This window comes from Apodemus sylvaticus, chromosome 5 (assembly GCF_947179515.1).
Source record: "Apodemus sylvaticus chromosome 5, mApoSyl1.1, whole genome shotgun sequence".
In the NCBI taxonomy this organism is placed as follows: Eukaryota; Metazoa; Chordata; class Mammalia; order Rodentia; family Muridae; genus Apodemus; species Apodemus sylvaticus.
Window position 1 is genome coordinate 66075484 of NC_067476.1, and position 72089 is coordinate 66147572.

The 72089-nt window shown below is 37.4% G+C and overlaps 2 protein-coding genes and 1 pseudogene across 2 annotated transcripts; all 3 read right to left on the reverse strand.

The window, feature by feature from the left end:
- Positions 1-5826: 5826 nt before the first annotated feature.
- On the reverse strand, positions 5827-6756 carry LOC127684228 (olfactory receptor 5AK2-like). Its single transcript, XM_052181184.1, has one exon. It carries the CDS (start codon positions 6754-6756, stop codon positions 5827-5829), a length of 930 nt encoding a protein of 309 aa, XP_052037144.1.
- A 27707-nt stretch (positions 6757-34463) lies between these two features.
- On the reverse strand, positions 34464-39300 carry LOC127684788 (olfactory receptor 5AK2-like; annotated as a pseudogene).
- A 16952-nt stretch (positions 39301-56252) lies between these two features.
- On the reverse strand, positions 56253-57200 carry LOC127684229 (putative olfactory receptor 5AK3). Its single transcript, XM_052181185.1, has one exon. The coding sequence runs from the start codon at positions 57198-57200 to the stop codon at positions 56253-56255; it is 948 nt and encodes a 315-aa protein (XP_052037145.1).
- Between the last annotated feature and the right edge of the window lie 14889 nt (positions 57201-72089).

Sequence of the window (72089 nt, forward strand, 5' to 3'; positions counted from 1 at the left end):
TGAGGAACCACCAGACTGATTTCCAGAGTGGTTATACCAGCTTGCAATCCCACCAGCAGTGAAAGATCCTCGCCAACACCTACTATCTCCTGAGTTTTTAATCTTAGCCATTCTGACTGGTGTGTGGCGAAATCTCAGGGTTGTTTTGATTTGCATTTCCCTAATGACTAATGATGTTAAACATTTCTTAAGCTGCTTCTCAGCCATCCAAATTTCTTCAGGTGAAAATTCTTTGTTTATCTCTGTACCCTATTTTTAATAGGGTTATTTGGTTTTCTGGGGGTCTAAGTTCTTGAGTTCTTTGTATAAATTGGATATTAGCCCTCTGTCAGATGTAGGGTTGGTGAAGATCTTTTCCCAATTTGTTGGTTGCAGTTTTGTCTTTTGACAGTGTCCTTTGCCTTACAGAAACTTTGTAATTTAATGAGGCCCCATTTGTCAATTCTTGATCTTAGAGCATAAGCTATTGGTGTTCTGTTCAGGAACTTTTCCCCTGTGCCCATGTCCTCAAGGGTCTTCCCCAGTTTCTTTTCTATTAGTTTCAGTGTGTCTGGCTTTATGTGGAGGTCCTTGATCCACTTGTAGTTGAGCTTAGTACAAGGAGATAAGAATGGATCAATTCCCATTCTTCTGCATGCTGACCTCCAGTTGAACCAGCTCCATTTGTTGAAAAGGCTATGGCTTTTCCACTGCATGTTTTCTGCTCCTTTGTCGAAGATCAAGTGAGCATAGGTGTATGGATTCATTTCTGGTTCTTCAATCCTATTCCATTGGTCTACTTGCCTGTCACTGTACCAATACCATGCAGTTTTTTTTTTAACACTATTGTGCTGTAGTATTGGTTGAGGTCTGGGATACTGATTCCCCCAGAAGTTCTTTTACTGTTGAGAATAGTTTTAGCTCTCCTGGGTTTTTTGTTATTCCAGATGAATATGAGAATTGCTCTTTCTAGCTCTATGAAGAACTGAGTTTGGATTTTGATGGGGATTGCATTGAATCTGTATATTGCTTTAGGCAAGATGGCCATTTTTACTATATTAATCCTGACAATCCATGAGCATGGAAGATTTTTCCATTTTCTGAGGTCTTCTTTGATTCCCTTCTTCAGAGACCTGAAGTTCTTGCCATACAGATCTTTCACTTGTTTGGTTAGAGTCACACCAAGATACTTTATATTTGTGACTATTGTGAAGGGTGTAGTCACAAAGAAAGGGTAATTTCTTTCTCAACCTGCTTATCCTTTGAGTATAGGAAGGCTACTGATTTGCTTGAATTGATTTTATAACGAGCCACTTTGCTGAAGTTGTTTATCAGCTGTAGGAGTTCTCTGGTGGAGTTTTTTTGGGTCACTTAAGTATACTATCATATCATCTGCAAATAGTGATAGTTTGACTTTTTCCTTTCCAATTTGTATCCCCTAGATCTCCTTATGTTGTCTAATTGCTATAGCTAGTACCTCAAGTACTATCTTGAAAAGATATGGAGAGAGGGGCAGCCTTGTCTAGTCCCTGATTTCAATGGGATTGCTTCAAGTTTCTTCCCAAGGTTTTCTATCTCCAAAGTTGTCTCCCTTTGCGATTTCTTAGTTGTTTCTACTTCTGTTTGTAGATCCTGGATGGTTTTGCTCAGTTACTTCACTTGTTTGTTTGTGTTTTCCTGTAATTCTTTAAGAGATTTTTGTGTTTCTTCTTTTATGACTTCTTCCTGTTGACTCAATTTCTCCTGCATTTCTTTATGTGATGTTTCCTCTTTATTGGCTTCTATCTGTTGACCCATATTCTTCTGAATTTCTTTAAGTGATTTTTGTGTTTCCATTGTAAGAGCTTCTAACTTATTCATGTTCCCCTGTATTTTTTTAAGAGATTTATTTATGTCCTTTTTGTGTTCCTTTAACAGCATCATGACTAGTGATTTTATATCCAAATCTTATTTTTCTGGTGTGTTGGAGTACCCAAGATTTGCTGTAGTTGGAGAATTTGGTTCAGATGCTGTCATATTGCCTTTATTTCTGTTAGTAATGTTCCTACGCTTGCCTTTTGCCATCTGGTTATCTCTGGCGTTATTTGGTCTTGTCACTGCCTGGTTCTTGAACCTCCCGTGGGCCTGTAAGGCTATTTCTGCACAGCTGATGACTGGGTTTCCCTTGGCACAGATTGCTGGTGTGCTGCCCTCCTCTGGGGTGGCATTGGAGCCCTGGTCTGTCTTGCCCCAAGCAATGCTATACTCGTGTTGTCCCTGTGAACCTGATGCTGCCTGTCTGCTTCATCAGGGAGCGAAGATGGTGGATGCTGTGGGGACCTTTTCCAAGTGTTGATCACTCTGCAGGACAAATGACCCCTGACAGGGTTGGAACACAGACTCCTGCAGAGCTGCCCAGGACCTGGGTGCAGGCAGAAGCCTGACAGGCTAAGACCCAAGCGATGTTAGCCTTAGGCTATGTCTGCGTACCTGGAGCTGTCAGATCTCTCTGGTGTCCGGGAACCAAGATGGTGGAGCACACCTCCAAATGCAGGTCAGTCTGCAGCGCAAAGGACCCCCACAGAGTTGACACACAGGCGGCCCGCGGCCCGCAGAGCTGCCCAGGCCCTGGGTGCAAGCAAAAGCCTGACAGGCTGAGACCCAAGTGATGGTAGCCTCGGGCTATGTCTGCCTACCTGGGTTGAATTTTAATGGATTTTAAAATTATTTTGGAATGAGAAGATAATTGTCAGCAGAAAGGCTTGAGTGCCAGAATGGCACTCTACACCGTGATTCTGTATTAAAGGCGAGAAGGGGAGGACCTGAAGCCATTCTCCTGATCCACTGCAAAGCAGTAGGTCCCTATCTGGTGCAAACTGTTTTTCACCAACTTTAAAGCTATTTGAGTGAATGAAAATATTCTGTAAACTTTTTGCAAATGAACAAACCATGTTAAAGTTTTAAGACCACCTCTTTCTACTTTATCTCACTTATGATAAAAATAGAAAATGTTTATAGTATGTTTTTTCCCCAAAGGGAATACTAGCCTATACATAAAATAAAGGTCTAAGTAATGAAGATATGTATTTTCAAGTGACAGGAAGTATAGCAAACATGAGGTCAACAGGGTAGAAAAAATAGCTTGAATCAGAAAATAGTCTTAAAAATTATATTTTTTAACATTTAGATTATTGCAATAATTTGAATTAAATTTATAAAGGACCCCCTTAAATTTGGGAAACCAACTAAAGAACAATAATGAGATTCAGGGTTAATATTAATTATATCATAAAATGTATTTTTGTAGCCATTAAGATATATTTGGAAATATAAGATATATAAGATATATTTGGAGCCCTTTTCTTGGGCTCCACATACTGACTAGTCCACAACTCCAGCAGGAGACCCTTAATTTACCTGAGGATACTAAGAACACAAGGTAAGACTACACCTACCTCCTGCTAACACTCCATAAAGCTGGCCCAACAGTTCTCCACAGCACCCCATGTCCTGGGCTTCATATGGTAGCTGCCTGACAACTCCACCTGAAGACTTCTGCTCTACCTGAGGCCATGCTGGTACTAGGAACCCCAGTGACAGTAGGCCAGAGTAAGAATACAACCACCAATAGCCAGGGAAGGCAATAAATGTATTTATATAAAAATATATTCAAAGATATTTGAAAAAGTATTTTAAAAGCTTACAGATGTTTGTTGATAACTTTAAAAGTCTTCATAAGGTTCTTTATAATAGTACAATATATAGGTCAGAAAGTATTCTAGAGGAAATGAACTTTAGAAACCATTATAGAATATTCCTACTTTCAATGATCTGGTATATTAGTGAGGTCAGGCATCAGTTAAAAGCTCAGTGTTTTATGTTACTTAATTACTGAATATAATCAAGTAACAATACTCATGATTTCATGATGCAAATTTTATCCATGTGTATGCAATCTAAAAATCTTTTCCTTATAGCTTTCCATAGCATGTTTACCTTATGTCTTCCCATGCTATAAATTGAAACATTCAACACAGGAATCACAATGCTATAGAATAGGGAAGCACCCTTAAATCTTCAGGATTAGCAAAATGGTGCCTTAAGTACCTGAATATTTCATAGAATATTCCCAAATGAATGTCTCATGTGGAGAAAGTTTTCTTCTTCCATACAGTCCATGATATTTTTAGAGTGGTGGCTATGATGTCTTTGTAGGAGATGAAAGTGACTAACCCAATGAATGTCAAGTCAGATCTCAAAGACAGCAATATGCCTGAGGATGGTATTAAAGTTGGAGTACAAAAGTGCACCAACTAGAGGAAGTCCACAAGGAGAGCAATTGATGGTTGACTTGCAGCATGACTAAAACACTTTAGAATTGTGTGCTCATAGGAGTTTTTGGTTCATTCAACTAGGAATCAATGATTATGTGAATATAAACATTTTAGGGACATGACTGTGTTATTAAAGTGGTTTATAGATGGCATAATGCTCTACTACTGTCACTGCCAGGAGGAAACATTCACTGCTTGCAAATGTGTCGAATGCAAACAATTACATTACATATCCTCCATATGATATAAGGTTTATCTTTTATCCCTCTATGATGGGGTCTATCTTCTTCCATGAACTTTTGTAGCATTGTGGGAGTGATGGTTGATGTGTAGTAGATATCAACAAAAGGTAGATGTTGAAAAAAGTACCTGGGACTTTAAAGTCTGTAATATGTGTTGATGAGGAGGATCTTTCTAACGTTACTAACCAAAGTTGACATGTAGATGACAAGAAACACAATGAAGAGGACCCAGTGAACATCATGCATGGGGCTTTAAATCAGAGAAGATAAAAGTCTGACTCAATGCCATTTTCACAAGTCATGCCCCCTAGATAGGACTAGACAAGTAGCAAGACAGGAGGGAAATCTTTATCACCCCCTTTTATATAAAGATAGTCTTATAATTCATGTAATTTGAAAATTAAAATTTCCTGACAAGCATCATCTACGATGTTTATGCTTTCTAAAGAGATTTTTAAATATTCCTGATAGGAAATGGTCATATAAAGAGAGCATTTGTGTCATGGATCCATTTGAAAATGAACTTTTCATAAAAGAATACTAATCTTTAATGGATGTTTCAAAGAAAGATTCATATTATTTTCTAGTAAATTAGCTGAAAACCTATCTTAACAAAGAACAATACTCAAATATTTTTGTGCCTTTTCAACAGCCTCTAGTATTTCTCAGACAATTATTATTTTTGTGTTTTGTTTTTGGATTTTGGATAGGTGGTGAATACTATCCTGTTAATCTTCCCAACATCTGTTCCTTACCTCTTAGTTGACTAATGACATGTGGAAGTAAAAGAACAAAAGGTGTCTTAGATTTTTTTCTATATTGTCTGTTCTTCTGACTGCTGGACTTGACAGTGTGTACCATCATTCTAGACACTTACAGAATGTTTTATAAAACGTAATTACAAAGTGACAATATCATTCTTGTATGCAATTCATATGATTATATTAGCTCCTATAAAATGGAGAGAAATACCATAATTTTATTTTTTATGAGTACTATTTGGAAAGGGGCTCATAAAGTGTAAAAAAGCAATATCAATACTTTATTAAGATATCTGGATGAACATCAATAGTAGAGTACTTGATTAGACTGTAAGAAATTTTAGGTTTACTTCACAGCATTAACAAGCTTATTTACTTCATAATTTAATGGTCTTTATGGTACTTCAGGTGTCCTCAACAAAGAGTGCCTTTGTATCATATAAACATTTACCACATTTTCTCAAGCTGACCAAGGATAGAACCCCATTGCCTTGCCTGTTAAGTTATGTTGACCTGAGACCGCATTTTCCACTAGAAACATTTGTTTCCTATATGCCTCAGGGCTTCTATCACATCCTGGTTTCTTAGGCTGTAGATGAGGGGATTTAACATGGGAATCATAATACCATAGAACACAGAAGCCACCTTCTCCTGCTCTTGAGATCTGTCAGTCCCATGAAGTACATACATGTATGAGAGTGTTCCATAGAATATGGTGACAGCGGTCATATGAGATGCACACGTGGAGAAAGCTTTTCTCCTTCCTGAAGCTGAAGACATCCTTAGGATGGCAGCCAAGATAAATGTGTAGGAAAGAATGACAACAGACACAGTGAATGTCAAGTTAAAACCCACAAAGATTGTCAGTACCATGATATTGATATCAATACTGGAGCAAGAGAGGGCAAGAATTGGTGGTACATCACAGAAAAAATGATTAATGACATTGGATTTGCAGAAGTTTGATAAGAAAGTAAAACTTGTATTCACAGTGGCATTTAGGAAGCCCATAGTGTATGAAGCAAGCAGCAGCAAAATGCAGAGTCTTTGAGACATGATAATAGGATAGCGCAGTGGTTTACAGATGGCCACATAACGGTCTACAGCCATAGCAGCCAGGATGAAGCAGTCACTGGTTACAAAGATACCATAGACCAGTAATTGAACTATGCATCCTGTGAAGGTGATGGATGGTTTTGTGCTCACAAAATTTTGCAATGTCTTGGGAGTGATGGCAGAGGAGTAACAGAGGTCAACAAAAGCCAAATGCTGCAGGAAAAAGTACATGGGAGTGTGCAGTGAAGAATGGAGTTTGATGAGCAGGATCATGCCAACGTTGCCCACTAAGGTGGCTATGTAAATTACGAGGAATACCACAAAGAGGAGGTACCAAGACTCATGTTGACCAGCGAATCCCAGGAGAATAAATTCAGTGACTTTGGTGTCATTAATGTGTTCCATGGCTAGTTGAAATCCAGTATTCGCTGAAATTGACAAAGGAAAATAACAGCAGAGAAAATAAATCCATTTTGATTTGTTTTTAGAAATGTTATAATATTTTTTAATCACTTTAGAGAATTCTTTCCTTTTTGTGTATATGTGTATATTTATGTGTATTTGGGGCCCATGAATACAAGTGCATGTATGTGCATGTTTATGTGTATATTTGAGAGCTGAAGGTCAACACTGGGTGACATTCACTAGGTATTGTCCATCTTTTGTTTTGCAACAGGATCTTTCACTTTATTTGGAACTTGACTTGTCAGCTAGTGGCTAACAGGCAACACCAGTGATTTGTCTGTCTAGGTTCTGGATTTTTAATTGTGTGCCACCATGCTTGTAAGGTTTAGTTTTATATAGTTTCTGGAGATCTAAAGGTCCCATAGTTGTATGTGAGTACTTTACTGACTGGAGTATTTCACTTGCCCCTCACAGGTTATATTTTTCCATGACATATTTGATGGCATTTAAAGGCTGAACCTTACTACTTAGATTACTTTCATCCATATTTCATAGAAAGTGCTTTTGAACAGATCCACTCTCAGGAACTGCTTGTTATTTTATTAATGTAACACTTAACAAAAATGAAAAACATGCTTATTTTTTCTTCTGATTGTTCCTTATGATCTGTACTTTAATGAAAATATGCTCATTAATAATTGTGACTGCAAATCTGGGTCTAACCTTATATTTCTGAACAATCTTTCTCTAAGTTAATTCCATTCCTCATTTTGACCTTTCACCCTCCTTATTACTCCACCTCACCCACCATGGACTTATCGTCATGTAAGATATTTTTACCCAAGAATCTTGAAATGTTTTGTAAACTTTTATGAAAATTGATAAAATATGTCAGCTTTGTCAAAAGTTTAACTAATTTTCAGTGATGAAGATTACTTCCTGCCTTTTCTTCATCACAGACTAGGTGGAGTCCATGACTTGGTGTTGGTCCCATATCATACATCAGTATCTTTGCATCTTACTGCTCCCCTGTCACTGTTCACCTGTTCTGCTGCTAGTGTGGAGCTAGAGCTGGCTACAGCTCATCTCTGTTGTTGCAAATAATATGTTGTCACAATTTCTATGTGAACTATTTCTAGGGAAAAAATGACTGAGTTTGAGTATTGGCAGTAAATTTTATGTGGTGGATGCACTAGTGTTTATTGCTATTAATATATATTCATGTTCCTGTATCCCTACTTGCTCATGAAATTGGTTTTCTTAAGGAAAAGTAGTGCCTTTTTTTGTTGTAAGAGAAAAATAATTTTATTTCTTTTTAATGTTCTTAGATTTTGACATTTGTCTTTTCAGGAAATTGCCTGCCTGTGGCAACATCAGTATCTCTTTCTCATGATTGATTTGTGAGTGATTTTTGGAATTTTCTTCAGTTGCCAGCAATGATTTTTTCATATTCTAGCCTCTGTTCACCTTGCCTATTTCATCTTTCTTAGAGCAGAAATAATAAAAAATAATCAAATCTGAAATAAGAATTGATTACTTTTCCTATGCTCATGAGAAAACTTAATAATGAATAATTTTGAGCTCTTGTATTCTGTTGGGGAAATTTACTGTAGTCTACAACTTTCTCAAACTTATTTTTCTGGCCAAACCAAATGCTGAAATAAAACTACTTTATTCTTACCTAATTAGCCTGCATTAACAGTAGCTTATGTTTCCATTCTTCTGTTGAGGGATACCTGGGTTCTTTCCGGCTTCTGGCTATTATAATATAAATTATATGCTATAAACATAGTGGAGAATGTATCCTTATTACATGCTGGGGAATCCTCTGGGTATATGCCCAGGAGTGGTATAGTCACTTCTTCCGGAAGTGACATGCCCAGTTTTCTGAGGAACCGCCAGACTGATTTCCAGAGTGGTTGTACCAATTTGCAACCCCACCAGCAGTGGAGGAGTGTTCCTCTTTCTCCACATTCTCGCCAACACCTGCTGTCTCCTGAATTTTTAATCTTAGCCATTCTGACTGGTGTAAGGTGAAATCTCAGGGTTGTTTTGATTTGCATTTCCCTAATGACTAATGAAGTTGAGCATTTTTTAAGATGTTTCTCCACCATCCAAAGTACTTCGGGTGAAAATTCTTTGTTTAACTCTGTACCCCATTTTTTAATAGGGTTATTTGGTTTTCTGGGGTCTAACTTCTTGAGTTCTTTGTATATATTAAATATTAGCCCTCTATCTGATGTAGAGTTGGTGAAGATCTTTTCCCAATTTGTTGGTTGCTGATTTGTCCTTTTGATGGTGTCCTTTGCCTTACAGAAACTTTGTAATTTTATGAGGTCCCATTTGTCAATTCTTGATCTTAGAGCATACACTATTGATGGAGTACTATTCAGCCATTAGAAACAATGAATTCATGAAATTCTTAGGCAAATGGATGGAGCTGGAGAACATCATACTAAGTGAGGTAACCCAGTCTCAAAAGATCAATCATGGTATGCACTCACTAATAAGTGGATATTAACCTAGAAAACTGGAATACCCAAATCATAATCCACACATCAAATGAGGTACAAGAAGAATGGAGGAGTAGCCCTTTTTTCTAGAAAGACTCAGTGTAGCAGTATAGGGCAAAACCAGAATAGGGAAGTGGGAAGGGGGTGGGTGGGAGAACAGGGAGAGGGAAGGGAGCGTATGGGCCTTTCTGGGAGTGGGGGACCAGAAAAGGGGAAATCATTTGAAATGGAAATAAAAAATATAATGAATTAAAAAAACAGTAGCTAATGTTAGTTGAATAATGTGCTGTGTATTATATATTATAGTTTTATTTTCTCAATTAATCTTATTATTAATTTTTGACAATGTTGACTAAGTTAACTAAATATTTAGATTGTTATTGTATGAATGCATGTGTATTTATGGATGTGTGTGTGTGCATGTGTGTGTGTATGTGTGTGTGTTTGCATGCATGTGCATTTGCTTTGGGAAGATTAAAATATTTCAAGGCATTAATTAATTTTGACCTAAATATTTTAAAATATCATAAAGTACTTGATTCACATACAACACATATAATATTTAGCACATATTTATGGAGAAACTATCTCCAATTTTAATGAATATTGGTAATTATTCTTTGAGAACTTTGTATGATATCTTTTTCTCCTCCCTTTTCTCTATATTCTTCCCATTTATTCTCCTCTTGACTTTATGTCCTCTTCTTAAAAACCAACGAACAAACAGAGCAAACCACACAAGCTACTAAATCCAATAAGTCTTACATATATATTAATAGGAGTTGGGCCACCCACTGGGACACAGAATCCAATCATTATACACACTTTCTAGAGGAATTATTCTCTCTCCCTCCAAGTAGATATGAATTAATAATAGATTCCTAGTGGGCGGTGGAGCCTATGAGAACTCCTCCTTCCTTAATGAATGATTTAAAAAAAAAATCACCAATTCATTTCATGGGGTTCTGATAACATAAAGTAAGTTAAATAAGAGAAAAAAAGTTAAAACTCCAAATTTGGGACTATAGTTGCAAACATCTTATAAACACTCATGATTACAGAGATCAAAATGAGTTCAGTAAATGCCTATTCCTCTTCCTTCTAGGATTTCATTTAACTGATAAATTAAGAACAAAGTGTATGTGGGCCCCTTATTATCAATTTTAGATATTGGATGAAGACCCAAAGCAAGTAGTTTGGCTCACAGTTCCAGTTAGTCTTGGTAACAGATGGTAGTCATGTATGAGGTACTGTTGGGGAGCAGATCATGGGCTTCAACAGCCTAGGTTTTTCTTAGATGATAAGGAACAGAACTTGCCAGGATATTCTCAGCTTCACAAATGAAATGTGCCATATTTCTTGTCTAGGGATAGGGTAAATAACATGAAGAGAAGGAAGGCTCCCATAAATTGTCTTTGCAAGGAAAAAAACAGTATAAAAGGAAATAAATTTTTTCTAGGTAATCAATATTGAGTTACCTTTATCCATGGAATGAAAACATTTTCAACATTAAAAATTTAGTTGATATAATTTTTCATATTGAAATAATAGAGCCACAGCATTTCAGAAGATACCAAACATTATTTGGCAAACGCTGGTAGTCTTTCTTAGGAAAACATAAATGGGGAGGAATGTTTTCCTAGTATATTGGTTCACATTTATGTGAGCATTGTCACTACCAACAAGTCATAAGAAGTGCTTATAAATGAGGGAATACTGCAAGATTCTTTAAGTAATTGAATATAATATATATATATATATATATATGTATATATACATATATATATATATGTGTGTGTGTGTGTGTGTGTGTGTGTGTCCATTCAATTGTTTTTGACACCCAAGCTGGGAAAAAAGTATGAAAAGAAATTAAATATAACATACTGTAAGGGAAGGTCCATGATCATCACTATTTTTAGACAATTGAATTATCATGAGAGAACAATTATAATAAATTGTTGGTGGAGCTAGTAAAGTCATTTAATACTAGGCTAATATATGAAAGTGTATTTACTAGAAAAAGAAAGAAATACTTTAAAAAATCTCTACTGTAACTCACCAGGCTGCACCAAGTCTGGCCTCTAGGTGCTACAATATCAACTTGCTAGGCAGTTTGTCCACTAGTGCAATAATGGCATGACTGTTCCAAAAGAAATTAGCCATTTTGTGTCTGTATCCAAGCCTGCGTTATAGAATGGAATACATGTGTGATACTATAAAACTCAATAAACATTTATGCCTAGGAGAGTCATGGTTCTTTGAAGGACATTTACTGCTGATGTTTTCCTAAATGAACATCTAGTCCCACTGCCGTCTAAATAGTGTATTTATACACATGGACTTCTGCATATCTCTGAATCTCTTTAAAAAAAGCTTCTTTTAGTCATGGGTGGTGGTCAAAGCAGGAGCTCATTACTCACTAAAGCACTGAAAGTAAGGGACATTCTAGTGCTCAGCTCTAACTGGGACATCTACATCACCCATCCTGAGTCCCAGGAAACATTGTAGATGAGTGAGTGGAAAGACTCAAAGGGCCAGAAGATAAGGAAGAGTACCATAAAACAGTTATATTTTGGATGCGATGTGGCTGTTGCAATTATAAACATTCATGGGTATAACCACATGAAGAACATTCCTGTTACACCTAAACATGGGAAAGTAAGGAGAACTAGATGGGAAAAGGAAGTTTTCATAAGGAGATCAGAGAAGGTAATGAGAGGAGGGTATGATTACAAGATTTTGTGTGTAAGTAAGAAACTACACACTGCAGCCAAATCAAACTAAACTAAAGCAAAGCAACAACAAAACAACTAAAAGAAAGCAAATAAACATTTTAGTGAGACTAAAAATCTAAATATACGAATAGTAGAGTATGTTAATGTCTTTTTAGTCAGGAAAATAACATTTCCTGAGGGCTTGAGGAATCCAACAAACCAGTTTCTTGGATAAAAATGCAGAATTGTACTATTACATTTTCAACATATTAATTTCTAAATTCTCTGTAATTGCAGTTATGTCCTTAAGACAAACTATGTCTGACATGACAATTCTGTATGGAATTTGAAAGGAAAATAGGTTGAGACAAGAACTTGACCTGCCAGCAGAAGTTATAAAACTGTATTATGAAGACATAATTCAAAGGTCCTAAGGACAGAAGACCATGTCAGCAAAGCTGAGAGAAACAAACTATGCAGGCTTCCAAAGGAAGGAGGTGACCAGCAGCCACACCCAGCTATGAAGACTATAACTCACATCAACCACCAGCATGAGGTACAGCAGTGGCACGCATACTTTGCCAGTAACCCACAGCTCTATAATTGCACTAAAAACTTGCTTGACAAGATAGTAACTATGCCTGGTACTGGAAACCTAGCTAACTTCTCAGTGCTAGAGAAGTCATGGATGTTGGAGGAGAACCTATAACCCCCATTTTTCTAATCCAGCAAAATCCATAGCAGTAATCTGAACATTTGTCCCAATAGCCACAGATGTGTGTAACTTTCATTCCTAATCAAGGAAACTTTTTATAACAAAGGAAGTTACTGCAGAGAATCTATAAATACTCCTGTACCTAAGGCTCAGAAAACATTGTAGAAGATGAGGTAGAGAGATTATAAAAGTCAGAGGATCAGGGATTGAGATTGTGCCTCCTGGCTATGTCCACAAAGCCTCACCAGTATGACTTTCTAAACAGGAGATGAACAAGGAGTGACCAATATACATGTCAAAATGAACAGGGGAAAGCCCATGTGGACTCAATCCTACTCAAGCAACAATAGTCAACTAAAAATACCAATAGTGGGAGAACTACTGTTTTCCAGAGAAGAACACATCAACGCCAATTGGTCAGTCTTAAAAACATGCATACAAGTTATAGTATACAGATGGAACAGGTTATATTTAGTAGTATATAAGTATATATAATGTGTATATTATATGAAAAAAGAGACTATGAATTTGATAGCAAGGAGTGGTATGTAAGAGGGTTTAGAGAGATAGCAAAGGGAAGTATAAAACCACAATAAATATAAAAATACATTGTGATGCTATAAATACTTAGGAATATGAAGAATTCCAACTTTATGCTTTACAAAATTGTTTCCTAGTGTATTATGGATTTAAACATCTACATTTGTTTTTGAGGAAAAAATGTTGACTACATGTGACTTAACAATGCAAAAATATTTTAGATAAATTATAAAAGATATAGAATATAGACACTTTTGAGAGTGAAGAGAAAATTCACAGACTAAGAGAATTTGCTGTGAAATTGGACATATCTGCACAGTTTCCAGCAGGTTAAATAGAAATATGAGGATGTCTGTAGCTTGAGGGACAACAGTCTATGTATAAGTAAATTAGGGATCCATTTCAAAGAAATAAGGGGCAAGACAACTGACATCATTCTCTGGTGCACATTACATACACACTCAGACATAGACCTTTACCATCTACACACAAAATAAAAAAGTAACCCTGTTGAAATGCTCAAAAGTACAAAAAGACAAAAATATTGGAATTTAGGTATACTACTTTGTTTCAACACATATAAATATTAAAGATTCGGTATGTATAATTATTATGAATTAATATAATGAAAAATTTTATGAAAGATATGACCAAGTCATTTGTGTAAGAAGGATAAATTAACTGTTCAACTGAAGTAAGAAAAGATATATAGCTTACCACTAATCAGACAGTTATATATGAAAACTTAATTAAAACAGAATTTTATTCATCAATTTAAAGATCTAAGTTTTGTTGAGAATTTTAGATACATAGGAATACATATATTTTTGTTAGAAATGCATACACATGAGTAAAGGTGACCTCAGAATCCAGAAAAGGAGGATTGGATCTCCTGGAATTGGAGTTGTAGGGGCTGAAATCCTTCTGATTTATGTGAGGTACAATGTATGCTTTAAGCTTTAGTAAATATTCTTTACTAAAGTAAAGTGTGTGGAATCAAATTCAAGTCTCCTGCAAGAGCAGTATGTGCTGCTAACTGCTGAGCCATCACTCCAGCCCCATAAAAATAACATCAAATATATTAGGAAGCAACACTCACTATTACTTAATATCTCTTAACATCAATGGACTCAATTCCCTAATAAAAAGACATAGACTAATGGACTAGATATGTAAACAGGACCCAGCATTTTGCTGCATGCAGGAAATGCATCTCAGTGTCAAGGACAAACACTACCTCAGAGTATTAGAGAGTGGAAAACAGTTTTCTAAGCAAATGGTCCCAGGAAACAAGCTGGAGTAGCCATTCTAATATCAGATAAAATTGACTTTCAATCAAAAGTCATCAAAAAAGACACAAAAGGACAATTCATACTCATCAAAGGAAAAAATACCAAGAAGAACTCTCAATTCTGAACATCTATACTCCAAATCCAAGGACACCCTCATTCTTAAAAGAATCTTTACTAAAGATTAAAGCATACATTGTACCTCACATAATAATTGTGGGTGACTTCAACACCCCACTCTCCTCAATGGACAAATCAGGTAAACACAAACTAAGCAGAGACACAGTGAAACTAAGAGAAGTTTTAGACAAATGGATTTAATAGATATCTATAGAACATTTCATCCTAAGTCAAAAGAATATTCCTTTTTCTCAGCACCTCATGGTCTTTTCTTGAAAATAGACCATATAATTGGTCACAAAACAGACCTCAACAGATATAAGAAGACTGAACTAATCCCATGCCTCCTATCAGATCACTATGGAGTAAGGGTGGTCTTCAATAGCAAGAAAAACTGCAGAAAGCCTGCATACACATGGAAGTTGAACAGTGCTCTTCTCAATGATACCTTGGTCAAGGAAGAAATAAGGAAAGAAATCAAAGACTTTTTTGAATTTAATGAAAATGAAGGCAGATACCCAAATTTGTGGGATAAAATGAAAGCAGTCCTAAGAGGAAAACTCATAGCTCTGAGTGCCTCCAAAAGGAAGCTGGATATAGCATACATTAGCAGCTTAACAGCACATCTGAAAGCTCTGGAACAGAAAGAAGCTAATACTCAACAAGAGGAGTAGAAGTCAGGAAATCATCAAACTCAGGGCTGAATTCAACCAAGTAGAAAGAAAAAGAACTATACAAAGAATCAATAAAACCAGGATCTGGTTCTTTGAGAAAATCAACAAGATAGATAAACCCTTAGCCAGACTAACCAGGGGGCAAAGAGACAGTATCCAAATTAACAAAATCAGAAATGAAAAGGGAGATATAACAACAGAACCTGAGGAAATTCAAAAAAATCATCAGATCCTAGTACAAAAGCCTACACTCGACACAATTGGAAAATCTGGATGAAATGAACAATTTCCTAGAAAGATACCCAATATCAAAGTTAAATCAGGATCGGGTAGACCTTTTAAAAAGTCCCATAACCCCTAAAGAAATAGAAGCGATCATTGAAAGTCTCCCAACAAAAAAAGCACAGGACCAGATGGTTTTAAAGCAGAATTCTATCAGACCTTCAAAGAAGATGTAACACCAATACTCTTCAAATTATTCCACAAAATAGAAACAGAAGGAACACTACCCAACTCATTCTATGAAGCCACAATTTTTCCTGATACCAAAACCACACAAAGATCCAACAAAGAAAGAGTACTTTAGACCAATTTCCCTTATGGAAATCAATGTAAAATACTCAATAAAATTCTTGCCAACAGAATCCAAGAACACATCAAAACGAGCATTCACCATGATCAAGTAGGCTTCATCCCAGGGGATGAAGGGATAGTTCAATATATGGAAATCCATCAATGTAATCCACTATATAAACAAACTCAAAGGAAAAAAAAAACATGACCATTTCATTAGATGCTGAGAAAACATTTGCCAAAATTCAGCATCCTTTCCTGTTAAAAGTCTTGGAAAGATCAGGAATTCAACGCCCATACCTAAACATAGTAAAAGCAATTTATAGCAAACCAGTATCCAATATCAAACTAAATGGAGAGAAACTTGAAGAAATTCCACTAAAATCAGAGACTAGACAAGGCTGACCTCTCTCTCCATATTTATTCAATATAGTACTTGAAGTTCTAGCTAGAGCAATTAGAAAACAAAAGGAGGCCAAAGGAATACAAATTGAAAAGGAAGAATTCAAATTATCACTATTTGCAATGATGTGATAGTATACTTAAGCAAGCCAAAAACTCCAGCAGAGAACTTCTACAGCTGATAAACAACTTTAGCAAAGTGAACAGATATAGAATTAACCCATTAAAAATCAGTAGTCTTCCTATACTCAAAGGATAAACAAGCTGAGAAAGAAATTAGGGAAATGACACCCTTCACAATAGTAACAAAGAATATAAAGTATCTTTGTTTTACTTTAACCAAAGAAGTGAAAAATCTGTATGAAAAGAACTTCAAGTCTGAAGTAAGAAATTGAAGAAGACCCCAGAAGATGGAAAAAATCTCCCATGCTCATGGATTGACAAGATTAATATAGTAATAATTGTTATCTTGCCAAAAGCAATCTACAGACTGAATGCAACCCCCATCAAAATTACCACTCATTTCTTAATAGAGTTAAAAAGAGCAATTCTGAAATTCATCTACAAAAGCAAAAAACCCAGGATAGCTAAATCTATTCTCAACAATAAAAGAACTTCTGGGGGAGTATCCTGGACCTCAAGCAGTACTACATAGCAATAATGTTAAAGATTGCATGGTATTGATACAGTCACAGGCAGGAAGATCAATGGAATAGAATTGTAGACCCAGAAATGAACCCACACACCTATGGTCACTTGCTCTTTGACAAAGGAGCTGAAACCATCCAGTGGAAAAAAGATAGCCTTTTCAACAAATGGTGCTGGCTCAAGTGGCAGCTAGCGTGCAGAAGAATGCAAATTGATCCATTCTTATCTCCTTGTACTAAGCTCAAGTCCAAGTGGATCAAGAACCCCCACATAAAACCAGACACACTAAAACTAGTAGAAAAGAAACTGGGGAAGAGCCTTGAACACATGGACACAGGGGAAAGTTTCCTGAACAAAATACCAATAGCTTATGCACTGAGATCAAGAATTGACCAATGGGACCTCATAAAATTATAGTTTCCATAAGGCAAAGAACACTGTCAACAGCAGTGTCAAAAAAGCAACCAATAAATTGGGAAAAGATTTTTACCAATTCTACACCCGACAGAGGGCTAATATCCAAGATATACAAAGAACTAAAGAAGTTAGACCCCAGAGAGCCAAATAACGCTATTAAAAATGGCCTACAGATCCACTTGCCTGACATTGTACCAATACTATGCAGTTTTTATCACTATTGCTCTGTAGTAATGTTTGAGGTCTGGGATACTGATTCCCCCAGAAGTTCTTTTACTGTTGAGAATAGTTTTAGTTATCCTGGGTTTTTGTTATTCCAGATGAATTTGAGAATTGCTCTTTCTAACTCTATGAAGAACTGAGTTGGGATTTTGATGGGGATTGCATTGAATCTGTAGATTGCTTTTGGCAAGATGGCCATTTTAACTATATTAATCCTACCAATCCATGAGCATGAAATATTTTTCCATTTTCTGAGGTCTACCCACACACCTATGGTCACTTGATCTTCGACAAAGGAGCTGAAAACATCCAGTGGAAAAAAGATAGCCTTTTCAACAAATGGTGCTGGCTCAATTGGAGGTCAGCATGCAGAAGAATGTGAATTGATCCATTTTTATCTCCTTGTACTAAGCTCAACTCCAAGTGGATCAAGGACCTCCACATAAGACCTGACACACTGAAACTAATAGAAAAGAAACTGGGGAAGACCCTTGAGGACATAGGCACAGGGGAAAAGTTCCTGAACAGAACACCAATAGCTTACACTCTATGATCAAGAATTGACAAATAGGATCTCACAAAATTACAAAGTTTCTGTAAGGCAAAGGACACTGTCAAAAGGACAAAACGTTAACCAATAGATTGGGAAAGGATCTTTACCAACCCTACATTCGACAGAGGGCTAATATCTAATATATGCAAAGAACTCAAGAAGGTAGACCTCAGAAAACCAAATAACCCTATTAAAAATGGGGTACAGAGGTAAACAAAGAATTTTCACCTGAAGAACTTCGGATGGCTGAGAAGCACCTTAAGAAATGTTCAACATCATTAATCATTAGGGAAATGCAAATCAAAACAACCCTGACATTTCACCTCACACCAGTCAGAATGGCTAAGGTTAAAAACTCAGGAGACAGCAGGTGTTGGCGAGGATGTGGAGAAAGATGAACACTCCTCCACTGTTGATGGGATTGCAAGATGGTACAACCACTTTGGAAATCAGTCTGGCGGTCCCTTAGAAATCTGGGCATGACACTTCCAGAGAACCCTGCTATACCACTCCTGGGCATATACCCAGAGGATTCCTCAGCATGCAATAAGGACACATGCTCCACTATGTTCATAGCAGCCCTATTTGTAATAGCCAGAAGCTGTAAAGAACCCAGGTGTCCCTCAACGGGAGGAATGGATAAAAAAAATGTGGTATATTTACACAATGGAGTACTTAACTATTCAGCCACTAGAAGCAAGGAATTAATGAAATTCTTAGACAAATGGATGGAGCTGGAGAACATCATACTAAGTGAGACAAACCCAGTCTCAAAAGATCAATCATGGTATGCACTCACTGATAAGTGGATATTAGCCTAGAAACTTGCAATACCCAAGACATAATTCATATATTAAATGATGTCCAAGAAGAACGGAGGAGTGGCTCCTGGTTCTGGAAAGACTCAGTACAGCAGTATAGGGGAATACCAGAACATGGAAGTGGGAAGGTTTACTGACTGGTTTTGTTTGCCAACTTGACACAGGCTGGAGTTATCACAGAGAAAGGAGCTTCAGTTTGGGAAGTGCCTCCTTGAGATCCAGTGGTGGGGCATTTTCTCAATTAGTGATTAAGTGTGGAGGGCTCCTTGTGGGTGGTACCACCTTTGGGCTGGTATTCTTGGGTTCTATAAGAGAGCAGGCTGAGCAAGCCAGGAGAAGCAAGCCAGTAAGGAACATCCCTCCATGGCTTCTGCATCAGTTCCTGCTTCCTGACCTGCTTGAGTTCCAGTCCTGACTTCCTTTTGTGATGAACAGCAATGCAGAACTGTAAGCTGAATAAACCCTTTCCTCTCCAACTTGCTTCTTGGTCATGATGTTTGTGCAGGAATAGAAACCCTGACTAAGACAGAAAGGGTGGATGGGGATATAGAGGGAGGGAAGAGGACTTATGGGACTTTCGGGGATGGGTGGAGCAAGAAAAGGGGAAATCATTTGAAATGTAAATAAAAAATGTATCAAATAAATTAAAAAAATATGGGCTACAGAGCTAAACAAAGAATTTTTACCTGAGGAATATCAAATGACTGAGAAGCACCTAAAGAAAAGTTCAGCATCCTTATTCATCAAGGAAATACAAATCAAAATAACCCTGAGATTTTTACCTCACAACTCTCAGAATGGCTAATATCAAAAACTCAGGAGATAGTAGGTGCTGGTGAGGATGTGGAGGAAGAGGAACACTCCTCCATTGCTGGTGGGATTGCAAGATGGTAAAACCACTCTGGAAATCAGTTTTGCGGTTCTCCAGAAAACTGAGCATAATACTCCTGGATTACCCTGTTATACCACTCTTGGGCATATACACAGAAGATTATCCAGCATGTAATAGGACACATGCTCCACTATGTTCATAGCAGCCCTATTTATAATAGCCAGAAGCTGTTAAGAACCCAGATGTTCCTCAACGGAGGAATGGATGCAGAAAATGTGGTATATTTCCACAATGGAATACTAGTCAGCTATTAAAAACAGTGAATTCATGAAATTCTTAAGCAAATGGGTGGAAATGGAAAATTTCATCCTAAGTGAGGTAACCCAATCACAAAAAGATACACATGGTATGCACTCACTGACAAGTGGATATTATCTCACTTGGGGAATACCCAAGACACAGTTCACATATCAAATGATCACCAAGAAGAAGGAACAACAAAGTGTGAATACTCTGAAAGTGTGGAGCATAGTTTGAGGGAAAGATCATCCAGAGACTACCCCACCTAGTGATCCATCCCATATACAGTTACAAAACCCAGAGCCGATTATTTATGCCCACATGTACTTGCTGACCGGAGCCAGATATAGCTGTCACTTGGGAGACTTTGCTAGTGCATGACAAATACAGAGGGGGACACTCTCATCCAGCTTTGGAACTGAGCACAGGGTCCCCAATCGGAGAGCCAAAGAAAGGACCCAAGGAGCTGAAGGTTTTGCAGTGCCATAGGATAAATATCAATATGATCCACCCACTATTCCCAGAGCTCCCAGGAACAAAATCTTCAACCAGAAGTTAAGCATGGTATTGTCCATGACTTCAGATGATAGGAAACAGAGGATGCCTTTGTTGGACATCAAAGGGAGGAGAGGCCCTTGGTCCTGAAAAGGCTAGATGCTGAAGTGTAGGGGAATACCAGGACAGGGAAGCAGGAGAGGGTTGATTGGGGAACAGGGGAAAGGAAGATGGCTTATGGGATTTTTTTGGGGGGGGACCAGGAAAGGGGAAATCATTTGAAAAATAAATAAAGAATATATCTAATAAAAATTTAAAAATGAGAGAAATGTAAATTAGTGGTTATAGATAATTTTGAAACATTTTAAAATAAGCCTATGTTTCTACTGGTGAAATTTCCAGTATAAGATATACAGTTAAAATAACTTAGTGACCAGGTACAATAACCATTCATATTCATATGTATATTCATATGTACATTTACATATATGTTTGTACATGAAGGCATACAGACATATCTCATTTTATTAGAGAAAAAATATCATCAAGTCAATTGTTATATCTGTAAATATCCCAATGTAACTCCAAGTTAGCAAAGTTTCAGAAATTCTCATGCATTCAGCTGTCAGGAATGCCAGGAAGAGCTATGGGCAGCTCCATAGGTGTTATGGTGAATGTTGATAAGAATGTCTCTTTAGGCATATAAGTTTGCTGTTACTTTGGGCTTCTCTGGCTCTTTGAAATACCATGAGACAAACAGAACAGTGCAATATGTAAAAATATAACTAGGCATACCATAATGATTTTGAATTAAAAGATCACAATTTGTGTGTGTGTGTGTGTGTGTGTGTGTGTGATTGTGTGTGTAACAGCTTTCTAGAGCTCAGGAAATAAAGCACATCAACTAATACACATACACACATACACACACTCACATATAAACTGAACACAATGAGGGTATTATTTGCTAATCAAATGAATTCTGGGAAGAGAACTGGGAAAAGAATACCTGAATGTTCTGAGAAAGTCAGACCTCTGATGAGTCCATATGCTTCCAGAGCATCATGTAAAGTCAGAATTGTGCAGGTGTCCAGGGCCAGACTGTCTTTGGCCTCATTATCATTCACAGCTTCATAGTGTTAGAGGACTTCACTCCTTCTGTCTCAGGTTTGTCTCCTGTAAGATGGGGTCACAGACTTACTTAAGATGACATGTTCACTCTAATGATTTATGAAAGCAAATGATTAGAAACAAGGTTAGTAAGACCAGAGTAGTTTCATCTTACAGACAGATATGTGGACTTTCAAATTAAGATAAATAGATTTATGGAAAGGTGCTCACATCATATTACACACTGGGGAATGGGTCTTGCAGTTTCCTGTGGATGGTGTGGAACATTCAAAATATATTTTCTACAATTTTACTTCTTTTCTATTTTTCTTTTTCCATTTATCGCTACATTTTTAAATACAATATATATTTTGATAATATTTTTTCCCACTTCCTTAGCCACCCAACTTCATGTTTTGTCTTCTCTTTCAGAAAACAAACAGAAAAGTAAATCAAACAAAAACTTCAGTAAGATGAAAAATCCAGACAAAACAAATTAAATAAAAAATGTGTGTGTGTGTGTGTGTGTATGTGTGTGTGTATGTTTGTGTGCACATGTACGTGTTTGAGCACATTCCACAAAAATCTATAGAGTCAGGTTTGTGTTTTCCAACTTGTCATGAGCACATGGCCTGCCATGGAGGGTGCTTGATAGGCTCAGGGACACTTTGTTGGCAAACACTGATTTCTCTTTTTCCATTATGTATCAATTTCAAATAGCTTTTTGGTTAGAGGGTAGATCTTTCTCTATTTCTCCTTTCAATGCTGTAATTTTGTCTGCTTTGAACCTATGCAGGTGTATATTTGCTGTTTCATGGTCTCTGTGCTTTTATTTGTATCAGTTCTGTTGTCTCAAAGATGCTGTTTATATCGAGAACAGATAAAAAAGTTTCTCATTATTATTTTAGTCATGGGGTTGAAGAGATAGATAGAGGATAGATAAAGACTAGATAGATGGCTGGTATATAGATGGATAGATAGATAGATAGATGATAGATGGATAGATAGATAGATGATAGATGGATAGATAGATAGATAGATGATAGATAGATAGATGATAGATAGAGACATTAAACCTGAAAACTCAGTTCATAATTTTCAAGTCATGGCTGAAAGAAATTCACTCACCACAAGGCCAGTACTGAATAAGTGCTCAACACTTATACATATGCAACAACAACAACAAAAAATACCCGCTAAGGGAGTTCAGATTCTTTCCGTAGTTATTTGATCTTTTGCTTACTCTCATCTTCTCTGGACAGTTCTGTGCAATTCATTTTCTTAACTCAATTTTCATAATGGAGCCAAGGAAGAAGTGGAACATTCTGGAACATAAGCTGAACCCTTTTGCATTTTACTACCTGCCTCACTGGTTTTGCTTTCTTTAAATCCAGAGCCTTTGCAGCAGGCACAGGCTGATCATCAAGCTATCCTGAGTGTTTCCTACCCATGAGGGAGTTCATAGTTGGGGGATATGGGATCAATATTCACTCTCTTGAGAACCTGAATCTCCAGGAGCTGAGATGAAAGAGGTAAACAATATTCTGAAGAGATATGTTGCTCACTAAATTTAAGATTTTTAGAGACTATCCTTATTTCATTTTTATTATGAACTATTAGCTTCCTTTGTGCTGTTGTGTTACCTTATTATTTAATAATTGTTATTTTTTGTTATAAGTCATTGAACAGCTTTTCAAAATGGATCCAAGGAATTGTGCTTAGTTTTACATATAAAGCTTTGCTACTGAACTTATAAAAACCTAGGCTTTCTGAATCATGGAATGACTCAGATTTAAGGGCATTAGAGATATAGCCTTTTGGAGATCTGTCACCATGTTAGGCAGAATTTATTTAATGAAACAAAATGTCAACTCATAATTATTTTTCTTTACTCACTAAATATTTATTTTTCAAAGACATCCCTATATAAAGAGAATGTTTATTATAGTTGCACAATACATAAACTATTTCAACTAGAAATCTCTGGGATAAGAATCTTTGATCTGTGTTTGCTTATAATGCTGTTATTAAATCTGAGGTAACCGGTCTTCCAGGAACAAACTAGCTTGTAGCTTTTAGCTTACCTAGCAACTATATAAAAGGAGTTGTCACATATGCTGGCTATTATCATACAATGGCTGCCCTATTTTAGGTATCCTATGACCTTTTAAATAAAGTAAAGATAAGAAAAGAATTGTAGTGACACACTGAAACTAATAGAAAAGAAACTGGGGAAGACCCTTGAGGTCATGGGCACAGGGGAAAAGTTCCTGAATAGAACACCAATAGCTTATGCTCTAAGATCAAGAATTGACAAATGGGACCTCATAAAATTACAAAGTTTCTGTAAGGCAAAGAACACTGTCAAAAGGACAAAACATCAACCAACAGATTGGGAAAGGATCTTCACCAACCCTACATCTGACAGAGGGCTAATATCCAATATATACAAAGAACTCAAGAAGGGAAAACCTAGAGCACCAAATAACCCCATTAAAAAGTGGGGTACCGAGCTAAACAAAGAATTTTCACATGAAGAACTTCGGAGGGCTGAGAAACACCTTAAGAAATGTTCAACATCATTAATCATTAGGGAAATGCAAATCAAAACAACCCTGAGATTTCACCTCACACCACTCAGAATGGCTAAGGTCAAAACCTCAGGAGACAGCAGGTGCTGGTGAGGATGTGCAGAAAGAGGAACACTCCTCCTCTGCTGGTGGGATTGTAAGATGGTGCAACCACTTTGGAAATCAGTCTGGAGGTTCCTCAGAAAACTGGGCATGGCACTTCTGGAGGACCCTGCTATACCACTCCGGGGCATATACCTAGAGGATTCCCCAGCATATAATAAGGACACATGCTCCACTATGTTCATAGCAGCCCTATGATCATATTTCCAGTAGTCAGAAGCTGGAAAGAACCCAGGTGTCCCTCAACGGAGGAATGGATAAAAAAATGTGGTATATTTACACAATGGAGTACTATTCAGCCATTAGAAACAATGAATTCATGAAATTCATAGACAAATGGATGGAGCTGGAGAACGGCATACTAAGTGAGGTAACCCAGTCTCAAAAGATCAATCATGGTATGCATTCACTGATAAGTGGATATTAATCTAGAAACTTGGAATACTCAAGAAATAATCCACATATTAAATGATGTCCAAAAAGAACAGAGGAGTGGCCCCTGGTTCTGGAAAGACTCAATGCAACAGTATAGGGGAATACCAGAACAGAGAAGTAGGAAGAAGTAGATGGAGGAACAGGGGGAGGGAAGAGGGCTTATGGGACTTGCGGGGAGTGGGGACCCAGAAAATGGGAAATCATTTGATATGTAAATAAAGAATACATCGAATAAAAAATGGATAGGACTAAAAAAATAATCTGAACATAGATTCAGAAAGACAAAAAAAGAAAAGAAAAGAATTGTAGGAGTGGAACATCAACTATGTTGATATATTTAAACATGGAAGCAAAGGCTTTGTGTCCTTAGAAATTCTTTATGTAAAAGGTTTTGGCTAGAGTTTTAAATACTGAGTGAGAGAAATCTGTTTCTCATACTCACACTGAACTTTTGAGTTTGATGCATATGAAGTAGAAAGATTTTTCCTGTTCTTTTATTTTCCTTCCAGTTATTTTCTGTGGTTTAGGACAGAAACCTTCAAAAAACATTCCCTTGGGCCTTTATGACTACTCTAAAATTCGATATGTTGTACAACTCTTTTGAGCTAAGTGTTGAAATCCCTGTTCTCAATTGACCTTGACCAGCAGGTCTTTTCTCTGTGTCAGGATCCTCAGAGAAAAGCCTAAGACATCAAGAAAAGCAGACAGAAAAACAGGTTGGGAGGTCTTTCCTAAACTATGTCTTTTGCCAAAGAAACTTCTTAAGAAGTGCAAAATATTATTATTGTTTGCAGGAGAAAATGGGACAGAGTCAGTAAAAAGTTATCATACATTTGGAGGACGTTAGCAGGAGGGTAGCAACATTGCACAAAGGGAACACAAGGTATCCCATTGCAGACTGACCACATGGTGGCTGTTGACTGATAAGTCCAGAGTCTTCAGAAGGACCAGCAAAGTCCTAAGGAAACTAAACCTGACCTCAGACCCAGACTGAGCCTTACCAAGTTTGTCCCTCGGTAAGGACACAGAGTTAAGTTCTTTTTGCCCTTTCACCATAATCTCTGAGAAATCCTTGAATTGATCTGACTCAAAGCTTCATCAGCATAATAGCATTAAGAAGTAACATCATTGGGATATGAGAATAATTAGATCATACCATACATCCCAATGATGAGATTTATGTCTCTCTGTCACAAAATTTATTGTTTCCATTCTGTGTTTGATGTTGTGCCAGGATGCAATACCCCAAGAAGAGAATCTGCAGCAGACCCAGCTGTGTTGGAACCTTATGTCAGACATTTTACCTCAAAATCCTTGAGACATGATTTTTTTTTTTATGGTCTAGAGAGATAGCTCATTGTTTAATAGCACTGGTATGGAGATTGTCATAGTTAGGGTTTCTATTGCTGTGGTGAAATACTGTGACCAAAAATCAAACTGGGGAGGAAAGGATTTATTTGACTTACAATACCATATTTCTGTTAACCATCAAAGGAAGTCAGGACAGGTACTCTAGTAGGGTAGGAACCTGGAGGTGGGAGCTGATGCAGAGAGTAAGGAGGGGAGCTGTTTACTCTCTTGCCTCCCCTGGCTTGTTCAGCCTGCTTTCTCATAGAACCCAGGACTTACAGAGCATGGGATAGAACCACCCATGATGGGCTGGGCTCCCCCTACCCCATCAATCATTATGGCCAGATCTTTTATTTTTAATTTTTTATTTATTTTCTATATTCTTTGTTTACATTCTAAAAGTCTTCCCCTTTCCCAGTCCCCCCTCCCCCATATGTTCCATAAGCCCTCTTCTCTCCATTCATTCTCCTGTCTTTCCACCTCCCTTTTCTCTGTCCTAGTACTCCCCTACAATGCTGGATCAAGCCTTTCCAGGATTAGGGCCCTCTTCTTCCTTCTTCATGGGAATCATTTGATATGTTAATTGTATATTTAGTATTCAGAGCTTCAGGGCTAATTAATATCCACTTATCAATGATTGCATTCCATGTGTATTCTTTTGTGATTGCGTTACCTCGCTTAGGATGATATTTTCCAGTTCTATCCATTTGCCTAAAAAAATCATGAATTCATTGTTTTTAATTGCTGAATAGTACTCCATTATGTATATATACCACATTTTCTGTATCCATTCCTCCACTGAGGGATATCTGGGTTCTTTCCAGCTTCTGGTTATTATAAATAAGGCTGCTACGAACATAGTCGAGCATGTGTCCTTATTGCATGCTGGGGAATCCTCTGGGTATATGCCCAGGAGAGGTATAGCAGGGTCCTCCAGAAGTGTGATGCCCAGATTTCTGAGGAACCGCCAGACTGATTTCCAGAGTGGTTGTACCATTTTACAATCCCACCAGCAGTGAAGGAGTCTTCCTCTTTCTCCACATCCTCACCAACACCTGCTGTCTCCTGAGTTTTTTTTTTAATATTTTTATTTTCTATATTCTTTGTTTACATTCCAAATGATTTCCCCTTTCCTGGATCCCCCCCCCAATATGTCCCATAAACCTTCTTCTCTCCATCCATTCTCCAATCACCACCCTCCTTTTTTTCTCTGTCCTTATATTCCCCTCCAATGCTAGATCAATCCTTTCCAGGATCAGGACCTTCTCCATACTTCTTCATGGGAGTCATTTGTTATGCGATTTGTGCCTTGGGTATTAGGGCAAACTCAAAGAAAAAAACCACATGGTCATTTCATTGGATGCTGAAAAAGCATTTGACAAAATTCAGCATCCTTTCATGCTTAAAGTCTTGGAGAGAACAGGAATTCAAGGCCCATACCTAAACATAGTAAAAGCAATATACAGCAAACCGGTAGCCAGCATCAAACTAAATGGAGAGAAACTTGAAGCAATCCCACTGAAATCAGGGACCAGACAAGGCTGCCCCCTTTCTCCTTATCTTTTCAACATTGTACTTGAGGTACTAGCTCGGGCAATTCGACAACATAAGGACGTCAAAGGGATACAAATCGGAAAGGAAGAAGTCAAACTATCATTATTTGCAGACGACATGATAATCTACCTAAGTGACCAAAAAACTCCACTAGAGAGCTCCTACAGCTGATAAACAACTTCAGCAAAGTGGCCGGTTATAAAATCAACTCAAGCAAATCAGTGGCCTTCCTATACTCCAAGGATAAGCAGGCTGAGAAAGAAATTAGGGAAATGACATCCTTCACAATAGCCACAAACAGTATAAAGTATCTTGGGGTGACTCTTACCAAACATGTGAAAGATCTGTATGACAAGAACTTCAAGACTCTGAAGAAGGAAATGGAAGAAGACCTCAAAAAATGGGAAAACCTCCCATGCTCATGGATCGGTAGAATCAATATAGTCTCCTGAGTTTTTAACCTTAGCCATTCTGACTGGTGTGAGGTGAAATCTCAGGGTTGTTTTGATCTGGATTTCCCTAATGGCTAATGATGTTGAGCATTTCTTAAGGTGCTTCTCGGCCATCCGAATTTCTTCAGGCGAAAATTCTTTGTTTAAGTCTGTACCCCATTTTTAATAGGGTTATTTGGTTCCCTGGGGTCTCACTTCTTGAGTTCTTTGTATATATTGGATATTAGTCCTCTATCGGATGTAGAGTTGGTGAAGATCTTTTCCCAATTTGTTGGTTGCCATTTTGTCCTTTTGACTGTGTCCTTTGCCTTACAGAAACTTTGTAATTTTATGAGGTCCCATTTGTCAATTCTTGATCTTAGAGCATAAGCTATTGGTGTTCTGTTCAGGAACTTTTCCCCTGTGCCTATGTCCTCAAGGGTTTTCCCCCAGTTTCTTTTCTATTAGGTTCAGTGTGTCTGGTTTTATGTGGAGATCCTTGATCCACTTGGAGTTGAGCTTAGTACAAGGAGACAAGAATGGATCAATACGCATTCTCCTGCATGCTGACCTCCAGTTGCGCCAGCATCATTTGTTGAAAAGGCTATGTTTTTTCCACTGGATGTTTTCAGCTCCTTTGTCGGAGATCAAGTGACCATAGGTGTGTGGATTCATTTCTGGGTCTTCAATTCTATTCCATTAGTCCACTTGCCTGTCCATGTGCCAATACCATGCAGTTTTTAATACTATTGCTCTGTAATATTGGTTGAGATTTGGGATACTAATACCCCCAGAAGTTCTTTTGCTGTTGAGAATAGTTTTAGCTATCCTGGGTTTTTGTCATTCCAGATGAAGTTGAGAATTGCTTTTTCCACCTCTGTGAAGAACTGAGTTGGGATTTTGATGGGGATTGCATTGAATCTGTAGATCGCTTTTGGCAAGATGGCCATTTTAACTATATTAATCCTGCCAATCCACGAGCATGGCAGATTTTTCCATTTTCTGAGGTCTTCTTTGATTTCCTTCTTCAGAGACCTGAAGTTCTTATCATAAAGTTCTTTCACTTGTTTGGTTAGAGTCACACCAAGATACTTTATATTGTTTGTGGCTGTTGTGAAGGGTGTCATTTCCCTAACTTCTTTCTCAGCCTGCTTATCCTTTGAGTATAGGAAGGCAACTGATTTGCTTGAGTTGATTTTATAAACTGCCACTTTGCTGAAGTTATCAGCTGTAGGAGTTCTCTGGTGGAGTTTTTTGGGTCACTTAAGTATACTATCATGTCATCTGCAAATAGTGATAATTTTACTTCTTCCTTTCCAATTTGTATACGTTTGACCTCCTTATGTTGTCTAGTTGCTCTAGCTAGGACTTCAAGTACTATATTGAAAAGATTTGAAGAGAAAGGGCAGCCTTGTATAGTCCCTGATTTTAGTGGGATTGCTTTAAGTTTCTCTCCATTTAGTTTGATGTTGGCTACCGGTTTCTTATGGAGCTATTTTTCAACTGATATTCCCTCCTTACAGATTACTTAGTTTGTGTGTCAAGCTGACATAAATAAGACTAGGCAGCACAACTGAACTCTTCCCAACTTGATACTCAAAAGTATCACTATTAATCAACCCTTTCCTTTCTTATTCATCCCCAAGTTCTCATATTAAAACATAAATAAGGAGGGTGGACAGATGGCTCATCAGTTAAGAGCATGCACTTCTTTTCCGAAGGTCCTGAGTTCAAATCCCAGCAGCCACATTGTGGTTCACAACCATCTGTAAGGAGATCTGACACTCTCATCTGGAGTGTCTGAAGACAGCTACAGTGTATTTACATATAATAAATAAATAAATAAATCTTGAAAAACATAAATAAAATTATTTATTGAGGACAGCATATTTTCTCATAAATACATCCTAACCTGTTTTCCTTTCTTCATTCCTCCCAGATCCCCTGCACTTCCCCTTTCTCCCAGATCCACTCTCCCTGTTTCTCTTCAGAAAGTAGCAGGCCTCTAAGAGACAACTAAATACACTATAACAAGACACAATAAGACAAAGCAAAAGCCTTCATATTGAGGCTGGACAAGGCAATCTACTAGGAGGAAAAGAGCAAGTGAAAGAGTCAGAAACACACATGCTTCCATTAGTAGGAGTTCCCCACACACCAGATCACAGTTATAACGTATACACAGAGGAGCTGGTGTAGACCCATGCACATCTCAGTCTTCCTACCTTAGTCAATATGAGCTCATATGAGACCCATTTAGTTGATTTGGTTGGCCATGTTCTCCAGGTGTCCTCTATCCCCTCTGATTTGTACAATCTCTCATCACCTTCTTCTGTGGGAAATCCCTGATCTTCAAGCGGAAGGACCCAATGTAGACCTTACGATAAGGGAGAGAGGCCCACCTCAGGCTGTGGATCTCTGTACCCACTCCCATCTGCTCCTGGAGGAAGCCTTTTTGTTGATGACTGGACCAGGCACTGATCTGTGAATATAGTAGAATATCATTAGAAATTAGTTCATAGACTTTTTTTGCCAGTCATGTTTGGTTCTTCACTAGGTCTCTGGGTTATCCAGTCTTTGATTCCTGGCCATTCAGACAGTACCAGATATGGGCTTCTTCTTGTGGCATGGGACACAAGTTAGACCAGTCACTGGTTGATCACTTCCACAAATTCTCTGTTTCCGTTGCCACAGGTGGGATAGATTATAGGTCAAAGGTTTTGTGGCTGGGCTGGTGTTTTAGTCCCCCTACTGGAAATCTGGTTACAGAGAATTGCTGGTTCAGTCTTCAAATCCTCCATTGCTAGGAGCAATTCACTAAAATCAGGAACAAGACAAGGTTGCCCACTCTCTATCTATTCAATATAGTACATGAAGTTTTAGGTAAAACAATAAGGAGATCAAGGGTATACAAATTGAAAAAAAGTCAAAGTTTGGTTATTTGCACATAAATTATCCTAAAAATTCTACCAAGGAGCTCCTAATAAGCACTTCAGGCAAATGGGCTGGAATGGCATCTGCAGTCTCAAAGTCTACAGGACATCTGTCCAGGCCCTTCTGTTTTTTAGCGTTTCCATTGAGAAGTAGGTTATTATTCTAACAGGTCTGCCTTTATGTTTCCTCATCTTTTTCTTTTCTGCTTTTAATATTCTTTCTTTGTTCTAAGTCTAAAGTTTTGATTATTATTTGGTGAGGGAATTTACTCTTCTCATCCAATGTACTTGGTGTTCTATATGCTTCTTGTACTATTATAGGTATCTCCTTCTTTAGGAAACTTTTCTTCAATGATTTTGTTGAAAATAATTTCTGGGCCTTTGTGCTAGGGAATCTTTTCCTTCCTCTATTCCTATTATTCTTAGGTCTTTTCATAGTGTAACAGATTTTCTCAATATTTTGTGTCAAGGAATTTTAGATTTAACATTTTTTTCCCTGATTTATCTATTTCTTTGGTTCTATCTTCACTGTCAGAAAATCTTTTTCTCTCTTCCATTTTTCATATTCAGTTGATGAAATTTGCTTCACTAACTAGTTCCTGTTCACATTGCTAAATTCTTCATTTCCAGGATTCCCTCATTTTGTGCTTTCTTTATTGCTCTTATTTCCATTTTCAGGTCTTGAACTGTCATTACTCATTTCATCCAATTGTTTGTGTTTTTCTGGCTTTCTTTGAGGAATTTATTCATTTCCTCTCATTGTTTGTGTTTTGTTGGATTTCTTTAAGCTATTTAATCATTTTCTCTTTAAAGACCTCTACTATCTTCATAAAGTTTTAGGGTCTTACTTATACTTAAGCTATGTTGGATTATTCTGGGCTTGGTAGGATAGCTGGGGTCTGTTGCAAACATATTGCCCTGGCTGATATTTATTGTGTTCTTCTGTTGGCTTTTAGGTTTTTGGATTTGGGATGATTATAGGTCTAAGTGTTTATTTCTGGGTTTGTCTTTGTTGTGTGGGTATTTTGTTCCCCGGTTTCTGCTTTCTTTCTGGATTTTTAGAGTGTGTTGCCTGTTTTATAGGCCTGATCCTGTAGTGTGTTCAACAAGAGTACTGCTGATTTTAGAGGATGAGGGAAGGGGTACCAGTAGGGGATGGTGTGGAATACACAGGAAGTGTGGACTGGCCAGAGGCGAGTCTGTTGCTGTTGTTTTGTGGCAGTGCTAGGGTGACCTTGAAGATTGAGTCTAGGGGAATAGAGAGAGTAGAGAAGGTGCACAGACAGCCTACCTAACAACTAACTTTAAAAGTTCCATAGTCTTTACAAAGTTTAAAAATGGTAAAATTCAATCTATTTAAAATATTCAATTTCTATAAAATCTAACATCTCTTTTCAAACTTCAAAATCTTTTAGCTGTGGGCTCTTATAAAAATCAGAATTAAGTTAAATACTTTCTTCATGAGGTAAAAAACAGAAAACCATCACAATCTGAACCAAGCAAAATCAAACTCTAACAGTATAAATAACTTAATGTCTGGGTTTTACTCATGATCATCTGGGGTCCTCCAAGGGACCTGACTCTTTTCTAGCTTTGCCCTATGCAGGCCTCCCACCCCAGGTGGTCTTATAGGTTCCAGCTAGCTTCACACTAGTCCAGCTGATGTTCTTGTTTGACATCGCATGGTATTGGCATCTCCAAAATGCTGAAGTCTTCTGCTGAATCTGGGTTACATTTTCATGAACTGGCAGGCAGCATGTGTAGAGTATTCTGTATCTAGGAAACTCTTCAGTTTCTGTGTCCACAATTGCACTGATGATTGAAAACAGGAATGGATCAACATGGAAGCCAGAAAAAACTTTCAGTATCTAGCCTGAACTTAGTATAGAATATACCAAACTCCTATAACAAGTCATTTTGTTGAACTAAGCATGGGATGCTGGGACAGCAGTTTACTGATAGTGTGCTTTATCACATAATGGGAAATGAGTGATGCTGTCTGCTTGCATTCTTTCTACAGTTCTTTCAAAACTTTAACATACCCTTAATGACTACCTAACAAAGTCAGGTTAACTATTGTACGAAGTACATAAATTAACATGTTTCTCATCATAACACAGATTGAATTTGAGTGTTTTTTACACATGAAAATGAAAGATGAGTCATATATGATGAGGTGTCAGCCGAGTTACCACAGACTTTATGCAGAACATTGTCATCCATAAAGCTTACCTCAGACTTTGGTGATCAGAATAGTACTGGGACTTCATAACATAATCAATAGGAAAAATCAATGGGATCCCAATGGATGCTAAGAGCATTTTTCTTTTCCTTGTGAATAAGAGAACTGTTAGCAGAGAGACTTGAGTGCTAGGATGACAATTCATATATTGATGATGTAATGAAGATTGTGAAGTATCTGAAGCCAATTTCTTGGCACATGACACAGTAGTAGGTTGCTGTTTTGTCTGTTCTTAAGCTGTTTGTCTGCATAAAATTATCTGTATATCTTTTGTAAATGAATGATCAAGGATACATTTTTAGGGTCCTCTCTTTCTAGATTATCTCACTTGGTATAGAAATAGAGAGTGTTTGTGTTGTTACAGTTAATAGGGAAGATTAATATAGATTGAAAACTAAAGAAGTTACTAGTGAAAAAAGTAAGTGTAAAATGCCATGGAATGTAATAATGATGAGAATGTGAGAATGGGGGGGACAGGTTTAATTGCACGATGACATTTAAAAATAAATATATTTATTTCATATTCAGATTACTGTAGTAATTTGAGTATAATTTACAAAAGACCACATGGTAAGCAATTAATGAAGCTCTATTAAACTAGGAGAAAAATCATGAAATGAAATGCTAATGCTTATTATATACAGTAAAATGTTTTTCTAGCCATTAAAGAAATGGTTCTCAACATTTAATACAGTTTTTCATGTTGTAGGGACCCCAAAATAAAATTATTTTTTGCTACTTAATAACTGTAATTTTGCTACTGTTATAAATTATAATGTAAGTATCTGATACACAATTCCTGAAAATGTCACTACCCACAGGCTGAGAATCACTACTTCAAAGTATTTAAAAATCTTTGAAATAGTATTTCACAAAGGATATTTTAAAAATATATTTGTCAGTATCTATGATAATCTTCATAAAGTCTTCTTCATAACAGTGTGAAACATAAATTTCCAACTATGGGTTTTAAATATAAGTTGTAGGGGAAGTAATCAAATGTTTCATGTATTATACATTTGGATGCATTAATAGGGGCAGTCATTATTTAGGACCTCACTTCTTCAAATTTCATAATTATTAAGTTGTAGTTGCACAATTATACAAATTATTTGATATGGTGAATTTTTATTATTGTGGGTCAAATATAAATAACTTTTTCCTTGTTGATTTTACAGCATCTTTGACTTCCTTGTTTCTCAAGCTACAGATCAGAGGGTTCAGCATGGGGATCACAATGCCATAAAACACAGAGGCCACTTTCATATTCTCCTCAGAATTGTCCGAATGAGGCTGTAAGTACATGTAAGCAAGGGTTCCATAGAAGATGGTGACTGCTGTTAGGTGGGAGGCACACGTGGAGAAGGTTTTCTTCCTCCCTGCAGTAGAGGACATCTTTAGGATGGCAGCCATGATGCATATGTAAGAGAAGATAATGACCAACACAGTGAATATCAGGTTAAATCCAACAAAGATCACAAGAAGCCTGATATTGGTGTCAATGTTGGAGCAGGTAAGGCTAATAATTGGGGGGACATCACAGAAAAAGTGATTGATGGGATTAAATTTACAGTATGATAATGAAAATGTAAAGCCTGTGTGTATTGAAGAATGTATTGATCCAATGAGATAGGAACCAACTACCATGCAGATGCAGACTTTTCGGGACATGAGTATGGGATAATGAAGTGGTTTACAGATGGTTACATAGCGGTCCACTGCCATAGCTGCCAGGAGGTAACAGTCACATGTAGCAAAGATTGCATAGATCAGTAAATGCACTACACACCCTCCAAATGATGTGGATCTGTCTTCTACTACAAAGTTTTGTAGCATCTTGGGAGTAATAGCAGATGTATAACAGATATCAACAAAAGCCAGATGTTGTAAGAAGAAATACAGGGGGGGGGGTCTGAAGTTTGGAATCAGTGTGGATAAGGAGAATCATGCCAGTGTTACCCACCATGGATGTCACGTAGATGACAAGAAACACAATGAAGAGAACACACTGAATATCATGCTGGACTCCAAATCCCAGGAGATAGAAGCTCTTGACTTCAGTCTCATTTTTTGTGTCATTGTCACTGAAAGTCTAGAGAACACTAAGAGCAGACAGGACAAAGAAGAAAATCTCAATGATTTGATTTTTAAAATATTAACAGGTTGTTCCATTTTGATTAATTTTATTTGAGTTTGCTTTTCCTGACAAGCAAGCACTCATAATATTTATCAATTTCCAAGAGTTTTTATATCTATGATGCAAAATCACTTTATAAATTATTTGAGACATTATTCATCTTAAAATGGAGAACACTTCTTAGAAAAAGTAAAAATATCTCTATTTATAGATAATGTGCTCTATACTGAAAAGTCTACAGAGACTACTAGAAAACCCTTAGATTAAATGAACACCTTCACTAAAGTTGCAAGATACAAAATCAGCATATAAAATTAGTAGTTCTTATGTGCCTAGTGAAATTACTCAGATCAAACTTAGAAAAAATAATCATTCACAATAGATTAAAATGTATCCAGGAATAAACATAAGTATGGAAATGAAAACCTTAAGACAGATTGGGAAGAATCTGAAGAATATGCTAGATATAGAATAATCTTCCATGCCACTGGGTTGGTGAAATTAATTTGTAAAAAGTTTATATTACCAAAAGTTTTCAACAGATTTAATGCAACACCCAGCAAAATTCTAATTATATTCTTCACACAACTGGGAAAAACAAAATTCATACAGAAACACAAAGGCAAACTACAGCCAAAGCAATCCTAAATAGAAAGGGCTCATCAAGTGGTATTTTTGCACCTGACCTCACTATAGAACTATAGTTATAAAAAGCCTGGAGCAGCACAAGAGCAACACATATAACAATAGAACATAAAGCCAAGGAATAGACAGAGGCATAGACCAATAGAACATAGAGGTGAGGAATAGACAGAAGCATGGACCAATAGAACATAGAACTAAAGAATAGACAGAAGCATAGACTAATAGAACATAGAGGCGAGGAATAGACAGAAGCATGGACCAATAGATTGTAGAACTGAGGAATAGACAGAAGCATGGACCAATAGAACATAGAACTAAAGAATAGACGGAAGCATAGACTAATAGAACATAGAGGTGAGGCATAAATGGAAGCATAGACCAATAGATTGTAGAACTGAGGAATAGACAGAAACATAAACCAATAGAACATAAAGGTGAGGAATGGACAGAAGTATAGACCAATAAACATAGAACTGAGAAATAAACCCATGCAGCCATGATCATCTGATTTTTGACAAAGGTGTCAAAACATTCTGGAAAATAGAGTTCATTCAATAATTTGTGTGGCTACCTGTATAAAATAAAATTAGATTCATATTTTCACCTGCATATATAAAAGTAGATCAAAGAACTTTGAAACCTCAAATGCTAGGCTAGAGAAAATGGACAAAATGTTTCCATATTTAAGTATTCATAAGAACTCTCTGAACATAATTCCAGTAGCACGGGATGCAGCCAGAAAAACTTACTCATGTACCTACATGAAATTAATAAGTAGTGCTTCTGCATTGCAAAGGAGATGATGAGCAGGGTGAACACACTGAAACTGGGAGGAAATCTTCAGTTGTACCTATGTATTAACAAGGGTCAATATATAGAATATATAAAGAACTTGGAAAGTTAAACATTAAGACCCCCCAATTGCTGAGTAATAAATGTGTTAATAATCATAACAGATGTTCTTAGAAGAAATAAAAGTGGTCATTACACAGTTAAAAAAAAATCTGTGGAATCACAAATGGCTGAGAAGCAAATCAAAACAACCCCAAGATTCTACCTTTCACCATTCATAATGGCTAAGACCAAATACTCAGGTGACAGCAGATGCTGGCATGGATGTGGAAAAGGGGAACACTCTTTCATTGTTGGTGAGATTGCATGCTGGTACAAACTCTCTTTGTTATACTACTTAAACAAGACTTCCCAAAGTATAAAGTGTAGTGAGCCAGTAACCTTGTCAGGATTTATCCTGGCATTGTATAAATAAACACTGTGATGTTGGTGGATGAGCGGACACACAGACGAAGAGTAGAGGAAGTCCAGAAAACAATATATGTAGGTGTAGCCCACTGATTTTTATAAAAATGCAAATGTCATTCAGTAGGATGCCAGGGTGCTTGACCATTTCAGGGTAAAAAATGAACTTAATATAAAATTTACATCATGAATCAAAATGAGCTCAAAATAGATAATATATTAAAGGTAATATAAGATACATGATGTTTTTTGGTTTTTCAACACCTGGTTTCTTTGTGTAGCCTTGGAAGTCTATATAGGCCAGGTTGGGGTTGAACTCAGAGATCTGCCTGCCTCTGCCTCCCAAGTGCTGAGATTAAGGGCATTTACGACAACCCAGTAATCCATTACTTTTTAATAAAATAAGATAAAACATTGAAGTCACTGAACATAATGGAGAGCTCTTAGATCTTAAATACAAAGGTTTCATCATGTTATGTAAGATGTAACAGTTGAGGAAATTTGGGCACTATAGGTTCATAGGTATAAATAAGCAAATTGAGCCTAATGAACATTTTCAACTAAACAAAAACAAGGTCAATAGTCAGAATAGACATACTACATGCGTGAAAAGATGTTCATAACTCATAGTTGAAAAAAGAATCATACCTAAGTTACATAAAGAATTCTCAAAATACATTAAAGAAATATAGTGTGAGTTGGTCTCTAACCTGGACCTATCTGCTCTCATTTTCCTATCATTTCGCAGACAGCATTACATCCCAAGCTCTAACCATTTGGTTACATCACCAGTGATGGAAAGCATCCTCCCGGTCCTATGAACCATGCTGGACTCTGACAGAAGTCTTTGCTTCGTCAGTTCCTTCACACACTGAGGAGATGTGTAACAGGTGGTGCACATGGGGTTGTTTTGCTTTACTTACACCAGAGTTGTTCCAATTCACTGACTGGAGCCGGAGCAGGCTGATTGCCTACCACGTCTCTCTTGAGTGTTTTTTCCCCCATTGGAGAGTTTATTACTGGGGCCTAAGGGATTGACTCTCTTGAGAATATGAGATCTCAGGGGCTCAGGTGGCATTGCATAAACAACATTCTCTCCTGATTTTTGTCTGAAGTGATTTAAACTTTCTAGAGATGGTAATTCATTAGATGTTATCTCTAGAAAAGATAATTCTTTTACATACTATCTGTTCCTTGCTGTTTTGAAACAAAGTTGCTGCTTATTAGGAAAAACTTTACCTTCCCCATCCCACTCCCCCACCCCTCATATCTGGCTCCTGTTACTACTAGAGAACATGGGGATGTCCCTGTTTGGGGAAGCCTCTGAGAACTCCATGGATGTCCAGGGGCTGTGTATAACTGGATTCATCTGTCACCCCTGGCAGCATTTGGAAGAATAGATTCTGTGCCTTGTACAGGCAGCACAGTGGAGATGGTCCTGGTGGTGGGACAGGAGAGCTGACCCTGCCACTCATCTGTTGGGTGGAGTACGTGCAGAGATGATACCATTCCCCTCACCACCTTTGGCAGACAGCAAAGCAGCTCACAGGGTCATGAGCTTGGGAAAAGTAGCCCTGCCCTTCATGAGGCACAGCACTTGGGAGCATTAGCCCTGCACCTCTCCTCAACAGTATAACAGAGCTGACTGACCCTTGGGGCAGGAAGAACTGGTGAGTTAGCCTCAAGGGGTAGAATAAGGGAGAGCTGTCCCTGCTGCTATTCTATGGTGAGGTCACATGGGTGCCAGGGTGATGCCCTCCCTGTCTTGCCTCTCTTAACACCAATGTCAGGAGGACTAGTCATGAGGTCATGAGAGTAAATGAGCAGACCCTGTCCCTCGTCCAGTGGAATACTTGGAGAGCAGCCCCTGTACCTCACCTGGGCAGCAGAGTAGAGGTGGCCCTGATGGCAAAAGCACAGGTGAGCCATCCTGAGAGGGTGAGAGAAGGGGAGTTGTCCCAGACCCTCACAGGCTGTAGCACCTGAAGGGCTGGGCCCTGAACCTTGACTGGACAACACAGTGGAGTTGACTTGGGAAGTGTGTGTGCAGATGAACTGGCCCCTCCTGTTGATGGCAGGGGCAGGTGGCCTAGCCAGGGCAGTGCTGGAGAGCTTGCCCTGGTTCTGGGTATATGGGAGAGAGAAAACAGTGGGCTCACCAACTTAGTTACCACGCAGGCCCAGGGCCAGGGCTCTGAAGTGGGCCACCCCAAAGTCATCATATATGAGTAGCTGGAATGCTTGAAAGGGTTAGTCCTACTGTCCCAAAGCGGTAGGATCTCCATGACAAAGAGCAACAGCAGGGTAATTGTAGAAGTCTCCATAAGGATCCAGTATGGATGGTGTCACAGAAGCAAGAGGACTTTCCCCCCAATCCATTTCATTTCAATTTCCAATTTTCTGGAGCACAGGCTTTTGAAGTAAAACCTATGATTTCTTTGAATTTCCCCCATGTCTGTTCTGTCTTCCTTTTCAATTCTGATTTTGTTAATTTGGATACTGTCTCTCTGTCTTTTAGTTAGGTTGGCTAAGTGACTATCTTGTTGATTTTCTCAATCATCTCTTTTGTTGCTTCTTTGTATTGCTCTCTTTGTTTCTAATTGATAAATTTCAGCTCTGAGTTTGATTATTTCTTCACATCTACTCCTGTTGGATGTGATTATTTCTTTTTGTTCCAGATCTTTAAGGTTTACTTTTAAATTGTTAGTATTAGAACTCTTCAAATTCTTTATGAAGGTACTTAATGGTATGAACTTTACTCTTAGTACTGTTTGCATTGTGTCTCATAAGTATGGGTATGTTGTGCCTTCTTCTTTGAATTTTTGGAAGTCTTTGGTTTCTTTTTCTTTCTTTCTTCTTATACTCCATAGTCATTGAGTAGAGAGTTCTTCAGTTTCCTTGAGATTGTAGGCTTTATGTTTCTGTTGTTGTTGATGTCTAGCTTTAATGCATGGTGATCTGATAAGATGTAAGGGGTTAATTCAACCTTTTGTTTTTTGTTAATGAATGCTTTGATCAAGTATATGATCAACTTTGGAGAAGGTTCCCTGAGCTGCTGACAAGACACATTCCTTTGTCCTTGGGTGAAAGGTTCTGTATATATCTGTTAGATCCATTTGGTAGATAGGAATTGTTAGTTTTATTATTTCTGTTTAGTTTCTGTTGTGATGACCTGTACCTTGGTGAGACTAGGGTGTTAAAGCCTTACACTATTAATATATGGGGTTCAATGTGTTATTTAAGCTTTAGTTATTTTTCTTTAACAAATGTGGGTACCCTTGCATTTGGGGCATAGATGTTCAAATTTGAGATGTCATTTGGTGGATTTTTCTTTTGATGAGTATGAAATGTCTTTTCCTATCTCTTCAATTACTTTTGCTTAAAAGCCTATCTAATTTGATATTAGAATGACTACTCCACCTTGTTCCCTGGATTCATTTGCTTGGAAAATCTTTTTAGAGCCCTTTACTCTGAGGTAATGTCTATCTTTGTTGGTGAAATGTGTTTCTCCTCATCCAGCATCTCCTCATCCAGCATAATGATGGATCCTGTTTACATATGCAGTCTGTAAGCCTGTTTCTTTTCATTGGTGGATTGAGTCCATTGATGTTGAGTGACATTAACGACCAATTGTTATTAGTTCCTGTATTTTTATATTGGTGGTGGTGGTGGTGGTGGTGGTGTGTGTGTGTGTGTGTGTGTGTGTGTGTGTGTGTGTGTGTGTGAGAGAGAGAGAGAGAGAGAGAGAGAGAGAGAGAGAGAGAGAGAGAGAGAGAGAGAGAGAGTTGTGTGTTTGAGTTTCTTATTTTGGTTCTGCTGTGAAATGATTAATTTCTTATGTTTTTTGGAGTGTAGTTACCCTCCTTGTGTTGGAGTTTTCTGACTAGTATTTTCTGTAGGGATGGATTAGTAGAAACATATTCTTAAAAATTATTTTATGTCATGGAATAACTTGGTTTCTCCATCTGGTGGGTATAGTAGTCTCTACTGACATCTGTAGTTAGGGTCTGCAAGACATGTGGCCTGTATCTTCTGGCTTCTAGAGTCTCTGTTGAGAACTCCAGTGTAATTCTGATAGGTCTGCCTTTAAATGTTACTTGGCCTTTTTCCTGTTGGGCTTTTAATATTCTTTCTTTGTTCTTTACATTTAGTGTTGATTATTATGTCATGGGAGGATTTTCCTTTCTGGTCCAATCTATTTGTTTTTCTATAACATTCTTGTACCTTTATTGCCATCTCTTTCTTTAGGTTAGAGAAGTTTTCTTCTATGATTTTGTTTAATTTATTTTCTGAGCTTTTGAGTTGGTAATCTTCTTCTATTCCTATTATTCTTAGTTTTGGCCTTTTCATAGAGTCCCAAATTTCCTGGATGTTTTATGTTAGAAACATTTTAGATTTGGGATTTTCTTTGACCAACATAGCAATTTCTTCTATCATATTTTCTATGCCTGAGATTGTGTTTGTGATGTCTATAGTTCCGGTTCTATCTTATGTTTTCTATCTATAATGTTGTCTCTGATTATGTTTTTTTTTTTATTTCTTCTATTTTCATTTTGAGCTTTTGAAATTTTATTTCCATCACCTGTTTGATTGTATTCTCCTATATTTCTTTGAGGTATTTATTTATTTCCTTTTGAAAGCCCTCTATCATTTTTCATAAGATGATATCTAGGGTCATTGTCTGCTTCTCTGTTGTGTTAGGATACTCAGGGCTTTCTATAGTAGGAGAGATGGGTTCTAATGGTACCATATTGCACTGGATTTTGTTGTTTGTGTTCTGTGCTTGACTTTAGCCATTTGATTGTCTCTGGTGTTGGATGGCTTGATATGTAGTGGTAGGCCTCTGGGACAGGTTGTCCAGTGTGTCAGCAGGCCCATTGGGAGATATCCAGAGCTGTGGTCCAGGGCGTAGAGTGCATCCTCAGTTGCAGGTAGAGATGTAGCCTGGGAGTTGGAGCACAAAAAGTATGGGACAGACCTTTTGGCTCATGGGCTTGGTGGGAACCCAGAAGTCAGGAATTCCTTAAGAGGTATACTGAGATGAGCAGGCCTGGGGTCCATGATGGGAAACAAAAAAATCAATAAATTACAAAAAATAATAACCTTTTAGTATAGATTTAAATATGAACATTAAGGAAAAGAGTAAGAGCAAGAAATTGTTCTTTAACACTGGCTTTTTTCCTCATTATGAACACATCTGAACATTTTTGCCTATGCCAAATAACCCCAGGTTTACTTGTATGTAAAAATCCATGTTCATGTATTGGTAAAAATTGGACATAGTCTTCTATAAAACAGAAAATCTATTAAAGACAAATAGATATAATGTTACAGGAATTAATTCTGTAATATCAAATTGATCACTGTTCATTTAAAGCTTTACACTTGCTTTTTGTTGTTTGCTTGTTTCTCCTAAAACTCAAATGTAAAAATAGTATCCTTCTCCAAAGTCATTTATTCAACTAGTGCTCTATTAAATTAGAATATTTCATGTAACTTTTTGTGGAATAAGATGGTGAGTTTAATTTACGTTGACTTTTGTTATGATTAAAACTTAAACTTCATGGCCACAAATGAAACTTGTTTCTGCGGGTTTCTGGGTTTTTGCTTAGTTGGTGACTGAGTGAAGAGGAAAGGGTAGACAGACTTATATTCAGATTTCCTCATTGATGGCTACAATTACAATTAGGCATCTAATTGCTGATAAAAGTGAAGACTTTGACTTGAATGCAAGAATTAATTTTTTCTTTAAAATAAATGTTGAGAGTCAAGATTAGCATGTCTGCAATTTCCCTAGTGTTTCTCATATACTTGATGCCTAGTAATCCAATGTGTCTACTGTAACTCTCGACATTATTCATCAGAACTTGAAAATAACCCAAAAGAACAACAGAGTGACAGGCACATGTTGAACATGGCCCAAGAGACAAAAACTAGCCATATTGCTGAGCAGTATTGCACTTAGTGCCATTGATTAGGCCTTTATAATGCAGAGCAACAAGATCTATGATTTGTTCCACAGCAGATTGGCACTTGATTTTAGAGTATTTGTAGTTGATAATTTTGTCTGTCCTTCCATGTGTATATATTTTATGGTACCTCCTTTCCAGCATTGTGAGTTTCTGTCTCTTATGCCACAGAAGAGGTATATTCATAATTATGATATATGTGTGGAGGTTTTAACATTCACAATAACATCATCTAATAGAGGAGGAGGGTTGATTATACACCTTGTCCAAATGAGAGACAATGTATATTCATAGTTTTCCAGAATCCCTTGTAGAATTCATCAACTAAATAACTGTTTTCTATTTTGCTTACTTTTTGGATAGTTAGGAAAATCACATGAAAAAACATAGATGCTAAAAATTTTCCATGCTCATGGATTGGTGGGGTTAATATAGTAAAAATGGCCATCTTGCCAAAAGCAATATACAGATTCAATGCAATCCCCATCAAAATCCCAACTCAGTTCTTCATAGAGTTAGAAAGAGCAATTCTCAAATTCATCTGGAATAACAAAAAAACCCAAGATAGCTAAAACTATTCTTAACAGTAAAAGAACTTCTGGGGGAATAAGTATCCCTGACCTCAAGCAGTACTACCAAGCAATAGTGTTAAAAACTGTATGGTATTGGTACAGTGACAAGCAGGTAGATCAATGGAATAGTATTGAAGACCCAGAAATGAACCCACACACCTATGGTCACTTGATCTTCAACAAAGGAGCTGAAAACATCCAGTGGAAAACAGCCTTTTCAACAAATGGTGCTGGTTCAACTGGAGGTCAGCTTGCAGAAGAATGCAAATTGGTTCATTCTTATCTCCTTGTAGTAAGCACAACTCCAAGTAGATCAAGAGCCTGCACATAAAACCAGACACATTGAAACTAATAGAAAAGAAACTGGGGAAGACCCTTGAGGACATGGGCACAGGGGAAAGAAAAGTTCCTGAACAGAACACCAATAGCTTAGGCTCTAAGATCAAGAATTGACAAATAGGACCTCATAAAATTTCAGTTTCTGTAAGGCAAAGGACACTGTCAATAGGACAAAATGGCAACCAACAAATTGGGAAAAGATCTTCACCAACCCTTCATCTGACAGAGGGCTAATATCCAATATATACAAAGAACTCAAGAAATTAGACCCCAGAAAACCAAATAACCCTATTAAAAATGGGGTACAGAGCTAAGCAAAGAATTTTCACCTGAAGAACTTTGAATGGCTGAGAAGCACCTTAAGAAATGTTCAACATCATTAGTTATTAGGGAAATGCAAATCAAAACAACCCTGAGATTTCACCTCACACCAGTCAGAATGGCTAAGATTAAAAACTTAGGACACAGCAGGTGTTGGTGAGGATGTAGAGAAAGAGGAACATTCCTCCACTGCTGGTGGGAATGCAAGTTGTTACAATCACTCTGGAAATCAGTTTGGCGGTTCCTTAGAAAACTGGGCATGACACTTCCAGAGGACCCTGCTATAACATTCCTGGGCATATACCCAGAGGATCCCCTGCATGCAATAAGGACACATGCTCCACTATGTTCTTATCAGCCTTATTTATAATAGCTAGAAGGTGGAAAGAAAACAGATGTCCCTCATGGAGGAATGGATTCAGAAAATGTGGTATATTTACACAATGGAATACTACTCAGCAATTAAAAACAATGAATTCATGAAATTCTCAGGCAAATGGTTGGAACTGGAAAATATCATCCTAAGTGAGGTAACTTGTTCACAAAAGAACACACATGGAATGCAGTCACTGATCAGTGGATCTTAGCCCAGAAATTCTGAATACCCAAGACACAACTCACATATCAAATCATTCCCAAGAAGAAGTAAGTAGAGGGCCCTGGTCCTGGAAAAGCTTGATGCAGCATTGTAAGGGATTACCAGGACAGAGAAGTGGGAGGGGTTTGATCAGGAAATGGGCGGAGGGAAGAGGACTTATGGGACTTATGGGGAGGGGGGAATCAGGAAAGAAGAAAATCATATGGAATGTAAACAAAGAATATAGAAAAAAATAGATCTTTTAAATAGGAAACAAATGAATACCTCAAAGAAATACAGGAAAATGCAGTCATTCAGATAGAGGCCTTAAAGAAGAGACTAATAAATCCCTTAAAGAATCACAAAAATTATAATTAAGCAGGTGAAGAAAATGAATAAAATAATTTAAAATATGAAAATGGAAATAAAAATAATAAAGAAAACAGACTCTGAGGGTGGCCATTCACAAAATCTGCATCTCTGGAGCTCTCTGTATAAGTTGGATGCAGTTTACTAAATCACGGAACCTTGTGAAAGAGTCCAGGAAAGAATTTGAGTGAGCTGGAGGGGTCAAGGACACCATGAGAAGACCTACAGAGTGAACTAACGTGGGTCCATGGGGGCTCAGGGAAACTGAACCACCAACCACAGAGCATGCTGTGGCTGGACCTAGGCCCCCTACACATTTGTAGCAGATGTGTAGCTTGGACTTCATAAGGATCCTGTTAGAATTTGAGTTGGGGCTGTCTCTGACTCTGTTTTCTGCCATTGGGTCCCCTTCCCTTAACTGGACTACCTTGTTGGGCTTCAGTGGGAGAGGATGTGATTAGGCCTCCTGCAACTACATGTCCCAGGCTGGGGAGGTACACAAAGAGCAGGGAAGGCACTTTCACTTCTCTGAGGAAAAGGGGAAGGAGTAATAAAGGGAAGAAGAATTTGTAAGTGTTGGACTGGGAGGATAGGAAAGATAGAGGTGGGGATGTGATCAGGATGTAAAATAAATAAATAAATAAATAAATAAATAAATAAATAAATAAATAAATAAATAAATAAATAAGAAAGTACAGTTATATATGAGGTTGTAAGGCTGGAACTCTAATGAATGAGGACTATGTCCTTATAAATTATATAAACACGTTCTATTTCCTTTTCTTCTTTTCCTTTGCAGGTGAACTTACCATGGGAAGTTTTCAGTCTCCATCTCAGAAGTGAACCCCTGCCAGAACCTAATCACATTGATGTCCTAATTTCAGGCTTTTACTCCAGATCTGTGAGGAACAAATTTCTGTTGCTTAGAAACAACTGTGGCTATAGTAGCTTGTTATAGCAGCCCAGACTCTCTGAGACTGAAATTTTTACACAGAGTGAAGGGCATCTGTTTCAAGTGTTTAAAAATAGGAAAACAGCTTTGGAAGTGGGTAGTGAATAGATGCTGGATGAATTTTGAGGTGCTGCTTGAAAAAGTAAAATGATTCACACCAGGGATGATAGAGAGAGATATATAGAAATTTTATTTAATCTTGGAGTTTAAGAAATCATGTATTGGTAGAAAAATGATGGCTATGATGCTCATGAAAAAGTGCCTCAATATGAGTTTGAAAGGCAGAATTTTCATCTGAAGAAATTCGGATGGCCGACAAGCACCTTAAGAAATGCTCAACATCATTAGTCATTAGGGAAATGCAAATCAAAACAACCCTGAGATTTCACCTCACACTAGTCAGAATGGCTAAGGTTAAAAACTCAGGAGACTGCATTTGTTGGCGAGGATGTGAAGAAAGAGGAACATCCCTCCACTACTGGTGGTATTGCAAGCTGGTACAACCACTCTGGAAATCAGTCTGGCGGTTCCTCAGAAAACTGGACATGACACTTCTGGAGGACCCTGCTATACCACTCCTGGGCATATACCCAGAAGATTCCCTGGCATGCAATAAGGACACATGCTCCACTATGCTCATACCAGCCTTATTTATAATAGCCAGAAGCTGGAAAGAACCCAGATGCCCCTCAATGCACGAATGGATACAGAAAATGTGGTATATATACACAATGGAATACTACTCAGCAATTAAAAACAATGAATTCATGAAATTCTTAGGCAAATGGTTAGAACTGGAAAATATCATCCTAAGTGAGGTAACCCAATCACAAAAGAATACTCATGGAATCCATTCACTGATAAGTGGATATTTATTAGCCCAGAAGCTCTGGATACCCAAGACACAAGTAGCATAACAAATGACTCCCATGAAACAGTAAGGAGAGGGCCCTGATCCTGGAAAGGCTTGATCCAGCATTGTAGGGGAGTACCAGGACAGAGAAAAAGGAGGAAGGTGATTGGAGTATGGGTGGAGAGAAGAAGGCTTATGGAACATATGGGGAGGGGGGAACCAGGAAAGGGGAAAGCATTTGGAATGTAAACAAATATTTAGAAAATTAAAAAAAAGAAAAAAAGAATTCATAAATCATGATCTGCCATCATGAGTTTATCGTAGCTGAGGTCTAGGTACTTCGAAGTCTTCATCATTGGATATATTCAACTCATCTTGACTATATGAGTGTGCATGCCTTGTTTATTGGTGTTGAAAGCTGTGTAAAGGGGATGAATAGATGGCTAAAGAGCTGGAGCGCTGGTTGCTCTTCCATAGAAACTGGGTTTGCTTTTCAGCACTGACATGATACTTCATAACCTTCTACAGTGACAGTCCCAGGGGGGAATTAATGCTTTCTCCTAGTATCTCTAGACAACATTTATACCTGTGCTTCATAGACACACATTAAGGCAAAAATGTTCACACATATAAAAATTTAAAAACTAGATTAAAGCTCAACTAGTAAATTACTGAAAAATAAACATAGGGGGTATAATAATGAGTATTTTTTCTTAAGAGACATTAAATGGCTTGGGTTTTGTATATGTATCTATGGCAGGAATATCATATAATTTAATCAAAGTGTCTCCTGAAGAACAATTTACTTTGAGTGACAAACTACTATTTTTCAGTCAATGTTTCCTACATACTGATGTGAGGTACAATATGGTACTACAGCTTTTCTGCTAATGGTTGATTTTGACTCCCAAGAATTCCTTGATTCCACTGGAATTCCCATCAAGTTTCTGTAGTTTACAGTGATTTATCTAAGCAAAAGAGATTCATATGCCCTTTAAAGTGGATTTTACCAGTAAGTTTTTAGATGTTTTCATTTAAAAATTATCTCTATTGGAGATAAATAGGATATGCTCCCAGTAGTTCCTTTCCCAAAGATGGAGATAAATAAATTAAGAGGATGGTTAATAACATAAATAAGTACTTTCAAGTATCAGGGAAAGTAATAAATGTGTAAATATAGAGCAGAGATGATAGTTTGGGTAAAGGATGTTTTGTAGATAGGAAAATTTATTTAAAATCAAGATTATTTGCAATAATTTGAACAGAACTGGCAATGGACATCATTGTAAATAATTTAAAGAACTGTTTAAAGAATGAATATATAGAACCATTAATTTTGATAATGACAGTATATAAGTAGAGATTTTCTATTTTCTTAAATACATTTTTAATAAGAAGTTTTGAGGCATACATTTCCTTCTTGGTATTTGAATAATCTCCATGAATATACTTCTCATCAGAAGTGTGAGATGTTTTCAAATGTTCTAGGGATGAAAGGGTCTCTGGACATAACTTCAAAGATCAATGTTTTCAGTTTCTGAATTACTAAATGTGCTACAGTTACGGTTTGTGGATATTCTAGATGAATAGTAAGTAGTCTGCTGGATAGTATGATGTACTGAATGTTAATATAGCATCTTTGAACTTTTTTTTTTTTTTGGAGACAGGGTTTCTCTGTGTAGTCCTGGCTGTCCTGGAACTCCCTCTGTAGACCAGGCTGGCCTTGAACTCAGAAATCCACCTGACTCTGCCTCCTAAGTGCTGGGATTAAAGGCGTGTACCCCCACGCTAGGCTTATTTCCTTTTTTTTAAGCTATAAATCAGAGGATTCTACATGGGAATCACAATGCCTTAAAACACAGAGGCCAGAATTTCACTTCAATATAAAACAAAATATTTTAAAAAACAAAATATCGAAAATTTCATTTTGACATACATAGAGAACTGCACACACAATGAAGTGGGATTTAGCTCATGAGTGTTCTGATTTCAGATGTGGAATCCAATCAGTGTACTGAAATACTTTTACAGCAGAAAGAAGAAAAATAATCAAATAAATTTATGGATAAAGACATTTGGAAAATTTCAACACTTCTTTACTATTGTAAACAAAACCTTCTAATATTAGTTCTTCCTCAGTGAAAAAAAGTCTACAGCAATTACCAGTGATGATTAGAGCACAAATGCTTGCCTCCTAAGATCAAGATTGAGGTGACTATCCTCAGTACTGTCCTGATATTCATCATACTTCAGAAAGTTCTATTCAGTAACACATTTCAGAAACTACAAAACAGCACTGTCCTACTTGCAAAAATATACAATGCTCTATCTTAATGAGCTGAAAAAATTTCACAATAAAGGTGACCATATGAACAACAATAGCATTTCTATATTGGCAATAGAGTGACAGGAATTGAGACTTAAAATATATCTTTACCAGTAGCCCCCCCCCCAAAAAAAATAACTATTTAGGTACAAACATTATAAAATATACATAAGATTACTATACAGAAAATTAGAAAATATTGATAAAAGAAATAATAAATCTTGAAAAGGAACACTGTTCATTGTAGTAGCACTCAACAAAATGAAATGTCAGTCTTCTCAACTGCTGAAAAGATGTGACCGTGCCTATTAATTTTCAGGCATTATTGAAAAATTGATGGTGAAGAGAATAGTTAGTTAAAATATCTAAACAAGTTAATAAAAAAGAATTAAGTATATGAATTGGGCCCCTCCCCATGTCCAAGACCCTACTGTTTGGGTTTCCAAACCTGGTGGCTGCTTGTCAAGGACTGCCAATATGTGGCTATGTGGTATTTATGCCCTAGTAGAGTATTTACTACAATTATTCTGCAAAATTGAAATAGTACTAAAGGAATTCCCAATGAATTACCATTTCACCCTTCGATTAATGCCACCCTCAACTGTTATGAGAGAAGCTACTTTATTCAGTTGATGGCAATTAACATAGAGACCCTCAAATTGTCAAGGGCCAGAGAATGAGAGATTGCAGAACTCTCAGCTCTAAATAGCCCATCTCTGCAATGACCTCTCCTTCTAAGGCACAGGGATTGTCAAGAAAAGGGGTGGGGGTTTTTTCTTGATGATCCATGAGCCACAGAAGGAGAGGTCATTGGACCCAACAGGGAGGACTTTAGCTGAAATACCAAACAAAGGGGAGATAGAACTTGTAGATGCCATATCCAGGGGATAGGCACAGCCCCCAGTTGAGGGACGGTGCCACCTACCCACCTCAAAAATATTAATAAAGAATTCCTCCTGTCAAAAGGAAATGCAGGGACAAATAGTAGAGTAGAAACTGAAGAAAAAGCCATCCCCCACCTGGGGGTCCATTGCATATGCTGACACCAAACCCAGAAACTATTGCTGATGCCAAGAAGTGCTTAATGACAGGATCCTGGTATAACTATCCCCTGAGAGGCTCTGCCAGAGCCAGACCAATACAGAGGTGGATGTACACAGCCAAACATCAGACTTAATGCAGGGACCCCATTGTAGAAATTTGGGTAAGGATTGAAGGAGCTGAAGGAGTTTGAAACCCCATAGAAAGAACAACAATATCAACCAACTAGACACCCCTCCCCCAAAGCTCCCAGGAAGTAAACCACCAACCAAAGACTATACATGGAGTACCCATGGCTGGATATGTATTAGAGGATGGCATTATCTGGCATCATTGGGAAGTGAAATCCTTGGTCCTGTGGAGTCTTGATGATAGGCCTCTGAGGCAGGAGTTGGTGGGTGGGTTGGGGAAGCCTTTATAGAAGCAAGGGGGATAGAGGAGGGGCTAGAGGGCTTGTGTGTGGGGGGAACTGAGAAGGGGGATAACATTTGAAATGTAAATGAGTAAAATAACCAATTAAAAAAGGGGGGAAAGAAGGTAAAATACAAAAAAGGAAAGAAAGAAAGAAAGAAAGAAAGAAAGAAAGAAAGAAAGAAAGAAAGAAAGAAAGAAAGAAAGAAAGAAAGAAAAAGGGTGCAAAACTGTTTTTAGGTCACAAATGACAGTTGCCTGTGTGAACTAACGGAGTTGTGATACAGAAGCCAGACAACATCCCAGCATGGAGGCAGGAGGTGGGCATGAAGCCAACTCTTAGTTGAAGAGCTATTGGCAAATTGATGGCTCCTGAGAGAGGGACTGCTAGTTTTCTTTATGGGTGTGGCCCCTGGTAGGTTGACCATGCACCAGTGGATGACTACACATCTTAGTCAGGGTTTCTATTCCTGCACAAACATCATGACCAAGAAGCAAGTTGGGGAGGAAAGGGTTTATTCAGCTTACACTTCTGCATTGCTGTTCATCACTAAAGGAAGTCAGGACTGGAACTCAAGCAGGTCAGGAAGCAGGAACTGATGCAGAGGCCATGGAGAGATGTTCCTTACTGGCTTGCTCAGCCTGCTCTCTTATAGAACCCAAGAATACCAGCCCAGAGATGGTACCACCCACAAGGGGCCCTCACCCCCTTGATTGAGAAAATGACCCACAGCTGGATTTCATGGAGGCACTTCCCCAACTGAAGCTCCTTTCTCAGTGATAACTCCAGCCTGTGTCAAGTTGACACACAAAACCAGCCAGTACAACATACAAAAGTATTTGGGTAACAAGTGGATTTAATGAACTGGACTGAATGAGTTTTACAAGGTGTATGTGTGTGTGTGGGCAAGATCAGTAAGAAAAGAGGTGGATTTTGGAGGAGTTGGGTGAGAGGTAAAATGTTAAAAATATATTGCATGAAATTCTCAACAAATGATTACAAAATGAAGAAAAATGCACGTAGCACTCCACTTGCTTTCAGGACCTTTTTTTTTGTTAAAAAATTGTCACAATGGTAATGATCACTCCAACACTGGAGGGATAGACTCACAATGAAAGCACACTAGGGATCCCAAGAGTAAACTGAACACTGGTGCATCCATTAGTTTTTGATTAAGATGCAAAATCATTGAAAAAATGATACTGCTAGATTATTTGACTATCATTAGGATGATGATGTATGCTCAATTCAAACAATATACCACATAAAAATAACTCAAAATATACAATATGTTTAAATCCACAAATACAGTCATGAAACATAAGAGTAGGGAAACAGTGTCCTGCAGCTATTGAAGAGTTATTTTCCATGATGTGCAAAGTAAAACAGATAAATGAAAATAAACAAATACACTGAACTCTCAAAATTTAAAGTTGTACTTTGTTAAAAACCTGATTAAGAAAATGAAAGCCTTAATGCAGAGGTGATGAAAAAGGTTTTATATCTAAACCAAATAAACAAATATCACACAAAGAATAAAAGAAAAACTGAATTAGAAAGTTGAAAAAATATGAAAAGACTATTTAACCATGTATGAACATATGAAAACCACTCAGGCTTTATTAGCCATTGAGAAGATCTGAATTATGAACATGATGGAATATTATACTAAGCATGATGAGCTATTGCTGCTCAGCCATCATCACTGCTAACATAAAAAGAGTGGTAAAGCTAAAGCTGGCAAAGACTTGGAGCTATGGGTCTTTTATAGATTGTTGTGGGCATGTGAAATGTCATAACTATTCTACAAAAAATAACTGGGAAGTGTTTAATGAATCCAAACATACAGTCCAGTCCCTGTACTCATAGCAATTTTGCTTACACAAAACTTATGCTTATGTCAAAATGTGCAAAACATTTCAAAAAAGCTTCATTGGCAATAATAGAAAACTGTCAACAGCTAAAATGTTCTTTAGCAAATTGTTGGTTAAACGAATCTCATTATATTACACTGTGAAAGAGCACTTAGAATTGGAGAGAAAGAAACGTGGACAATCGGTGACTCTCCATGGCGATATCTAATTTGAAAAGGTCCTATTGTGTATGGTTTTACTTATAATGTCATCAAGATGGCAAGATTTTTAAGATAAAGGCGAGACTAGTGATTGACTTGAATTAGTACTAGTATGTGATTGGGGTGGTGTGCTTTTAAGTGTCGGTTAGTAGAAAAGCACAGAGCCAGCTGTGCAGAAATGCAAGCATCAAGCAAGCAAATTTATGCAAACTTCTCAGCATAGGACAGGCACTGAGCTCAACCAAATGGCTGTGATAACATATGCCAAACTGAATAGTTGACTCAAGTATGTTTTCTTTACCTTCTTTCCCTGGAAGAGCTCAGCCAGATGAAAACAAACCCCTTCAGCCATGATGGAGCGCATCCTCTGGGCTTTGGTGAGACATCCTGGGACTCTGCTTCTCTTCCATTGCGTTCTGTTCACATTGCAGTGATCACAACTGATGCAGAAAAAATGACACTTTTTTGTTGTTGTTTTACTTACACTGGTGTTGCTTCCAGATTTTCTCTCTGTTGATGGTTGAGGTGACTGTCAACTAAAGCTTCTATGTTTCTTCCTCATCAGGGAGTTTATACTTGAGGCCTAAGGGATCTATACTCTCTTGACAATCTGAGGTCTCTAGGGCTTACTAGGAATCGGATAAACAATAATCATTAGTGATTATAAAGTTAGCACATGTTAATCATAATAAAGGATTTCATTATGATAATTTTTTATAAACATATAGTATATTTTGATTGTTCCCTGTTAACCTCTCTTTCCCCCTCCCACTCCTTTCATTCCTCTTTATTATTTTTTTACATTTTGTCACTTTAAATGTGTTTATTTATGTGTTTGTGTGATTGTGTGTGTGTGTGTGTGTGTGTAAAGGTGCACATACCTGTGAGTGAGAAGAGAACAAAATGAGGTATCAGATCCCTTACAACTGGAGATACAGGTGATATAGGACTCCCAGCTTGTTATGAAAATGCAAGGATCTGAACTTGTCTCCTTAGGAGCAAGTGCACCTAACTGCTGAATCATCTTTTGCCCCTAGCTTGGTTTTTGACTAGTGCATTTTTTTTCTGTATAGGGCCTTTTATTTAATGATAGTTTATGTCTAGAGGACAATTCTTTCTCATGCTTGTCTTTAACAGTAGCTCATTATCTATAATTATGAATCAGGTTCAGAATCCTTTCATATTGCTCAAGGGTCTGTATTTATGAAGCTATCAGTGTAGAGATAAAATACTTGTGAATGTAATCAGTGAAAAGAGATCAATATCTAATCTATCAAATGTTTCCATTTGGTCCCCAATGTGATAGAAAGAGAAAGTCCTTTTTAAAATCACATTGACTATTTATATTTATTTTTAAAATTACATTTTTTCTTCTTTCATTCTACCTTAAAAAAATTCTGTGTTTTTTAAATTAAGTTCTAGGGCAAGACCCTACTTTTCCCACCTGCACTTAAAAAATACCTCTTTTGTGATTTTAGTATAATTTCATAATTTCTCCTTCCATTTCACCCTTCAAAATTTTCCATGTATCCCTCAGTGAATTTCTATAGATATTAATAGTATTGACAAGCATTATCTACAAAACTTTCTTAAATGCACAGTAGTGTTTTTGTATTTTATTAGATATTTCTTTATTCAAATTTCAGATGTTATCCCCTTTCCTGGTTTCCCCTACAAAAACACTCTATCCCATGCACCTCCCCCTCCTCACTAACTTACTCACTCCTCCTTCTCTGTCCTGGTATTCCCTTATACTGGGGCATCAAGCTTTCTCAGGGCCAAGGGACGGTCCTCCCTTTGATGACCAACTAGGCCATCATCTGCTTGATCTTCATTTGGTCTGTGAATTCTATCTTGGGTATTCCAAGCTTCTGAGTTAATATTCACTAATCAGTGAGTGCATACCATCTGTGTTCCTTTGTGATTGGGTTACCTCATTCAGGACGATATTTTCTAGTTCCATCCATTTGCCTAAGAAGTTCATGAATTTATTGTTTTTAATAACTGAGTAGTACTCCACTGTGTAAATATACCATATTTTCTGTATCTATTCCTCTGTTGAGGGACATATGGGTTCTTTCTAGCTTCTGGCTATTATAAATAAGGCTGCTATGAACATAGCGGTGCATGTGTCTTAATTACATGTTGGAGAATCTTCTGGGTATATGCCCAGGAGAGGTATAGCTGGATACTCCAGGAGTACAAGGTCCAATTTTCTGAGGAAATGCCAAACTTATTTCCAGAGTGGTTGTACCAGCTTGCAATTCCACCAGCAGTGGAGGAGTGTTTCTCTTTCTTTACATCCTCACCAGCGCCTGCTATCGCCTGAGATTTTGATCTTAGCCATTCTGACTTTCTGGATTCTGTCTTCTATCTCTTGTATTCTGTTGTTGATGCTTGCATCTATGATTCCTGATTTCTTTCCTAGGTTTTCTCCTTCCAGAGTTGTCTTCCTTTGTGATTTCTTTACATATTACATATTGACATATGTAGCACTAGTTCATAGCTGACCATGGTTTTAGTTGTAAAAATGACTATTAATGCTCTGTATATATTAATTAATGTTGGAATTAATAAGGTAGCAGTTATTCTTTAACCAGCTAGTCCTCCAAATAACCAAACAGATATATTTTTAATATTTCAAAGCTTAGGCCTTAGCTGGGAAGACTCTACTAGCTTATTTAATTTAACTCTACCATCTATCACTATTCAGCCACATGGCTAGGTAAACCTTCCAGGTCCTTAGTCATGTCTGTCTTCCCTCATATCTCCTGGTAAAAAGGTTTTCCTCTTTCTTTTTCCCAGAGTTCCTTTCTCCATCCTAGGAAGTCCTATCTAGTTCTATGCCTAATCATAGGCTTTAGATTTTTTATTGACCAATTATCTTGGGGAGCAAGGTTTGAACAGCTGAAGCTGGTATAAATGAGAATTTTCTTTTGGAGCAACCAGATCTAAGGGTACAAAATTTAGGATTTGAATACTTAACATAAGAGCACCAGACCAACCCCAACATTCAGTTTCAGAATTATTACATTGTAGAAACACATGTCCATGAGACAATTTCATGGTCTCTATATCAAGGATTTGATTTCAGTCTCAAGATCCTTCTGCTCATTGCTTTAAAACCTTCTTTGACTTCCTTGTTTCTCAAGCTATAGATCAGAGGGTTCAGCATGGGAATCACAATGCCATAAAACACAGAGGCCACTTTCATATTCTCCTCAGAATTGTCCGAATGAGGCTGCAAGTACATGTAAGCAAGGGTTCCGTAGAAAATGGTGACTGCTGTTAGGTGGGAGGCACACGTGGAGAAGGTTTTCTTCCTCCCTGCAGTAGAGGACATCTTTAGGATGGCGGCCATGATGTATATGTAGGAGAAGATAATGACCAACACAGTGAATGTCAGGTTAAATCCAACAAAAACAATAAGTAGCATGATATTGATATCAATGTTGGAGCATGAAAGACTGATGATTGGGACAACATCACAGAAAAAGTGATCGATAGTTTTGGAATTACAGTAAGACAATGAGAATGTAAATCCTGTGTGTACAGAGGAATTTATTGATCCCATGAGATAAGAAAAAGCTACCAACTGTATGCAGACTTGTCGAGACATGATTATGGGGTAGCGAAGGGGTTTACAGATTGCCACATACCTGTCCACTGCCATAACAGCAAGGAGGTAACAGTCACTGGTTGCAAATGTGGCATAGACCAACAATTGTATTACACACCCTGCATATGATATAGAACAGTCTTCTACCATGAAGCTCTGTAGCATCTTGGGAGTGATGGCAGATGTGTAACAGATATCAACAAAAGCCAGATTTTTTAAGAAGAAGTACATGGGGGTCTGAAGTCTGGAGTTAGTGTTGATGAGGAGGATCATCCCGGTGTTACCCACCATGGATGTTACATAGATCACAAGAAATACAATGAAGAGGATACACTGAGTATTTTTCTGAACTGCAAATCCCAGAAGATAGAAGTCAGTGACTTCAGTGGCATTTCTTTGTGTCATGGCTATCAAGAATCTGAAGGAAACCCAGGCAAGAGATAAAAATTAGGACTTCTTGAAATCAAAGGATTCTGATATTTCATGTTACTTTCTTAAAAACTTTTATTCATTATATATATATATATATATATATATATATATATATATATATATACCTAATGTATACATGCACACCACCTGAAGAAGTGTCAGTGTATCCTCAGAACTGGAGTTATAAATAGTTGTGTACAGACCTGTGAATGCTGAGAACCTAACCCAGGTCTTCTGTAAGAGTAGCAACTACTACTTAATGCTGTGTTCTTAGTCCCATTACTTTTTTGACCTAGATGTTCATGATAAATACAAGCAATTTTGATCTGTATGTAGGATAAGAGGCCATTACCTGGTCCATGTATTTGAGCCTGGAATTCATTTTCAAATAAAACATAGCAGATATGATAGAAGAATGCGGATTTTTAATATACAAATCTAAAAAAAAAATCTAGGTTGACATAACTTTTTCCTATAGTAAGTTTTTATGTTTATATAATTTAATATGAAAATTTTATTTTGTTCTTTTAAACTAGCCTATAGTGTTTCTTATTCCTCTTTTTTATTCATTTAAATCTGCAATTAGAAGGAGTCTATACAAGGAAAAGTGTCTGATACACATTCAAACTCCACATTTCTTATGATGTTTAACACATGATTTATTGTTATCTTTTTGCTAGCTATCATCTGAAGAATTTGCTTCACAAATGAATATATTAGAAGATAGATAAATTGTCACTTCCCTTGGCATTTTTTCTTTTAGGTCTCATGTTATTAAAAAAAATCATGTGGCACAGTTTAGTACTTACGATACCTTGTCTTAAATAGTAACAAACTTTGTTTTTCCTCTGTTGTTCTGTTAAGTATGGAGCCAACTTGCATTCACATAGTGTGAAACTTCAGACTCTGGGATTCAGTGCTGTGACACTGAATCTTCATTTAAGCCCTCTTACCATGTCTGGTGGATTCAGTAGTGTAGGTCTAACTGAAGCTCTTAGCTTTCCCTGTAGCCACCTCAGTCGTTCATCTTCTTGTGTTGGATAAGTCAAAAAGACTTCATGTAGTATTGAACTCAGGGCTACATACACTAGGCAAATACTTTACTCTTGAGCAATATTCACAGCCCAAGGATATTAAAAGATAGCTATTGAATTACATCATGACTAAATATATGATTGAGTTTTTGCTTTGCCATTTTGTTCATTTTTGTATATATAAGGTGATATTTCACAATGTGAAAAATACCTCATATCCCCAGCACATCAGTAGAGCACTCTATTCCATCAGTACTCTAAGTGGTTTTGTGTCATCACAGAGAAAGTGGTCAGGAACAACTTACCCTCAGCAATGGAATGTGGAAACTGTCAGTGTAACATTGGCTTTTCTGGTACTTTCCTTGAGAAAGAAGCACTATAGGACATATAAAATGAATGAGGAGGACAGTGATACCTCTAGTTTCATGAGGGCTAAGAATGAGTAAACTCCAGGAAATTATTTCCTTATCTAAATGTGTCAGAAAATAGGCAAAATGGAGCCCTTCAAAGGCAGATTCTTCCTTAGGAGGAAAAACAATGACTAGACTGGTCTAGACTAGGTCCATTTAAAGTACCCCATAGTACACATGTGTAGGAGGCGGGGAGGAATTGGGAGAAGTAGAGAAAGAGCAAACCATAATCAGAAAATAGTGTGTGAAAAAATGCATTTTCAACAAAAGAATAAAATATAAAGAGCTCTGTAGATAGGGTGATGCTGTTTACCACTTTGGTTTTAGTCACTGTGTATTCTAGTAAAAAGATATTACAGACACACATTCAAGAGCTAAGATCAGTCTTCCCCCCATTTCACAGATAAATCACATGGGTCAAGGAAGAATAGATCCAATATGAATTATTTCTTTTGTGTGTGTCATGGAGACATTTCCTAATAAAATCCAATAAGAAAATGGATCATTATCGAAATATTTTAAATAAAGCCAATCTATTCCTAATCTCCTACTTAAAAAAGCTGTGTATATAATTTAAAATCACCCTCAAATGAAGTACATAATTTGTATTTATTTGTGTAGTTTTGCTATGCTGAAAATAGAAAAAATGGTGAGAAAAAACATAAAAGGCCTAAACATAGAGACAAGTTACCTTCATGTGTTAAGAACTCAATGAAACAAAACACCATACTGAGACATAAGTGTAACATAATTTACATACAATCATGAAAGATTTTTTTTTGAAATATAGACCAGGATATTTTAAGATGTATATGGAATGGAAAAGTTGTTAGAATAGCTAAAGTAATTCTGAGAAAGTTAGATGTTCAGATCAATCCGCTTGATATAAAGAGCTATATTCTAGCCAGAGTGACCAGTGTTAATGTTGGTGGAAAGACAGACACATATATAAAGCAGAACAGAGACCTAAAGAGCAGATGCTCACAGGTTCAGCTTGCCTGGCTTGAGCAAAGCTGCAGAAGCCTGTGGGAGAGAAGAGTGGTGTTTGTTCATTTTAACATGACTCTGGACTGACTCACAGCAAATATACTATATACAATTATTTAACCCAAATAGCACACACACACACACACACACACACACACACACACACACACACACACACACACACGCAAAATATAAAGCCACAAGAATTTTAGAAAGGAGCAGAGGGCAGAAAGTATGTCACAGGGTTCACTGAAGAATTCTTAGACATTACATTAAAAGCAAAATTCATTAAAATAAACAAATCCATTGAGCCTTATAAAATTCACATTTTGGCTCAAAGATCTGGTTCAGAGAAGGAAAGAGAATGCTATAGTCTAAGGAAGATTTTGTAATACACATGTATAATGGTAGACTTCACATTAGGGAACTCTCAAACTGAAAACTTTGGAATATTAAGTTAGAAAATTAGTAAGATACACGAACAAGTATTTCACCAGAGTTCATTATGAATCATAAATAAACAAATGGAGTGCTTCCAGTTTCTTATTGTGGCCCCACAAATTATGAATATAATAAAAATCATCATACTAACAACAACATTGTATCGTGTTAATACATGTTATGATTGCCAAAACAAAAAAAATAATATCGAACACCAAGAATGATGCACAATTACTAAATATCTCAGAATTGTTGGTGGAACTTCAACATGGTAAATCACCTGAATGAAAGTTTAGTAGTTTTCTGGAATTCTAAAAGTGTGGTGACCACGTGGCACTGCTTCTGATTTTCTGGTTTGTTTTGCACAAGACTTACTCCACAGAAAAGCATGTAAACAATTGTCATAATATGCACTTGTGATGTATCCCAACAACCCTAATGCTAAATAATAGATAATTGATGAAGCAAAATACTGAGTAACCATAGTATGAAATAGTACTTAAAAAGAAAGATTACAATGTTGGCAAATGAAGCAATTTGTATAAACTTCAACACCTTTTTTCTGAGTCAAAGAAAAAGCTTATTTCCAATATTCATATAATGCATAATTTCTGATTCATAACACTGTAAAAATGGCAAAATTATAGAAATGAGGAATAAATTATTGATTAGTAGGACTTAGAGATTCAGATAGGGAGAGATGGTATGTCTATGTATGATTAGAAGAGAATAGTTTGTATAAAATAAAAGATCTGTGGTCAAGTACACTGTATATTAATCTGTATGCTGCTTGTATGAGTTCACTCAAATGAGAATCTAGTAGACACATGCACTGTAGCATCCAAGTCTTGACTCTGGTGTCATAGTGTAATGTACAAAATGTTAACTATTATAGAGAATCATAGGGTTTGTTGGAGCTCTCTGCGCTAACTTTGCAACTTCCTGTGCATCTATACCTTTTCAGAATAAAAATAAAACAATAAGAGGGAAAGATAAAGCAGGCTTTACAGGGATGTAAGGTTCATTTGAGCAGCGCATTAAGTTTCCAGAATAGGAATCCACACCAATGGCTAAGCTAGCACACCATAACTGGAAGGTTCCCTATCTTAATCACTCATTCACTTCCTTTCCCAGGCAACACTGAGCCACTTAAACCCCTCACTCCATTCCATTACATCACCAGGGATGTCGAGTGGCCACTGGACTTGGGAGAATCAGGCTGGACTCTGCATCTGGCTTGTTGCATTTGCAGTTTTTTGATCCCACTGCAGAGCAGTATAGTTGTGCTGGTGCTAGGATTTGCTTACCTTGCCTGGCCAGCAGAGTCCTTTTGTGCAGCTAGCTAAGGTAATTGCCCACCTACGCCTTTGCCTGTGTGTCTTCCCAGCAGGAAGAAAATAGTTTGGGACTAAGGGATTAGTACTGAGAAGGAGGCTCCAGGGGCTGAGGTGGAATAAACAGCAGTTCATCTGTTATTCCCTGCAGAAAATCAGGTTGTTCCCAAGGGGACAAAGTTTGCTTTTGGGTTACTTTCATTAGGGTCCGTGTGCCTGATTTTTGATATATTTTAATTTATTTCCCTCCTCCCCTCTCTCCTTACTCTTTCCCTGTCACTCCTCCCCATTCCTGTTTTTCCAAGCTCTTCTTCTCTTCCTCCTTTTCTTCTGGCACCCTTTCGGCATTATTTCTGATTTCTGTCACTCTTTGCACTCCTCTCTTTCTCTCTGAGTAGCAAGTCATCCATATGGTAATAATTTTAAAATGCAAAAGTACATAGAATAAAAACTACACACTTCTCCAAGACTGATTTGTAGTCATTTTTTATTTCAAGATTATACCTGCCCCTACATCTTGTTAGTTAGTAAGCTATAAGCTATGCATCGTGTTTTAAATATATTAATCTTTATATTTTTATCCTACTACTCACAGATGATAGTGTTTTCCTCAGTGATTTGCAGCTTGCATTCACTTACTATTCTGATTGATTTAAGTATATCAGTACAGAGAGAGGTCTCAGTCTCTTTTGTGGTTGTATTATATTTTTCTGAAAATCAAATTTCTGAATCTGTTTAATTTGCTCTTTTTTCATTGTCAGACATGTAGACTGTCTCTAACATTTTACTAATATAGATGATAATAAATGTCACTGTGCTTCTAAAATTTTGATAATTGTTTTATATGTCATGCTTTTGTATTCCTAATTTCTGTTATTATTCCTTTTAAAAATGCATGTTGCTTTTGTATCTCACCATTCAATTATCTTATTTTTCCTCACAATCGATATATATATATATATATATATATATATATATATATATATATATATTCTAATGAGAATACAATTTAAATTTTTCTTGACTTTATTTGCTCTACTCCTTGACAACTTCCTTTATTTTCTTCTAAACATATAGATTTCAGAGTGCTGAGGATCAGTCCTAGAATCTTGTACATACCTTGCACGTGTTCTACCACAGAGCTACATCTCATTCCTTCCCCAAACATCCTTACTAAGCTATATACAGCTGATAAACAGAACAGTGCACACTTAACAAATATGACTGATGTTTTGGAGATATACTGTATCCATTAAATATTAATTATGATCATAATAATAATCATACTCATCAATTCCAAGTCTTCCAGTATCTCCTGTGTGTGGTAAGAACACAGATTTTGTCCCCTTAACATTTTAAAAGCCTAATTGTTGATTTAAAACATTTATGTGAGTATGATACCACATCATTAAGAGAAACAATGTATCATCAGGTAATTTCACCCTCAGACAAACACCAGAGTATAGCTACACTCCCATGGCTGGTAGTTTGCCACATACTTGAGCTACATGGCCTAGCCTGCTGCTGGTATATTACTGAACTAAATACTGAACTTTTGTAAACTATAATTCTTTTTTTTTAATTTTTTTATTCGATATAATTTATTTACATTTCAAATGATTTCCCCTTTTCTAGCCCCCCACTCCCCGAAAGTCCCGTAAGCCCCCTTCTCTTCCCCTGTCCTCCCACCCACCCCTTCCCACTTCCCCGTTCTGGTTTTGTCGAATACTGCTTCACTGAGTCTTTCCAGAACCAGGGGCCACTCCTCCTTTCTTCTTGTATCTCATTTGATGTGTGGATTATGTTTTGGGTATTCCAGTTTTCTAGGTTAATATCCACTTATTAGTGAGTGCATACCATGATTCACCTTTTGAGTCTGGGTTACCTCACTTAGTATGATGTTCTCTAGCTCCATCCATTTGCCTAAGAATTTCATGAATTCATTGTTTCTAATGGCTGAATAGTACTCCATTGTGTAGATATACCACATTTTTTGCATCCACTCTTCTGTTGAGGGATACCTGGGTTCTTTCCAGCATCTGGCAATTATAAATAGGGCTGCTATGAACATAGTAGAGCATGTATCCTTATTACATGGTGGGGAATCCTCTGGGTATATGCCCAGGAGTGGTATAGCAGGATCTTCTGGAAGTGAGGTGCCCAGTTTTCAGAGGAACCGCCAGATTGCTTTCCAGAGTAGTTGTACCAATTTGCAACCCCACCAGCAGTGGAGGAGTGTTCCTCTTTCTCCACACCCTCTCCAACACCTGCTGTCTCCTGAATTTTTAATCTTAGCCATTCTGACTGGTGTATCACCAATCCTACATCAGATAGAGGGCTAATATCCAATATATATAAAGAACTCAAGAAGTTAGACTCCAGAAAACCAAACAACCCTATTAAAAAATGGGGTACAGAGTTAAACAAAGAATTCTCACCTGAAGAACTTCGGATGGCGGAGAAGCATCTTAAAAAATGCTCAATTTCATTAGTCATTAGGGAAATGCAAATCAAAACAACCCTGAGAATTCTTTATAAGAATTTGTGGATATAAACTTATATATACACAGGAAAAGTACATTTAAATACACTTCTCCACTGCTGGTGGGATTGCAAGCTGATACAACCACTCTGGAAATCAGTCTGGTAGTTCCTCAGAAAACTGGGCATGATACTACTGGAGGACCCCGCTATACCACTCTTGGGCACATATCCAGAGGGTTACGCAGCATATAATAAGGACATATGCTCCACTATGGTCATAGGAGCCCTATTTATAATAACCAGGAGCTGGAAAGAACCTAGGTGTCCGTCAACAGAGGAATAGATATAGAAAATGTGGTATATTTACACTATGGAATACTACTCAGCTATTAAAAAAAACGAATTCATGAAATTATTAGGCAAATGGATGGAACTGGAAGGTAACCCAATCACAAAAGAACACACATGGTATGCACTCACTGATAAGTGGATATTATTAGCGCAGAAGCTCAGGATACCCAAGACACAATTCACATATCAAATGATGTCCAAGAAGAAGGAAGGCGATGGCCCTGGTCCTGGAAAGGCTCAATGCAGCTGTATAGGGGGATACCAGGATAGGGCAGCGGGAGGGGGTTGATTGGAGAACAGGGGGAGGGAAGAGGGATTATGGGACTTTCAGGGAAGGGAGAATCAGGAAAAGGGAAATCATTTGAAATGTAAATAAAGAATATATCTAATAAAAATACAATATAAAAATCAAACATGATAATTTGCTGTGATGGCTAATATTTGTTTTTTTATTTTTAATATATCTTTTTTCATTTTAATATTTTTATTTTCTATATTCTTTGTTTACATTCCAAATGATTTCCCCTTTCCCAGATCCCCCCTCCCCATATGTCCCATAAACCTTCTTCTCTCCATCCATTCTCCAATCATCTTCCTCCTTTTTCTCTGTCCTTATATTCCCCTCCAACACTAGATCAATCATTTCCAGGATCAGGACCCTCTCCATACTTCTTCATGGGAGTCATTTGTTATGCGATTTGTGCCTTTGGTATTCAGAGCTTATGAGCAAATTAATATCCACTTATCAGAGATTGCATTCCATGTGTATTCTTTTTTTTACCTCACTTAGGATGATATTTTATAGATCAAACCCTTTGCCTAAAAATTTTGTGAATTCATTGTTTCTAATTGCTGAGTAGTATTCCATTGTGTAAATATACCACATTTTCTGTATCCATTCCTCCTTTGAGGGACATCTGGGTTCTTTCCACCTTCTGGCTATTATAAATAAGGCTGCTATGAACATAATGGAGCATGTGTCTTTATTGCATGCCGGGGAATCCTTTGGGTATATGCCCAGGAGAGGTATAGCAGGGTCCTCCAGAAGTGTCATGTCCAGTTTTCTGAGGGACCACTAGACTGATTCCCAAAGTGTGAGGTGAAATCTCAGGGTTGTTTTGATTTGCATTTCCCTAATGATTAATGATGTTGAACATTTCTTAAGGCGTTTCTCAGCCCTCCGAAGTTCTTCTTGTGAAAATTCTTTGTTTAGCTCCATACCCCACTTTTTAATGGGGTTCTCTGGGTTCTACCTTCTTGAGTTCTTTGTATATATTAGATATTAGCCCTCTGTCAGATTTAGGGTTAGTGAAGATCCTTTCCCAATCTGTTGGTTGAAGTTTATGTGAGTATGATACCACATCATTAAAAGAAACAATGTATCATCAGGTAATTTCACCCTCAGACAAACACCAGAGTATAGCTATACTCCCATGGCTGGTAGTTTGCCACATACTAGAGCTACATGGCCTAGCCTGCTGCTGGTATATTACTGAACTAAATACTGAACTTTTGTAAACTATAATACTTTATAAGAATTTGACAAGAATTTATAATACTTTATTAAGAATTATAATACTTTATAAGAATAAGGACTTTTGACAGTGTCCTTTGCCTTACAGAAACTTTGTAGTTTTATGAGGTCCCATTTGTCAATTCTTGATCTTAGAGCATAAGCTATTGGGTCATAGATAGCCTTCCAACTAAAAAAAACACAGGACCAGATGGTTTCAGTGCCGAATTCTATCAGACCTTCAAAGAAGACTTAACACCAATACACTTCAAATTATTCCACCAAATAGAAACAGAAGGAACACTACCCAACTCCTTCTACGAAGCCACTATTACACTGAAGCCAAAACTACACAAAGATCCAACTAAGAAATAGAATTTCATGCCAATTTCCCTTATGAATATTGATGCAAAAATAGTCAATAAAATTCTTGCCCACCGAATCCAAGAACACATCAAAATGAACATCCACCATGATCAAGTAGGCTTCATCCCAGGTATGCAGGGATGGTTCAATATAAGGAAATCCATAAATGCCGTCTACTACATAAACAAACTCAAAGAAAAAAACCACATGATCATTTCATTAGATGCTGAAAAAGCATTTGACAAAATTCAGCATCCTTTCATGCTAAAAGTATTGGAAAGGACAGGAATTCAAGGCCCATATCTAAACATCATAAAAGCAATATACAGCAAACCGGTAGCCAACATCAAACTAAATGGAGAGAAACTTGAAGCAATCCCACTAAAATCAGGGACTAGACAAGGCTGCCCCCTCTCTCCATATCTGTTCAATATAGTTCTTGAAGTCCTAGCTAGAGCAATTAGACAATATAAGGAGGTCAAAGGGATACAAATTGGAAAGGAAAAAGTCAAACTATCACTATTTGCAGATAATATGATAGTATTCTCAAGTGACCCCAAAAACTCTACTAGAGAACTCCTACAGCTGATAAACAACTTCAGCAAAGTGGCTAGCTACAAAATCAACGCAAGCAAATCAGTAACCTTTATATACTCAAAGGATAAGCAGACCAACTAGATTTAACAGATATATATAGAACATTTTATCCTAAAGCAAAATAATATACCTTTTTCTCAGCACCTCATGGTACCTTCTCCAAAATCGACCATATAATTGGTCACAAGACAGACCTCAACAAATGTAAGAAGATCGAACTAATCCCATGCCTCCTATCAGATCACTATGGAGTAAAAGTGGTCTTCAATAGCAACAAAAACAACAGAAAACCCACATACACATGGAAACTGAACAATATTCTACTCAATGATACCTTGGTCAAGGAAGAAATAAAGAAAGAAATTAAAGACTTTTTAGAATTTAATGAAAATGAAGACACAACATACCCAAATCTATGGGACACAATGAAAGCAGTGCTAAGAGGAAAACTCATAGCCCTGAGTGCCTCCAAGAAGAAAATGGAGAGAGCATACATTACCAGCTTAATGACACACCTGAAAGCCCTGGAACAAAAAGAAGCTATTTTACCCAGGAGGAGTAGAAGGCAGGAAATCATCAAACTGAGTGCCGAAATCAATCAAGTAGGAAACAAAGAGAACCATACAAAGAATCAACAAAACCAGGAGCTGGTTCTTTGAGAAAAATTAACAAGATAGATAAACCCTTAGAGAGACTAACCAAAGGGCACAGAGACAGTATACAGATTAACAAACTTAGAAATGAAAAGGGAGATATAACAACAGAAACTGAGGAAATTCAAAAAAATCATTAGATCCTACTACAAAAGCCTATACTCAAAACAACTGGAGAATCTGGAGGAAATGGACAGTTTCCTAGACAGATATCAGACACCAAAACTAAATCAGGATCAAATAGATCATCTAAACAGTCCTATAACACCTGAAGAAATAAAAAGGGTCATAGAAAGTCTCCCAACCAAAAACAGCATGGGACCAAATGACTTCAGTGCAGAATTCTATCAGACCTTCATAGAAGACCTAACACCAATACTCTTCAAACTATTCCACAAAATAGAAACAGAAGGAACTCTAACCAACTCATTTTATGAAGCCACAATTACGCTGATACCAAAACCACACAAAGATCCAACAAAGAGAACTTCAGGCCAATTTCTCTTATGAATATTGATGCAAAAATACTTAATATATTAGAAAGGAAGAAGTCAAATTATCACTATTTGTAGATGACATGATAGTCTACTTAAGTGACCAGAAAACCTCCACCAGAAAACTCCTACAGCTGATAAACAACTTCAGCAAAGTGGCTGGTTATAAAATCAACTCAAGCAAATCAGTAGCCTTCCTATTCTCAAAGGGTAAGCAGGCTGAGAAAGAAGTTAGGGAAATGACACCCTTCACAATAGCCACAAACAATACAAAGTATCTTGGTGTGACTCTAACCAACAAGTGAAAGATCTATATGACAAGAACTTCAGGTCTCTGAAGAAGGAAATCTAAGAAGACCTCAGAAAATGGAAAAATCTACCATGCTCGTGGATTGGCAGGATTAATATAGTTAAAATGGCCATCATGCCAGAAGCAATCTACAGATTCAACGCAATCCCCATCAAAACCCCAACCCAGTTCTTCACAGAGTTAGAAAAATCAATTCTCAAATTCAAATTCATCTGGAATAACAAAAAATCCAGGATAGCTAAAACTATTCTCAACAACAAAAGAAATTCTGGGGGAATCAGTATCCCTGACTTCAAGCAATACTACAGAGCAATAGTGCTAAAAATTGCATGGTATTGGCACAGTGACAGACAAGTGGACCAATGGAATAGAATTGAAAACCCAGAAATGAATCCATACACCTATGGTCATTTGATCTTCAACAAAGTAGCTGAAAACATCCAGTGGAAAAAAGATAGCCTTTTCAACAAATGGTGCTGGTTCAATTGGAGGTCAGCATGCAGAAGAATGAGAATTGATCCATTCTTATCTTCATGTACTAAACTCCACACCAAGTGGATCAAGGACCTCCATGTAAAACCAGACACACTGAAACTAATAGAAAAGAAACTGGGGAAAACCCTTGAGGACATGGGCACAGGGGGAAAGTTCCTGAACAGAACACCAATAGCTTATGCTCTAAGATCAAGAATTGACAAAAGAGACCTCATAATATTGCAAAGTTTCTGTAAGGCAAAGGACACTGTTAAAAGGACAAAACAGCAACCAACAAATTGGGAAAGGATATTCACCAACCCTACATCTGATAGAGGGCTAATATCCAAAATATACAAAGAACTCAAGAAGTTAGACCCCAGGGAACAAAATAACCCTATTAAAAATGGGGTACAGATCTAAACAAAGAATTTTCACCTGAAGAAATTTGGATGGCCGAGAGGCACCTTAAGAAGTGCTCAACATCATTAGTCATTAGGGAAATGCAAATCAAAACAACCCTGAGATTTCACCTCACACCAGTCAGAATGGCTAAGGTCAAAAACTCAGGAGACAGCAGGTGTTGGCGAGAATGTGGAGAAAGAGGAACACTCCTCCACTGCTGGTGGGATTGCAAGATGGTGCAACCACTTTGGAAATCAGTCTGGAGGTTCCTCAGAAAACTGGGCATGATACTTCCTGAGGACCCTGTTATACCATTCCTGAGCATATACCGAGAGGATTCTTCAGCCTGCAATAAGGACACATGCTCCACTATGTTCATAGCAGCCCTATTTGTAGTAGCCAGAAGCTGGAAAGAACCCAGGTGTTCTTCAACAGAGGAATGGATACAAAAAATGTGGTATATTTACACAATGGAATACTATTCAGCCATTAGAAACAATGAATTCATGAAATTCTTAGACAAATGGGTGGAGCTGGAGAACATCATACTAAGTGAGGTAACACAGTCTCAAAAGATCAATCATGGTATGCACTCACTGTTAAGTGGATATTAGCCTAGAAACTTTGAATACCCAAGACATAATCCACATATTAAATAATGTCCAAAAAGAATGGAGGAGTGGCCCCTGGTTCTGGAAAGACTCAGTTCAAGAGTATTAGGGAATTCCAGAACAGGGAAGCAGAAAGGGGTAGATGGAGGAACAGGGGGAGTGAAGAGGGCTTATGGGACTTGCGGGGAGTGGGGACCCAGAAAAGGGGAAATCATTTGAAATGTAAATAAAAAATATATCAATAAAAAAAAAAAGAAAAAAATCTAGTTGGTCCAAAGCTTCAATTAGTTTACTGTGTCCCTGTTCATTTTCTGTTTTCCTGATCGGTCCATTGAGGAAAGTGCAGTGTTGAAGTTACCCACAATTATTGTGTTAGGTGCAATGTGTACTTTGAACTTTAGTAAAGTTTCTTTTATGAATGAGTGTGCCCTTGCATTTGGAGCATAGATGTTCAGGATTGAGAGTTCTTCTTGTTGTATTTTTCCTTTGACCAGCAAGAAGTGTCCCTCAGAGTCTCTTTTGATGACATTGGGTTGAAAGTCAATTTTATCTGATATTAGAATGGCTACTCCAGCTTGTTTCCTGAGACCATTTGGTTCTAAAATTGTCTTTCAGCCTTTTACTCTAAGGTAGTGTTTGTCTTTGACCCTCAGGTGTGTTTCATGTATGCAGCAAAATGTAGAGTCTTGTTTATGTCTCCAGTCGGTTAGTCTATGTCTTTTTATTGGGGCATTGAGTCCATTGATGTTAAGAGATATTAAGGAATAGTGATTATTAATTCCTGTCATTTTTGATGTTATTTTTTAAATTTGATTAGTTATTTTCTTTTGGGTTTGATGAAAGAAGGTTACTATCTTGCTTTTTCAGGGTGAAGTTTCCCTCCTTGTGTTGGTGTTTTCCTCATATTATCCTTTGTAGGGCTGGGTTTGTGGATAGATATTTGGTAAACTTGGTTTTGTCATGGAATATCTTAGTTTCTCCATCTATGGTGATTGAGAGTTTTGCTGGGTATAGTAGTTTTGGCTGGCATTTGTGTTCCCTTAGAGTCTTCATGAAATCTTCCCAGGATCTTCTAGCTTTCATAGTCTCAGGTGAGAATTCTGGTGTGATTCTGATAGGTCTTCCTTTATATGTTACTTGGCCTTTTTCTCTTTCTGCCTTTAATATTCTTTCTTTGTTTAGTACATTTGAAGTTTTGATTATTATATGACGGGAGGTATTTCTGTTCTGGTCCAGTCTGTTTGGAGTTCTGTAGGCTTCTTGTATATTCATGGGCATCTCTCTCTTTAGGTTAGGGAAGTTTTCTTCCATAATTTTATTGAAGATATTTGCTGGCCCTTTAAGTTGTAAATCTTCACTCTCATCTATGCCTATAATCCTTAGGTTTGGTCTTCTCATTGTGTCCTGGATTTCTTGGATATTTTGGGTTACAAGCTTTTTGCATTTTACATTTTCTTTAATTGTTGAGTCCATGGTTTCTATGGTATCTTCAGCATCTGAGATTCTTTCTTCTATCTCTTGTATTCTGTTGTTGATATTTGCATCTCTGTCCCCTGATTTCTTCCCAAGGTTTTCTATCTCCAAAGTTGTCTCCCTTTGAGTTTTCTTAGTTGTTTCTACTTCTGATTTTAGATCCTGGATGGTTTTGCTTAGCTCCTTCACTTGCTTGTTTGTGTTTTCCTGTAATTCTTTAAGAGATTTTTGTGTTTCCTCTTTCATGACCTCAGCCTGGTGACCAAAGTTCTCCTGTATTTCTTTAAGTGATTTTTTTGCATTTCCTCCTTATTGGCTTTTGTATTCTCTTGAATTTCTTTCAGTGATTTTTGTGTTTCTCTTGTAAGGGCTTCTAACTTTTGATTCATTTTCTCCTGAATTTCTTTAAGTATGTCCTTCATGCGTTCCTGTTCCAGCATCATGACCAGTGATTTTAAATGCAAATCTTGTTTTTCTGGTGTGATGGGGTATCCAGGACATGCTGTTAAAGGACAGTTGGGTTCAGATGCTGCCATATTGCCTTGATTTTTGTTAGTGACATTCCTGTGTTTGCCTTTTGTCATCTAGTTCTCACTGGTGTTAGCTGGTCTTGCTGTCAATGCTTGGACTCACCAGTGCAAGCTGCCTCTTCCCAGCTGGCCTCTGGTGCACAGCTGACCTTCTGCACTGCCTGGAGACAGGCTTCTGTGGCCCAGACTGTTCAGATCCAGAAGCAGAGACCTGAAGGCTCCTGCCCAGGGTCTGCTGGACTCACCAGAGCACACTGACTGCTCCCAGCTGGCCTCCTGGGTGCCCCTCTGGCCTCTTGCAGGGCCTGGAGATGTGGTGTTGTAGCCCAGGCTGTTCTGGATCCCGAAGAAGATCTGAAGGCTCCTGCCAGAGGCCTCAGGACTGGAACCTAAGC

Coding starts and splice junctions, on each gene's coding strand:
- LOC127684229 (XM_052181185.1), bottom strand. CDS start 57,200: ATGACACAAAGAAATGCCACTGAAGTCACTGACTTCTATCTTCTGGGA.
- LOC127684228 (XM_052181184.1), bottom strand. CDS start 6,756: ATGGAACACATTAATGACACCAAAGTCACTGAATTTATTCTCCTGGGA.